The sequence below is a fragment of the Xenopus tropicalis genome, chromosome 8 (assembly GCF_000004195.4).
Source record: "Xenopus tropicalis strain Nigerian chromosome 8, UCB_Xtro_10.0, whole genome shotgun sequence".
Classification (NCBI taxonomy): Eukaryota; Metazoa; Chordata; class Amphibia; order Anura; family Pipidae; genus Xenopus; species Xenopus tropicalis.
This window is the reverse complement of record NC_030684.2, coordinates 87,538,560-87,610,648: the sequence shown is the minus strand read 5'-3', so window position 1 is coordinate 87,610,648 and position 72,089 is coordinate 87,538,560. Positions and strand designations below refer to the sequence as shown.

The 72,089-nt window shown below is 39.1% G+C and overlaps 2 protein-coding genes across 2 annotated transcripts; one reads left to right on the top strand and one right to left on the bottom strand.

Annotated features, from left to right (window-relative positions):
• Positions 1-20,303: 20,303 nt before the first annotated feature.
• golga5 (golgin A5) lies at positions 20,304-37,295 on the bottom strand. The gene is given in 13 exon segments (NM_001016232.2): positions 20,304-21,196; positions 21,852-21,915; positions 23,482-23,587; positions 25,731-25,956; positions 26,297-26,395; positions 27,411-27,539; positions 28,777-28,947; positions 30,060-30,263; positions 31,370-31,493; positions 32,065-32,284; positions 33,014-33,238; positions 35,478-36,047; positions 37,104-37,295. Coding segments are annotated over 12 exon segments (2,169 nt in total). The 5' UTR covers positions 35,998-36,047; positions 37,104-37,295; the 3' UTR covers positions 20,304-21,115.
• Positions 37,296-44,686: 7,391 nt separating this feature from the next.
• Positions 44,687-65,463, top strand: lgmn (legumain). The gene is given in 14 exon segments (NM_001005720.1): positions 44,687-44,742; positions 49,804-49,961; positions 53,278-53,375; positions 53,704-53,785; positions 54,459-54,544; positions 54,747-54,822; positions 56,194-56,256; positions 57,568-57,634; positions 58,844-58,962; positions 59,265-59,354; positions 61,418-61,618; positions 61,719-61,889; positions 63,258-63,325; positions 64,560-65,463. Coding segments are annotated over 13 exon segments (1,302 nt in total). The 5' UTR covers positions 44,687-44,742; positions 49,804-49,823; the 3' UTR covers positions 64,603-65,463.
• The last annotated feature ends 6,626 nt before the right edge of the window (positions 65,464-72,089 follow it).

Genomic DNA, 72,089 nt, shown 5'->3' with positions numbered 1-72,089 from the left:
TAGGTTTTGTGGGTTTTGTTCTCCCCCCACTTAACATACAGCAAAGGCACATAATAGGACACGAGAGATGCAATGCTTGTACAGAATGTACTTGCAAATCGTTTTCTAATGAAATACATTAGAATTTATTTGGATAAATAATGCAGCAGAACCAGCATAAAACATCCTTATTAGTATGGAACATGTCTCATTTCAACATATAGGATTTCATTTTTCCCCCCAAGCTGCATGTTTGTCTGTAGAGCCTTATAAAGCAAGGCACACCGTGTAACTGATCTATATTAACAGTAAAGCATGTAAAGGTGTGGGAAACAACAAGCTGTTATAGAAACTAAATTAATTTCTTCACCGTATTATTAACTTTACCTGGATGTACCATTATGTCTAGCCACCTGCATATGGGACTGTTCACTGTACCTACTTTTCAATGCATTATTATATAACACTTATGGCATACTTGGGGATATCCATAAAATACAAATGTCATTATGTAACCCTATTTAACCAGCCACAATGATACAGTCTTCAAATTCTACAGGTATATTTAATAACTGGAGATAGAGATGGTAATCAGATCTAAGCCTGAACCTTAGCCACACTGTATAATGATAACCAATGATCCTTTACTTGTCTTTCTGAATATAAGAACCAGAGTCTGAGGATTAAGGTTTATTTTAGCACAACCTTAAGTAACTGAGGTAACAGATGGTTCTCTAATTAAAAGAGATCTTTCATTTCTTTAAGTTAGTATTGATTTATCATAACATCCTTTCAGGCCAGTAAGAAATAGGCAGATGTTACAAGAAGGACCAGGCCATACAATTAAGTTATGTAAAATGAAACCTCTCATATAAAGCACAATAAAAATGTGTCCCAATAATGCATAATGAATAACTACAGTTTTGTGCCGTATTCTTCTTTGTTGGAAGTGCAAAACATTAAGGCTTTTATTTGGCTGCCTATACATCCCATCCCGCCACTAAACAGGGGCAAGGCTGGAAACAGTCAGCACTATGTCAGCATGGTGGCAAACATTTTTCTCTAAGCTGCTGGGATTGTCTTATGACTTTAAAGCAGATAGAATAACAAGAAAAGAAGAAATATCACTGCCTAAGGCCAATTTCATTTCCACCAATTCCTCTCACAGAAATGGCTTAGTAAAGTAAATTCTGCATGGTTGTAAAAAATTGTTGTTCACACTACTTTGTAAAGGCATGCCTGGAATATTTTTAAAATTACTTTAAAGTGCTGAAACTGATCATTCGTCTAATTCAATTTCATCTTTTATACTAGACTCGGTGTGGTGGGTCCCAGACACCTGCAAGCCTCCTCTACACTTAGCCCCCTTTATATAATGTGCTTGCTTCTGTTAGGGGTGAATAAATATGAATTATCAATACAATATACAGACACAGGTATGGGACCTGTTAACTAGAATGCTCGGAATCCAGGATTTTTGCAGATACTTTTGTGCCTACTAAAAATCATTAAACCCAATAAGATTGCTTTGCCTTCAGTAAAGAGTAATTATATCTTAGTTAGGATCAAGTACAAGGTACTGTTTTAAAATTAGAATTATTTGATTAAAATTGAGCCTATGGAAGATGGACTTCCTGTAATTCAGAGCTTTCTGGATAACAGCTTTTTTGCATAACAGGCCCCATACCTGTATACAGGGCCGCCATCAGGGGGGCACAGGGGGGACAGTCATCCCGGGCCCGGACGTTTCTAACTTTAAAGGGGGCCCAGCCGTGCTAGAGTTTTCTTAGCTCGGGCCCCCTTTAATCGAGTCCGGGCCCTGTCACTACTGGCGTCCGCTGCTATGTCCCGCTGCTCTCCGCTCCTTCTGCGCTTATATAAGGTTGCGCCCCATGCGTAGTGACGTCACACACACGGGGCGCAACCTTTAGAAAAGCGCAGATGCTGCAGACAGCAGCGGGACATAGCGGTGGACGTCAAGGAAGCCGGAGGAAGTAGCAGGGGAACCAGAGGAAGCAGCAGGGGGACCGGTGAGGAACTGAAGGATCTGATCTTTGGGGGGGGGGGGCCTGGAGGAAGCAGGAGGACACTGGGGGGGGGGGGAACTGGAGGATGATGGGGGAGCTGAAGAATCTTTGGGGGGGCTGGAGGAAGCAGGAGGACACGGGGGAAACTGGAGGATGATGGGGGAGTTGAAGGAAGCAGGAGGACACTGGGGGGGGGACTGAAGGAAGCAGGAGGACACTGGGGGGGGACTGGAGGATGATGGGGGAGCTGAAGGAAGCAGGAGGACACTGGGGGGGGGACTGAAGGAAGCAGGAGGACACTGGGGGGGGACTGGAGGATGATGGGGGAGCTGAAGGATCTTTGGGGGGGCTGGAGGAAGCAGGAGGACACGGGGGGAACTGGAGGATGATGGGGGAGCTGAAGGATCTTTGGGGGGGGCTGGAGGAAGCAGGAGGACACTGGAGGGGGGGAACTGGAGGATGCTTGGGGGGGCCCTGGAGAAAGCAGCAGTATGCTTGGGGGGGGCTGGAGGAAGCAGGAGGACACGGGGGGAAACTGGAGGATGATGGGGGAGCTGAAGGAAGCAGGAGGACACTGGGGGGGGACTGGAGGATGATGGGGGAGCTGAAGGAAGCAGGAGGACACTGGGGGGGGACTGGAGGATGATGGGGGAGCTGAAGGATCTTTGGGGGGGGCTGGAGGAAACAGGAGGACACGGGGGAACTGGAGGATGATGGGGGAGCTGAAGGATCTTTGGGGGGGGGGCTGGAGGAAGCAGGAGGACACTGGAGGGGGGGAACTGGAGGATGCTTGGGGGGGCCCTGGAGAAAGCAGCAGTATGCTTGGGGGGGGCTGGAGGAAGCAGGAGGACACGGGGGGAAACTGGAGGATGATGGGGGAGTTGAAGGAAGCAGGAGGACACTGGGGGGGGACTGGAGGATGATGGGGGAGCTGAAGGAAGCAGGAGGACACTGGGGGGGGACTGGAGGATGATGGGGGAGCTGAAGGATCTTTGGGGGGGGCTGGAGGAAGCAGGAGGACACAGGGGGGGGAACTGGAGGATGATGGGGGAGCTGAAGGATCTTTGGGGGGGCTGGAGGAAGCAGGAGGACACTGGAGGGGGGGAACTGGAGGATGCTTGGGGGGGCCCTGGAGAAAGCAGCAGTATGCTTGGGGGGGCCTGGAGGAAGCAGAAGGACACGGGGGGGGGAACTGGAGGATGCTTGGGGGGCCTGGAGGAAGCAGGAGGACACTGGGGGGGGGACTGGAGGATGCTTGGGGGGCCCTGGAAAAAGCAGCCGTATGCTTGGGGGGCCCTGGAGGATGCTGGGGGGGAGCCGAAGGACACGGGAGGAAGCAGTAAGCAGTGGGGAGCGGGCCATAGTATGAGTAATTTGAGGGAGGACCAACAATGTTTTAGGGGGCCCTGGCTACCAATGTTTTAGGGGGCCCTGGCTACCAATGTCTGTGTGTACTTTGTATTGATGGGAGGGGTCACTGGGGGAGGGGCCATTGGGGGCGTGGGAGGGCCTAGAAAATTTAGTTGTGAGGGGCCCCGTGATTTCTGATGGCGGCCCTGCCTGTATATGAAAACCTATTAAATTGAGTTTAGGCATAATTGTAATTTTATAATATTGCATTCTCTACTGCAAATGCCTGATAGGGAACGTATTACAATATTAAATATTCATTGTTTTTTGTTGTTGTTTTTGGAAAGTTGAATAAATCAAACTGTTCTCTGCCAAACACAAAAAAACAAAGATTCAGTTTTAACAGAGCAGCAAATTTATAACAGTAATACAAAGTGTTGTATTGATCCAACAAATAACACAGGTGGCTGGGGCTCAGTCTGTACATAGTAGTTTTGCCCAGTAACTGCTGACATTCTGACATATATCAAACCATGGCAGTGCACTTTTATTAACCTACAGTAGTAGTCCTGCTTCTATGCATTTCTTTGTGCCTGGCCCATACCTACTCAGGTGCTTGCAGAACTTATTGCACAAGAATCCAGTGACTCCTACCTGGGCAGGCAAGGGAGCCGAACGTATACCACTGGGAAAGGAGCCAGCAAGGGCAGAACTGGATGAAGTCAGACAGGCCAGGTCAGAACCAGATAAGAACTGCAGAAACATAAGACAACTCAAAGTCAGAAAAAATCTGATGTCAGGACCAGGAAGTCAACCTGTGTAACAGGACCAAAAAGGCAGTAGCCAGGGAACAGCAGTAACACAAATTAAAGCACCAAGAACAAGCAAGCTTGACCTATAACAGGCAGTGAGTGAGTGCAGAGCAGGGGATTTTGTAGGCTGACAGATGGCTAAAGGTGGCCATACATGTTACAATAACAATATTTCCTGTGACCACTGGTTGCAGAAAAGATTGTTTGTCCACTCCATAACTTTAGGGAGCTGAATCATGCAGGTAGAAACAATAGAATTCTACCCCTATCTGACGATCCAGCATTAACTTATTGCCGATGTTCCACCCAGGTCGATCGATGAGACGGCCGATATCCAAGGCTTTTGCCAATATCAGCAACCCACCATACACACACTGAATATCATACGAAACCTCGTCTCATACAATAATATTTGTGCATGTATGTGCACCTTAACACTGAGCACCTGAGGCAGTACAGACTGCATTGTAACCTGAAGGTTACTGGTTCAAATCCAGGTAGGATGTTATGTTCTGTCACCAATGTACAGAGCATTAATAACCAGATTATTGCTTGTTTTGCCTGGAGCATTTCAGTAACACCTATTAATGCAACCTATAATAATTTAAACAAACCCAAAAGGCTTGCTTTTCCTCAAATAAGAATTCATTATATCTTAGTTAGGACCAAGTACAAGGTACTGTTATTACAGAAAAGGAAATACTTTTTTAAAATCAGAATTACTTGCTTATAATGGAGTCTATGAGAGATGGCCTCTCCGTAACTTGAAACTTTCTGGATAACGGGTTTCTGGATAACAGGTCCCATACCTGTACCACAAGATAATTTGGACCTTGTAATCGGAGAACCTTTACTGTCAATGTAATCAGGCTTTGTGGCTGGGTTTGGGTACCTCTGCTAAGGTGAAATATCCAGGTGTGCCATGATCCTTAGAGGCTTATTGCACTACACTGTGTCTGAACACCTGTAACTAGGAGCAGAGACTGGACAGGCCATGAACTACATGCTATGTTTGATAAAGGAAGAGACACAATGTAACGCATGGCTGTCAGAACCTGGACATGATTATCACAGAATACATTTTGAGTACGTGTGGAAATAAGCCATCTGTTTCCATAGAACACAAAGAGATGAAAGAAGGACAGAGCACGAAGTATCTAGGCAATCAGTACTGTGATACCCTGCTTAACCCTATGTTACCCAGTGAAGCCATTTACCTATAAATATGCTTGCAATTCACATTAGAAAGTAAAAAATGATGGAAACTCTTTCCTGTGTGCATTATACACTACAAAGAGAGAAATACAGTTAAACTCTGGGCTATTGTATCAGGCATAAATTCATTCTGTACTTTATTTAACAGACCAATTAACAGCTCCATTAAATCTGAAGAGCTTTCCAATGCAAATGAAATAAAGAGGTTTAGTAGTCCAAGGATCCTTTAATCCTGAAAAACATAGATATCCATTATAACTGGCAATGGGATTCATGCAGCTCATTTATGAGTATAATCAGGCACCATTGTTTTATGTATTGCACAGGTCAGTCACTGTTTTGGATAATTGTGAAGTAAAACACACTTAGGGAGATCAAATACAATTTGTCTACTGCAAGAGTTTTCGTATACAGAACAGATGTTGGTTATTGTAAAATATGCATAAATAGAAATGAATGAAAAACCTATATATTCCAATTCAAAATGAAAAGTTACCTCTAGATTAAATCCTCACTTTAATGCAAAATGTTTATGAGAAGCACATAAATACAATTTCAGAGGACCCTCAGTACAGTCAATGGCATGTTTGGCATGCATGGCATAAATGGTGATATATGGATCAATGTTAAATATGCGGGTGCAGATGTATAAACAGAACAGAATGCAAGCAAAGTCAAAAAGAGGTGAATTTTTTTTCCTCAAAAAATTGGACTTAGAAACCCAAGTGGTCATTTACAAATGTAGCCGCAAGTGTGGTCATTCCAAAATGCATGTAAATGTATTAACATCATTTTATCATCATTAAAGAAGCGAGAAGTGCAGTCTGCACATGCGCCAGTCGCAGAAGAGGATGGTAACCCCCCTCAGTTTAGCCAATGGGTTTAGCTGCAAACATTCAGTCCAGTATCCAGCTTTACATGATGGGGAGATAAAAAATACTGTGAATTGTCCTACCATTAACGTAGATTTCAATTAGCTTTGTTAACATCAAGTACAAGGTAACAATTTATAATAACAGGGAAAAGGCATTCAGAAATGAAGAATTGTACATTAAAAAGGTAACTAGCCATATTTTGAAGCTAACATGTTTTGGATAATAAATGCCATACTTATACATGTTTGAGTAGTTACTGCTTTATATATTGGAATATTTAAATACTCTACTTTAAATAAAATATATAAAAATACAGCTATATATATTTTTCCTAAAAAAAAAAAAAAAGATATAAAGCAAAAATAGTATAAAGTTGTCCTTGAAAAGCTTTGTAGCTTAAATGTGATATCAGGATTTCTTAAGCAATAAGATGTGTATCACTATCTGAAATATAACCCAGCATTGGAATTAAGGCATGATTTGTGTGGTGCCCCAGCAGTGATTTCATCTTAAACTGATTACCTTGCACCGCAGGAAGAACAGAGCAGTTCCAGTATTCTTGAATTACCATGCAGCATTGCTATTGCCAATATATCACTAACCAGAGAGTTGGCAGCACTTTTCAGAGCAGCCCAAATGCTGATTAAGGTTCCAGCTAGACTTCTCATCAATTCACAGAACTGGAATACATTACATTTCAGCTGAGATACCATCACTGGAAAAAAATATATTTACACATCAAATGTTTCTTTCTATAGATAAATGCTGAAAATTGTTTTATGATATATTTCCACTTTCTTGTTACATAATATAAAATATTTGGTATCCACTATTATGAAACACCAGGCAAGGCCTGGGGCACAAAAAGAGCTTTGGGTTTCATAGCCACCACCTGGCCCTTAACCACAGTCAAGTGATTCTCTGTTCCATCAGTGGAGTTGGTGTCTTCCCCGATGTTACAAATAGATACTACACTTGATATTACCCAAAAGGCTAAGAAGCGAGAAGTGCAGTCTGCACATGCGCCAGTCACAGAAGAGGATGGTAACCCCCTAAGCATCCAGTCCAGTATCCAGCTTTACATGATGGGGAGATAAAAAATAATGTGAAAACTGTGAAGTTGGGGAATCAGTCATACTGGCTGATACCTTAGGCTTAGAAAGCTTCAAGAAGGGATTTGATGGCCTGATCCAGGGACTGGTCCAATTGCCATCTTGGAGGCAGGAAGGATTTTTTTCCCCTCTGCGGCAAAATTAGGGAGGCTTCAGATGGGGTTTTTTGCCTTCCTCTGGATCAACTAGTAGTTAGGCAGGTTATATATAGGCATCAAGGTTGAACTTGATGTACGTGTGTCTATTTTCAACCTATATACTATGTTAATATGTAAATGGACGAATGGATTTTAGGCCACTTTCATCTGTGAGTGAGACTGAGCTAAAGACTATGAGTATGTCAAATATTCAAGCAGAAAGTGACTATTTTAAATCTATTTCAAAGATTAATAATACATTTCTCATTCACTAACAATATACTGCACATAGAAAAACAGATATAGTATAATTTTGAGGTGACCAATAAACAGTGAAAATACCTTTTGTCAGATAGAAAATAGAATTCTTTAGCATTTCCAGATACCTTCCAATCCCCCTTTCTTGGCCCAATCTGAAAATGTATCACCTGCTTCTTATTATGTTTTTAAAAATGTGGTAATGTGTTAAAATAACTAAACAAAAACTGCCTTGCTATATTTTATATACAGTGCTGGTACAGTACTGTACATGGAAATGCTTACTGTTTACACAGTGCTGATCAGTGATTGAATTGGGGAAAAAGTGGAGAGATGTTATGTCTTATTATAACTGTGAGTATGGCTTGTAATTGTGGGAATTGCATCCCCTCAGAGGGAATTTAAAAATCCTGCAACCCCTCTAGGGAGATGCTATTTCACAAAAAAATGGCCTCCCTCCCCAACTCAAGCACTGCTGCTGACCAAATCCTGCATACCAGATGCTAGGCTGAAGTGTGCAATCCAGAGCTTTAGTTTCAGTGACATGAGATTACCCTTCTAAATAATCTTGGGAAATATAAAAGAGGAACACAACTTTATAGTAGGTGAGATTAATACTGAGGCTTGGTGAGCTTCATCCCTGGGTATCCTCTTGTACAAAGCTAACATTGATTGGAGATGGCAACATATCAGAACAACAGCAAATCTGCCTTCCTGCCAGAATTTTAATGGTATGGAGCTGTGTGACCAGCAAAAAGATTTAACTCGCTTGGTCTCTGGTCTCAAATGCAATGTACAAAATTGTGTTGTTGTTTTTTTGAACTTGAGGAAAAAGGAAAGATACATTTCAGCATTTAGTAAATTTTTCTCCCTAAATGTGCTGCTTCACTCAGGTGTAGAGATGGGCAAAATTATTTAGACAATTCAGATATTTAAACAGTAAATAATAAAATAATTGATGATTCAAATCCCAGGGGCATTGCTGCTCTCTTTCTCTGCTTAGTGCAGTGATACTGGAAGAGGGAGCAAGGCAAGCGTGCCCAAGTACACATGGAACTGATTATTGTGAGCAACGTATGCTATTGTGTTCCACTACTCTCTGGAAACAGTCATGAGAAATTCCAACTAGTAGATTAGTAAACATCTTCCAGGTCTCTATATTAAATTCATTCAAACAAACTTAGAAAATGTAACCTCTGATGCAGTAACCATTGCAAAAGCCATTTTTCTCTTCCAGTTCATCTGCTTATATAACTAAATGTAATGATTGATTAAACATGTTACATTCTTCCTAATAAATCCCCCCCTGCTGCTTCTCTTTATGACAATGGTGAAATTAGTTTACACATGGCTCATTTACAGTGAGTGTTTATAGAAGGCCATATACCTTGTACAGGAGCTGATAAAAGATTGTTTAATTTAATAAAACATTTTCCTGTTCTAGGTTAATTGGGTTCCTGTGAATCACATTTAATTAAAAAACTCAAATGAATCCCTTTGTTATGCAACACACTTTGGCCCAGGTACATGAGAGGGCACCATAGGCAAAAAGAATCACATCTTTCACAATTCACTATGGCTTAGGCTACAAAGGGCGACTAATCTCACCAAAATGCCTTTCCATTGGCAGCAATACAAATCACTGGTAGAAAGTCCTATGTATTGCTTCAGTTTTCTGAAGTCGTGCAAAGTTGCCTGCATTAGGAAACGCTGTGTGACTTTGGAAAAACGAAGCAACGCTTATGCATATGAAGAGCTTGTCTTCATGAACAAATTTTTTTTTTCAACTTGCACTAGAGTAGAAAACAAACACAAAATTGCTAGTTCCATAGGAAGGCTTTTAGAACATCAGGCATGACAAGTAAAAATCCCTGCACTCAGCTTGCAGTTTAAGTTTCCATCTGTGAAGACCAGAAACATTGAATATACTTAGTATTAAAATCAGATTAATCCAGGGCACATTTGCACTCTGCTTTGCTTGATATTCCGTGAGCCCATTAGAAATAAATATCCCTGTTGCTTAGTTACTTGATTAAGATTGTGATGCCAAGACTTGCAAAGCCTTAGAAGGACACATAGCTGCACATAATAATAGTTGTAGATCAGGGGTGGGCAAACTATGGCCCGCGGGCCACATCCGGCCCCTTGGCCTTTTTAATCCGGGCCGCCGCCGCCGCCAAGTCTCATCACGCGAGACTTGGTGTCATTGGCGGGCCGGAATTAAACAGACTAAGGGGGCGTAACGCTGGCCTGGCCCTGCCTGCCCTGGCCCGGGGGTAAGTAAATGTGGCCCGTGAGCCAAAAAGTTTGCCCACCCCTGTTGTAGATGCTAATGTGATTTGATATTGGGTTTTAGTGAGTGTCAGAAATCATAAATTCAGACAGGGCTATGTTTTGTTTCCAACAATCAACCTGGATCAAACGGGAACCTCCCCTACTTTTAATGCCAGACCCATTTTCTACCAATAATGGTGCTGTAGCTTTTTTGGGTATTTCAATATTTATAACAGGGAGCTCTAACTGTCATTCCTTTAGCTACTGCTTTAACAGTTCCAAGTATTCTTTGAAAGGCAATGACCAAGTCCTATAAAATATATACTGTATGTAACAAGTCTTATGCTCCTCTGATGTTTTATTTATGTCTTTATTATTGTCAAGTCCACCATTTACCTAAATTAGAGATATACAGGCAGAACTCCCTGGAACGGTGAACAGATTGCTTCCCTCTGTAGACTGCAGGCATTATATAGGGAGAGCTATTATGCCTAGGAAGGAAGTGCTGTTATTCTATTCCACAGCACACTTGTCAGATCCCATTTGTTGCCTTGTGCTACTTCCCTGAGGCTACATTACTAGCTGGACATAAAAGAGGGATTCATAATACAGTTATATGTCTCCATCCCATCTAGTAACTTTTCGTGCTTTCATCTTACCATACAGGATTGATATAGTGAGGATAATTTGAGAAGCAAATCCTTAACTTATCACATGCTTATTTTGGGCTTGGCTAACTTGGCCAGAGAAAAGATAAAAGAAATACCTAGAAAATTTAGTCTGAGGGGGACAAAATAATCTGCAATGTTCAAACTCTCACCCTTCAGCTACCCCAATAACCCCAGTATCTCCTGGCCCCAAAGGCTAAAAGCTGTAGTACAGCAACAGCAGCTTAAGACCCACAGGCTTGAGGAAGGTTGCAATTGCAATACTATATGTAATATATCTGCCTAAGGGGACCATTTGATATAGGTCTGTTTTTTTTTTATCAAAATAAGGGTATATGCCTATTTTGCCTAAAAAACACACCTATTTTTTGTTCCAACAATTATTCTAAGAATTGAAATGTTTTTGAAGGACATGGCAAGCAAGAATAAGAAAGTATGCTCTCAGATAGATGCATGTATAGTACTGCTTCAAACTAGCAAACAAACAAAAAATATGTAAAATAAATCAGTTTAAAAAGACTGAAAGTTGAGAAATGACTTCCAAGGAGAGCCACAGCAGACATTGCCCCACAGAAGGGCAAAATGGAAATGGATACAAAAAATGCTGACACATGATTTTGCTGTATTTTCATGGTATAAGAAATACTGAAATGTTTGTGTATTTTCAGCCTTAGGAAATTATTAGTCATTGACCCAAAAAAGGATAAGATTTAGATACAAATAACTGCATAAAGTCAGCAGTGTACCAATATATATTATGGTTTGCAGCATGGGCCAGTGTGCTATAACTTGGTTTAATGGAAAATGTTTGAATTCCTAGTAAGAGATGCCATTTCAGAATACATTATAGATTAAAAGGTTTGGTACAGACGACATGCTTTAGTGAAGAATCAATTTGATTGCCTGCTATTAGGAGGTTAGTGACATTCTGTATCAAGGCAAGGCGGCTGATGCAATAGTCTAAGATTTTAAAATCTAAAGGGAAACAGAGCACTAGGATTAGAGGAAAATTGCTTTGGGTGAGGACAAATCTGAGTGACAGAAATCAGAGATTTCTTATAAATGTTCCAGTTGGATAATGTCAGAATCAGCATTTTGATGGTCACTGTTCCTTTCAGCCTGTCACCACTTTGGTTGACCCTGCTCAGAAATGCTCAAGTTGTTTTGATGCTGTCTGTCACTGCTACATGTGCATCAGCCACTGAGAATCCTGTAAGTTATTATGGGAAGCAGTGACAGATGCATTTTGATCACTGCTGCTTTCCATCTACAGACAGTTGCAGAAATGCCCAGTCTGACATTAGCCAAAGACTTAAAGGTATATGGGCTGTAACACAGAGATCAGTACTGGGCCCTGTTGTTTTCAGTCATTCCATTAATTAATGGTATACAATGTCAGACAGAGATGCCAAGTTTGAGTGTTTCTGTATTTTCCTTTGAAAACAAAATTAGCACTTCTGGCACTTAAGTGGATTCCCACAGTATGTATTTAGTTATATTGTGCTGCTTGTATATGCTATGGTGTAAAATAACACATTAACAGAACAGATGGGGAACAATAAAGTCATCTCTAATCTAAATAAATACAATTTAAATATAGTCTCTAAGCATTAATATTTCCAATATATACTCAAATATGTCATGTTTTGGGGTCAAAGATGGGCATTTGCTGACTTCAAAAGACATGGCAGTGTGGGCAGGGAAATGACAAGTAACCAGCTAATTATAGGAGGCTAATAAATAATAATACTATAAGAACAAAAGCTTTTAATGACCATTAGTATTTACTCATTATCTGAAACTGGGCTTTTACTAGAAATTCATCATGTTCTTTGCCATTATAGTATTTAATGATTTTCTAAATACAACAGTCCTCTGGGTAAAAAGGAGCATATTAACACTATATATTAATTCATGGCTTGGTCCTTTTCCTAAAATTTGGAAAATAACAAGGCATTTATTCAGTGAAGGAATAGATTTTGCAATAGCTGCTATTACAGAAAAGAAACTTGCTGGTGAAATCTGATTTTCCCTGTATCGTTAGTAGTCCTTAGGGCCCAATCTGAACACATAAAGCTAAATGGGAAGGCCTTTAATTAAAGCTGACAGCTTAATGGCCATAGCTTTGGGTCTCAGCACAGGCCCATATAACATGATTGTTTAATTCAATGGACCTGCCAGACAGACTGGGGTATTGCCAAACCCTTGATTCAAGGAAATTATTCTTCTGCTTAACATGTTTTGTGGAGTTAACTCCCTCCTGAATACATAAGGTTATATTTTCTACATCCATATTGAGATTGTTGTGATGTGAAAATATGGGGCAGAATGATTAAAATCTGAACTGGGGAATCCATTACCAGCAGTTCCAACATTTTTTCAGTTTCTAAAGCCATTCCTCACTGTTGTGAATATTAACATTCACAAACTGTTTAACAAATTGATACATTTGTCATATATCAAACCCCTGTGTCTTCAGAGAATGGAAATATTGCTCTTGAAGAAGGTCAAAGTTTATGAACATGCTGAAAAATATAAATATGGATATCCTAATGCCTTTTGTGACCTCTCTCAGGGATGCACTAAGGTAAAACTTGAATGTCCGGGTGTATAGTTTGCTTTAGTTACCTCTCAAGCTGGCAAGAGCAGGATCTTCTGATGCTGGAAAATAGCAATCATATTTGCATTAATAACGTGACTTTGTAAAACATGGGATTTAAAACATTCAGTGCCAGTGTTGATGACACAGACAGCGACAGCTGTTAATTTTTGCAGGCAATTTCCTGTATGAATACTGCTTAACGAAGGCAAATAAAGGGCTCTATTTCCTGATTTATTAACAAACAAATGAACACGCCACTTCATAATTGCTTGTGCCGCTTGCTCTTTATAGAATGGATGTAAACTAGAAAAGGGACTTGCAATTTTGAGAAGAAAGAGATTAGACTGAGATAGGTAGCATAGAGAAAGGAGCTACGTCTGCCTATGATTTAGCATGAATAATGTCTGTTTGGGCCTTGAATAGATTTCCTTGTACTCCCTGCTCCAATCACTGACAAACATGCTCTAGTTAATAAAAGACATAAACATTGACCTATTTGAAGAACAGGCACGTGAAAAAGCAGAATGGGAGAATTAGCCTGTTATCTGCAGATAAACATATGATAAATGAGGGCCTCCATTATGCTGTTTCCATAAAAATAACATTTACCTACCTGTAATTGAGTCTCCGTCTTTATTGTAAAATGTACGTACTAGTACTCACACCCAGGAACACCTCAGCTGATTAAGCTGAAAAATAATTGTATTTTTATCTCTCTCTCTCTATCTCTCTCTCTCTCTATATATATATATATATATATTGTCTGAGTACACCCCTCATTCTGCTCTAGCCAAAAACATTGTGGTAATTCACCTTCAAATTCACTTTTTGTATGACAGACAGTAAAATTCTTAGAAATATTTCAGTTGGTCTCAATTTTTTATGTTTTTGAATTATTTAGTTTGCTGTTCGGCAGCTTTCCAGAATTTTTGCAAATATCTGGTTGCTGGGGTACAGTACCCTAGTAACCAGGCAGTGGTTTGAAATAGATACTGGAAGATGAATAGGAGAGGGTAGCATTGTAACATAATAAAAAAATGTAAAGTAAGAATAACAATTCAGGGTCAGTGATCCCCATCTGATATCTGGAAAGAAGGCAAATAATTCAAAAACTATAAAAAATAAAGAACATGAACACCAACAAAAAAAGTAAGAAAAAGGGCATTCTATAAAAGTAACTATCCGTTTAAAAATATACAATATGTTACTGAAGTATAACACTGTATAAATGTGTATTTGTGTAATTTTGTGTGACCAGCTGATGCCACAGCTTCTTGATACAGTAAAAGGAAGTGATAAAGTGCCAAGCCCTCAAAATGTTGCTTGTGTCTCTCACCTCTCATAAACTACTATGCTTTGGAGCAGATTGCTCCATAGACTTCATTGTAACCACTTTGAGGCTGTCAGGTTTATGGAATAATAAAATGTTTCTCAACTGGTATATTTCAATGGAGGGGAGATACCTGAGATATGTTTAGAAACAGTTTTTAGCTTAAAGGTTCCTGTCTTAGGAACACCTCAGGTGAAAACATGTAAAAATAATGTAATGTACGGGGGACTTTAATTATCCGGACATTGACTGGACTAATGGGGTGGCTAAGTCAGAAAAAGCTAGTAGGTTTGTAAATATGCTAAATGACAACTTTTTATTTCAGGTGGTTCAAGAACCTACTAGGAATGACTCTATTATGGATCTGGTAATATCTAATAATACTGAACTCATCTCTAACATTTGTGTGGGTGAGCATTTGGGGAACAGTGATCACAACATGGTCTCCTTTGAGATAATGCTGCAGAGACAGCTCTATAAGGGAGTAACAAAAAACTGGGAAAGGCTTTTCATGGGGTTAGACACAGAAGGAAAATGGAACATCTTTAAAACATTGCTTTGCAGATATACACAACAGTATATTCCCATTGTAAGCAAGGAGAGGCATCGCAAAGCAAAACCTTTATGGCTGAATGAAAGTGTTAGTGTCGAGGTTGGTAATAAAAAACGTGCTTTTAAAGTTTTCAAGTTAGCTGCGACAGCAGAAACTTTCATCAGATACAAGGAAGCAAATAAAGCATGCAAAAAAGCTATCAGGCAAGCTAAAATAGAGATGGAAAGGGATATTGCAGCTAGGAGTAAAAAGAATCTGAAATTATTTTTTAATTATGTGAATAGTAAAAAAATGAAGCAAGCGCCTCTTTTCCAAAGAAAACAACCCCAACCTCGACAGTCTAACCTCATAGCTTAAATCTCCCATCCCCTTTACCAGTTTAGTTGCAGTCTCTGCACTCTCTCCAGCTCACTAATAACCTTCTTAAGGACTGGAGCCAAAACTGCACTGCATACTCAAGGTGAGGCCTTACCAGAAACCAGAAAGAGGCAAAATTATGTTTTCATCCCTTTTCTCTTCAATGCCCTTTTTTATACAAGACAGCACTTTATTTGCTTTAGTAGCCTCAGAACAACATTGCCTGGAATTAAACAACTTGTTTACAAAAATCTACAAAAATGCCCAGATCCTCCTCAATTTTGGATCCCCCCAACACACTATCATTTAGTGTATAACTGGCATTTACATTATTTCTAGGGGGCTGGTACAGTAGGCTGAAATCATAGGAAACAACACCTACATCACAGAGATTCTTAAACCATAGTTAAAAAAGGCATGTGATGACACATTAATGTTTCCTTGCATGTTGGCGTGAGGTGCAGGACTGGAAGAATAAAAGAATAATATAGAGCATAATCTATTATATAGATGATATTTCCAGGTGGATTTTGTGTTGTTAGTAGCAGTGACACAAAACAAACAAAGAAGGTTGCAGTATACAGCAGCACCTGCTATGAATTTCCCTAATACGCAATAGATACCACCAACAATAGCTGTAATTACATTATGCTGCTGGCTGGCTGCAAGTAAGTGATCTCATTGCTGATAGTGAGGTTTCAACCCCCAAGCCTGGGCTCTGTTTACAAAGAATGTATACAACTGCCGTTATAGCATCACAGTATATCTACAGTACTTAGTAAAGGGGCAGAATGGCAGAGGAACTATACAGTAAACAATTCCTGCAACTGCTGGGGGTCCCAGAAGGTATAAAGAGCCAGTTGGGCACTACATGAGAATTTCCATAGGCAAAGGCATTTTAGAGGAAAGGCCTAAACATAAAAACAGGGTCCCTTTTCAAATAATGGCACCACATTAGCAATTCGCCAGTCTGTTGGCACCATACCAGACCTCAATGAACTTAGTACCTGGAGATGAATACCATCCAGTCCTGGGCCTTTGTTTACCTTTACATGTTCAAGTGTCTTCTGAATTTCTTACTGAGTGAAGTAAAAAGGAGCCGTTTCTCCCACTTTGAGGGTCCTTGTTGTCTTGCTCAGTGTCTTGGGAGAGCCCTTGCCCTCAGACACTTGCCAACAGCTTTCTGCCTAGTCACTGAAATATAACTAAAGTATGTCTAGTACATGTTTTGCATTCTAGAAGATTGTAGTGGAAGACGCTAATGAAAACACAATTGACATGAACTGTAATGCAATGAACAGCTGTACTGTATACTAAATTAGCTAAGAATACAGAGACAGAGGGTCAGGATGCAGTGTCTTGTTCTTTGCACCCTACCCCACCAAGACCACGTCATTGCCTTCAGAATGGAGTGCAAGGACCTGGGTTTTCCCTATGACTAGAGCACTACTATTTTTGTGTTTGGCACAATATTTATGACAGGAGGGGGGACATGTAGTTGGTTTAATCTGGCACAAAGAGAAGAGCCCCGCTACAACCAGGATGCAAGTGCTTTTTGAATGAACACTAAAGTCTTGGGATCTTGGTTTTCTTGAATTACCCCTAATTTTTTACCTATAGGCTTGCCAATTAGCTATGCAGGACGCAGATTCAATATGTGGCTGGTGTTAAAGGGGTGAGGTGGCAACCCTACTTATCTACCACTGTGCAAAAATATTTCATCCCCCCACAAAAGCACAGACTGTACTACAGCTAAGTACAGACATTGTAGCAACAAATATATTTTTAGAATAACAGATTTTCTCATAGAAGGTTTTCATGTTCTAACACTGTGGTTGCAGAGAAGGAGGAGCAAAGAACCAATGCAACTTAGTGTTAACTCAATGCTCTTTTGTAAAAGGGATTCTTTATTAATTTATTCATCTATACATACAACATAGGGGAATAGAGGAAAGAAAAGTTATGTTGCTGATCTTGCATTGTACAGAACAAAAAGTTTACAGTAATTAACACATAGTATACAAAGATTTTAGAGCAGTCAGACATCACACTATAGTGCTCTCAAAGGGCATGCTTGCTACAGCATTCATAACCACTCCTCCTCCAGGAAAATGTGCAGGATAACCAAATGATGGTAGTGTTGGCAGAACCAACTATACATGCCGAAATGTTTGTTCCATTGGTGAATCTCTAGAGGCATAGAACAAAAATAACATCCCCTTTGATTATGTGTTCTTGGGTCTGATTGCAACCCTGATCTGCATGGAATTAGTATGTCCTTCAAGTGTGCTCATACAGAACTGAGCCTAAATGTACTGCTCCACCAAGCCAACTGCTCCCATTGCAGGGATTCTAATTTCCAACATGAGTCAGTTTTATCTTACACATCTCCCAAATGTAATTACCCATTTGTACTAAGAGCAGAAACCTCTGATAAAAGCCATCTGCTAGGTGCCTGGGCATCATTTCACCCATAAATAAGCTTAAGATCCTTGAATGGAACTAAATGCATAGTTAAAAAATAATGTAAAGTGTATCTGCTTTTTTTACTTGCGACAGTAATTTTATTAAAACAAAACAAACAAAAAAACTAAGGGATGTTTTGCATGAGTTCCAATCTTAGTGACTACTAGCAGAAAGTACCAGTAAGTTCTTGAAAATTCTCATTAATGAAAGCAAATAACCAAACAAGTGTTTACGGCAGCAGTGTAACTAAAAGACAACGGACCCGACAACAGTCCATTTTAGTGCCCCCCATTGAGAAGAATTAATTTTTTAATACAATTGCTTATTAGTTGGGTGCCCACTCAGACCCATATACCCCATGTGGGCCCTCCTCCTTCTGACCATTTAGCCTGCTTCACGGTCATTCCCTATTTCTGAATGGGAACAAAGTGGAGAAATAGATGGAAGAATAGATACTAGCATGTAAATAAAAGAGTGGGCATATGGTCTAAGGGTTTTCTGGTGGGCCCATGAGGTCCCAGTCCAACACTGACCCCATTGGCCCCCAAGGCTCTGCTCCCTTTATAATTACGCCCCTGGTTTTCACCCAGGTGATGTCAGGAAAAAAAAAAAAAGCAAAAATTATATTAAGAAATCACAACGTATAATAATATGTAAAGTTGATGGGCCTGCCATTGAGATTTACTGGGATAGCTATTTACTGTAGGCACATAGGGACATAGAAGTATAGCAGTTCTTTTATTTAGTCCATGCTTCTGCCTTTAAATTCTATTCCTTCCCTTGGCCTATTTCTGCTCATATCAAGCTGATTAGGTTCACTGCTCATAAAGGATTCTTGTCCCTTATCCCAGAATTTTAATTGTTTAACACATGGGCAAGATTTGTGAGTGTTATGCACTTGTAGATTTTACAGTTATATGTTTGCCCACATTGTGCTGAACTAGACTTCAACTTACATAAGCATCAGCAACATCAGCAAAATGCATAGGTTTGTTTCTACGTGTGCTTTGTGCATATGTGTTTGGGGAAACTAAAAGCACAGAATCAGGCAATGGCGTAACCCCCAGAAGCCTGAAGGCTCTGGATAAAGGGGTTAATTATGTCAGCAAGTGTAGGTGTGGTCCTGCAAACTTCCCCGCTCAGTGCTGCACAGTCCTTCCTACTTCCTGATCCAAACTGTGCACAATTGCATCTATTGACTCAGAGGAATCCTGGAGCTACCACCACCTCCGCACAAGGCAAGGTCTAAAGAATAAGGAGCACGTCACTCACACGCCAAACATGTCAACTGGACTATGGCACAATTGTGTTTGATTTGTGACAAAGTGTAAACGCAATAGTGTTAACTGGCCCCAGTTGCATCAGATACAATGACGCTGGAAGAGACAATGCATTATGAGAAAAAACATAGCAACTGTGCTCAAAATTGCACTTTGTTCACTACACTTGTGGTTGTAAATGACCCCTTAAGGCTTTTAGAAAAAATTATAGTTAGACATTCTGGCTAAATACCATGTATGGCGGCACACTGGCTCTTAAAGGGTAAACTCCTATCAAAGGTTGCTCATCTCAACCACCCCTCTGCGTATCCCACTGGGTCACCCAAAACGTAATAAAGAATTTTAAAACATTTACTGCTTTGATCAGTCTGTTTATAATCATGTGTTTGGCTGCTTTAAGCAGTTGCATTTCTATCTTTGCTATCAGGTGTAGTAAAATCCCCAAATACTGATAAGGGGTGTATTGAAATAAAACCAAAGTAAATTTAGAGCTTTGTATATGTATATGTTTAACCAATCGTGTTGTTAACTCACCATGTAGGGCATATTTATTAACCAGTGACTACATTTAATAGTCACCTACAACTTAGAAAACAAAAGCAAAGATCCGATTGGTTGCTACGGGCTACATCACTAGGAATGTTTGTCTCCAAAAAAAATGCACCCCTAAATGTTTTATAAAGAAGGCCATTGTTTGTCATTCCTTGGAGTTTGGAGATGCCATTAGTTAACATGACTATTACATTGGCTGGTTAGCATCTTATGGGTGCAAGTGCTCCATGGATAGACCATTTTACACTCCTTTGGTCTCCAACACTAACTCCTTTGAGATGAGTTCTAATGTATTTTAGAGCTAAGAAAATAAAAGCCGGAAACAAAAGCCTTCAGTATGATGGCTCTAACAACACTTTAGCGCCCCCTGCTGAATTCAAATAAAAAAAAAAAAAAACAATACACAAACTATACTTAATAAAAAATAGTCTTAAGAAAAAATTCAAAATGTTTATGTTGTGATCATATTTTATATTTATTTACTAAAAGATTGCACAAGTTATTTGACAGTCTTGCCAGTCAGTTAACAGATTAAAGAAACAAAATATCTATTTACATTTAAAATTTTACAAGTGCAAAAGTAGTTTGAGGAAGATGGTGAATAGGAACATTATATTAATGCATTTAAAATAAAGAATTCATTAAATATTAGCATATGTATTGCAGAGTCCAGGCAATCAATTTACTACTGGACAGAATGGGAAAAAGGTAAACGGGGAATAACCCTTGGGCAATAAGTTTCTCAAGACACTAAAAGAGTGCCCTGATAAACCAGTGCTAAATGCCACAGTTAGGGTGCCAGCAGAACATGCCGTCTTGATATTCCAAGGTAACCGTAAAAGCACAAAAATGTTCTGTTTTATTTCCAATGATACTTCCAGTATAAATAAGTTCTGTAATCATGGGTTATTGGTAGAACAATGTAGCTAACCATCAGTTATTTTAGCCTACCACCCTGCCATCTCCGCTACTTAGATGTATATTGACTGTATTGGTTTATGTACAGGCAACATCTGTGCAAATAAATACCAAAAATGCTATTGATGGCATTTACTGTTTCATGTACCAAAGTACACCTATTGGAGCAAAAGGATTAAAATACCCACCACCAGTAAATATCCTATGCATTGACCTTCTGAAGGTTGAAATTTAAGTGCCCAGAAAAATATTCAGAGAACTGAGATGCAATAGTTCATTGCACAGTGGAACAGTGGCTGAATAAGTATGGCACTTCTGCTACTAAGGATGTACATCTTTGGCCTTGCTTGCTATTTCCCGGAAGGGTTGTCGTGGTGCATTTCTGGTGTGTAGGTCAGGAGGACAATCATTACCCAGAGGTGTAACAGGGCCTGTAAAAAACATTATATTTAAATGTTCACATAGCTTTACTATATATTTCTTTGTTCATTTACAGACAGAAAAACCAGGTAACAGAATGGTCATTTAATCAGTAAACAAGCCGATGAGATCAGTCCTTGAATGTATCATTTGTAGCCTAAAAATTTAAACTTTGAAACTACCTTTTAGATTTACTGACAAGTTACCCAACACAGTGCCCCACTACTTATATGTGCTAGAGATACTTTGTACAGGTAACCCTAACCTTCATTATTCCCTGGGCAACCCTGGCTAAAGGTTCCCTTTGCTACTTGCATCCTGTGATCTCTGGCCTGAGGGTTGGCAGGTCCGCCAATAGAATGCCCTCTCATTCTGCAGTCTGTTTAGGAATGACACAGGGCTTTAACACACAACAATGGGCAACAGCAAATGAAACTACTTGGGGGGATGGAGGGGGGGGGGGAAGAAAGATTGAGTATGGATCTGACCCAACTATCTGCAGCCCCTTAGCACATCAAGTATTTACATATATTAAATTATTGTTCAAGGTAGAAATACATTAATTATTGTATAAACTGCATACTTCAGGAAAAAGGAAATAACACTTAATTACTCATGCAGAACAAGTATAATAAAACAAAGGTATATGCCCATCTATCCACTCACCATATAAATGATAATGAACACCCTGGCAATAGGATATCTTCTTAGAAATATTCCTAGGCGTATACTACAAATACAAAATTGACATATTACTGACGCTCCTTGTAACGGTCATCCTCATAATCCAGAAACTCTTATTAATCTCATGTGAAACCACTTAAAAGGAAGTTGTCACTCAAAGTTGCCCGAAGTTTCCTGCAGGAGGAACTAAGCACCACATATGCCTTCTCACAGTTATTCACTTTACTGCCAGTGGGAAGGCATATCAGGGAGATTAGTTGCCCACAGTAGCAGAGATCGAACAGTGGGCGGCTAATCTCCCTGTGAGCCCTAAGGGCAGTGACAGTGTCATAGGTGACCAATCTCCCCGCAATGCCATACCACCGGCTAGAATGTAAATCGCTGGTGGGATTGCATACGCGCTGCTGCAATATCCCGAAGTCACCCGAAGTTGTCTTGAAAGGAAACTTTAAGCTAATGCCCAAATGTCATGCGAAGTTGCCTGCAAGCGTAACTTCAGAAAACCAAAGCAACACATATGCCTTTCCACCACTGATTTACTTTGTTGCTGTTGAAAAGGCATTTTGGAGAGATTAATCGCCTGTGGTAGCAAAGATTTATTTCAGGCAACTAATCTCTCTGTGGGGCATTAGCCTAAAACTGGAGTGTTTGCTTCAGAAACACTAAAGGCCCCCATACACGGGCCGATAGAAGCTGCCGATATCGGTCCCTTGGACCGACTCGGCAGCTTATCTGCCCGTGTAGGGGCAGAAACGAGCGGGCTGGCCGACTGATATCTGGCCTGAAATTGGCCAGATATCGATCGGCCAGGTTAAAAGATTCAGTTGGATCGGGGGCCGCATCGGCTCGTTGATGCGGTCCCCGAACCGACTGCCCCATTGCAGCCTACATAATCCGGTCGTTTGGCCCCAGGGCCAAACGATCGGATTATTTTTTTTTTTTTTTAACTTCAAGCTCCCCGATATCAGCCACCCGTAGGTGGGGATATCGGGGGAAGATCCGCTCGCTTGGCGATCTCGCCAAGCGAGCGGATCTTAACGTGTAGGGGGACCTTAAGATGGTATAGATAAACAAGCTACTGTGTAGCCATTGGGGCAGTTCATATAGGGCTAAATGGCACTGGTTAATTATCAGATAACAGATAAGATCTGTAGAATATAATGGTTGTCTTCTGAGCTTATCTGCTATTTAACCTGTTCCTTATATAGACTGAATGGCTGCCCCCAAGGCTACACAACAGCTTGTTTATATAAACTATAGTAGTGTTTTGAAGCAAACAAACCACTCATACCACTGCAGGGCAACAGTATATTACATTTTAATTACTCTGATTACACTTAAAATTAGTGCATTACCCTAACCGTAATTTTTAGCATATACAATATGTGTTTTAAAACCACGCATGACAAATTGAAACAAACTTTGCTGAAGTCAAACAAGGAGAAAATTCAAACTATGCCCCATAGTCTGGATTATTGGAACACACAACAAAGGCATCTACCATTTTAAGCAAGTGTTAAGTCCTAGTTACAGTAAGTTTTTCAGGCACAGGGGAAGGCAGAAACTGATGAATTAATAGTTATAAAAAAAAAAATAAAAACATTTTTTTTACCTGAACTGGTCTATACTGGTCGCTGCTTTCCGAACTCTACCATACATTCCAGCAACATTAGCGTCTGAATCACTGAAAAGTACTGGAACATTTCTCATTCGGGCACCTACAGTGTGCAAAGAAGGCAGCAGGTTTATTAATATAGAATGCACAGCAGAGCATAAGGCCTGAGGAGTTGTTGTACTCCTTTTCTACATTACCTGGAGGCTAAGGCAAAGCTGAACAGGATAAGTGAGGCTCTCTCTATTGCATTCATCTCCAAGTGAATTGGTGCAAAACAATGATGGAGATCATTCTTGATCTCTAACTTGTAGCTTAAACATTGGCTTCCGAATTATTGAGACTCTTATTTATGTCAAGCTTATCATTATGTAACTCCTGTTTACATCTACAAGTGTTCTTCATATGCCTTAAAGCGGACCTGTCACCTTAAGAAATAATTTCAAATTGTTTTCTATTGTGTTTGGCAAGCAAAATAAACTTTACTTATACTATATAAATTATTTTAATCTTATTTTCTTCAGCCTTGGAATTCACAATTGCAGCAAGCAGGCAGGGGCCATTTTGTGGACACTTATCAAAGCAGGCATTGCATCCTGCCTATATTTTGTTTCTGTGCCAGTGTGGGGGGACCTGATGCCCATATCCATGCACTGGTTACACAATTACATGGTGCGGAGGGAGGGGGAATGTGAGGAGGGCAGCAACATCTAAGAAGTTCTGAATTGAAAGTGAAAGTAACTGTCTGCCCCACCTCTATGCCTAAGGCATAGAGGCGGGGCAGGCGTTATATGATTGACAGCTGGGATTTTAAAATGCTTTTATAATGGGTATGGATGCGGTAATAAAAAAAATTATTTTGGGTTTCATGTTTAATTTGAAAAGGGCTTTTATTATACAGCTTTTTATGTCTGGGTGACAGGTCCACTTTAAAGATTATAGCCATTGTAGATTGTAAATGTGGACTTTATTTCTAAACATGCAATAGCTAATCAATCCCACCAACTACTCCTTGATGCCCGCATTATCGTCAGCTTTTAGACATGGAGTCTAGACTTGATTGTATTTTTTTACTCTTTACAGGATATGGTTCCTGTCTTTGGCCAGTTCAGTCAAAATGCTTTACATTGCTTCTGGTTGATAAAATGTAATGTAGGTAGGGACTTATACTCCCTGAAAAAGGCAGCGTTATTTTGTGTTATGGCAGGGATTTACTCAGTAAGCCTCAGAGTCTGCTAAGTTTGATTGATTACACATAGTAAGCAAGAACTTGCAAAAAAAAGATTAGTGTAACATTTCCACTAATGGCCAGCATACTGAATTAAAATAGCCTTGTCTAATAAGCAAGACTGTCTGAAAAGGGAAGCTTCAAAAAGGCCATGCACGGGCCCCGCTTGTAGCTGCCGATATCGGCGGTCCTTTGGACCGATTCGGCAGCTTATCGGACGTGTAGGGGTAGCAACGACTAGCCTGCCCGACCGATATCTGGCCTGAAATCGGGCAGATATCGATCGGTCAGGTTAAAATGCGACCGCATTGACTTGTTGATGCGGTCCCTGAACCGACTGCACACTTAACAGTCGTTATAATTAGATTGTTTGGCACCAGGACCAAACGACTGAATTAGCCTAAATTCCCCGATATTACCCACCTGTAGGTGGGGATATCGGGAGAAGATCTGCTCACTTGGTGACCTCGCCAGGCAAGCGGATCTTTACGTGTATGGGCCACTTTTAGATAATAGCTCCTGGACAATGGGTTTAGCCTCATAACTGTCGATTCCATATGTGTATTAACCAATCATAAAAATGGTGCATGCATATCTGTTTAGTTAATGTATGTAATAAAAATATGTTGATGTTTGTGTCAGGGTATAAAATCTTAAAATGTAATGTAAGCAGCAGACAATTAGCCCAAAGCTGCTGAATGCTATGTTGGTATTCTGAGCTTGGTGCACCGGATCAATACATTTCCTTCTCTGATTGAGCATTATGAGGGTCTCCAGGTGTGGTGAGTTCCAAGAAATTTAACCAGACTTAACAGTTGGCATAATGTTTAATATAGTTAGCATATGTTAATTTATATCTGGTTCGTCCGGGACCGTGAATTCGGCCAAAACAGAATCCTTCAAAAAAGGCTGGATTCAGCCCGAATCCCAAACCGAATCCAGGATTCAGTGTATCCCTAATTACTATATGAGTTTCTGTAATATCTTATATTCTGTATATTCTTTTTTTGAACTGCTTTACCTTCATTGTTTTCTATTACTGACATGTTGATGGAAGATCCATTTATACTACTTCCTTGTACATTCTTCATCTGATGCTCAAGCCTCTCCAGTTGATACACTAGTGAGTTCTTCTCAGTGCTGAGGTTTTCCAGCATGGTCTGCTTCTGTATCAGAGTCTCAGTCAACTGGTGGAGGCGATTTTCCAGTTCAGTTTGACTGCTACTGCTCAGGGCTTTGTTGGTAAGCTGCACAACAAACAGCCATGGAATAAAGACAGTTAAGCATCAATAAAACATTCCTTATTCCTTCACTTCAAAACACTTGTCTATTATTCCATTTTTGTTTTTAAATTTGAGCATGAACAGAAACCCTTTTATCACTATAGATATTCGGTGGGGGCTGTGAGTTGATACTTTACATAATAAGATTGTGTTGGTGTTATTGGGTAATTATAATATTACAACTGAAAAACCTTTATGCTAAAGATAAGGAAAGAGGCATTCCCACTGCTCTGAGACACTGTTTTGCAGCAATTCCTCACTATCCAGTATACAGTGGAGAATCAAGTTTAGCTTATGTAGATACCTGATTTCGTAGTTTCTGAATCTCATCTTCTCTGTCTCTGATTCTTCCCTGCAGTGTATTCTTGGTCTTGTAAATATCCTCTTGCATGTACTGAAACTCCTTAAAATATATAAAAACAGTGTATTACTAAAGAAAAGCAGCCTACTATTGTAATCATATTGTAGCTACAAAGATTTCAACATATTAGATAATTTATAAAGTAAAGGGCAACTATTCTCCAAAATATTTCAGAAGACGTGTGCTTAATTAGAGGGCAATCCCTTTGCTGACACATAGGTGTGTCTTTCATTACGGCCCTTTTCGCCTGGGCGCAAACAATATAACCTTGTACCACCCTCTGGCTTTCTGTAACAGGATTGAGTATGTGAATGATAATGAGGATCATGTGACCAGATTTCCAGCAAATTAGTGACTGTCTAGGCAAGATTATGGGCAAAGATACACAGGACCATTAGTCACTGCAACTTTTTAAAAAAGTCGCAGCCACTTATTGCCGCGCCGCAAATCGCTCCGTAATCAGTCAGGCAATCGTAGTAGCAGCAAGAAATTGTCCTATGTGTGTTAACCCTAACGTGAAGACACACGGAGCTACTTAGTAGCACCTACTTGTCATGGCTACTGAACACCAGAAAATCCCTGCCATAGACAATACTGAGAATTGCCTCTGCTAAAACACACACGTAGAGACAAATAGTAAATGATAAGCATTATCTATTTTTGTAGCTGCTGCTAATAGCTCCCTGTGTCTTCCTAAGGGCTATGGCACACGGGACAATCATAAGTATCTTGAATCTCCCTTTTTGAAGGACAAAATGGTCAAAATCTTCCTCCATTCAATTGAATTGCAACTAGCTTAAAGTATAATGTATAATTCTTAACAGATGGTTGCCTCATAATTGCTCAGTTTGTTATTTTCCAAAAACTGCAAACTTAGACAGTAATACCTTCATCTCTTAATAGTTCCTTAAGAACACAATCTGGTACTCATGTACATATGTATCTAGCAAAGGGTACAAGTTTATACATTTTGTGTCAGAGAATGATTTGATCCTTGCACAGTTACTACCAATGTATAAGAATAGGCCTCCATTCAGCTTGCTACAGAAATTCTCACCTGCTTCTGACGTTCCAGTTCTGCCTCTAGCTCTTGCTTTGCTCTTCGTTGCGTAGCTAGCTGCTCATGCACATCCTGTAGCTGTTCCCTGGCAGATTCTGCCTCAGTCACCTGCTGGGACTCAACATCCTGAAAGCAGAAAAAAGGGGGGGGGGGGGGGGGTGTTGATAGGGGTCAGCTGAAACATTGCAGAAACTTTAGGACTGAAGACCTAAGTCTCCTTTGCTTAAGTCCTTCCATTTTAATTATTTAAAATATAAAAATATTATACAAAATTATAAATATTTTAAGTAGGGATCCACTGAATCCAGGATTTGGTTTGGGATTCAGCCAGATTCCGCCATTATCATGGCCGAATCCATACCTCTGGCGGAACCAACTTCGAATCATAATCACATGACTTTTTGTCACATAAACACTGACAGTGAACATTTTTCACCAGGCGCTTCATGAGCGTGCATACACAAATTAGTATTCAGATTCAGTTTGGTTTTCAGCTGAATCTTTAACAAAGGATTCAGTTTGGGCCAGATCCTAAAATAGTGGATTCAGTGCATCCCTAATTCTAACAATAATAAAACAGGCTTTATTAATTGTATTGGAAGAAGACCATTAATCTGTGGAAGACATATTCTGGTTATTTATGGGGATTTATATGGTGTTGACCTTGTATACATTAGGGATTCACAGAATCCATCATTTTTTAATTCAAATGAATATTGTTGTTGATATCACACTGAGTCTGAAGTCTGATTAGCATGTTCTAATTTCAGAAAAAAAATCATCATCAGTAAACAAAAAACTGTCACATTCAGTTGCCCAGAGCTGCAGTCATATGACTATACTCTGTAATGCAGTAAACCTGCGGGGGAGATAAACAGGGGAATTACTGCTGGCACTGAGGATTTACAGGGTTTAACTTGATTGCTCTGCTTAAAATAGACTGCTGTCAGTCAGAGCTGACTCCGACGACCTGCCTGCTTTGTAACTGTTTAGGTCCTCCCAGGTGTTACTGCCATATTACTCTAGTGTTAGTGTATTTCTTGTATGCATGCTTATAATATACCATTGCATCAGTGATGCAAGATATTTAAAAAATATTTACAATAAGTGCATGACAAATCAAATTTAGAAAAAGAGAATAATACAGAACAGAACTCATTACCTAGATTTAGTTTGTTAGAAGTGTGTGAGGACTCATCTGAGGATTTTTGTGTATGGAAATATATGCATCAAATTTAACTCTTTGGGGCTAACAAGCCTGCTCGGCTAACTGGAAACCATAACAGTAATATAATCATCTAGAAAGTGTATATAATAAAATGACTGCATTCAATCTATTAAGGAAATAAAGACAAAACAGTACCTGCAGCTCAGCTTTCAGTTGCTGTATCTGCCCCATAAGCTTCTGGATCTCCTCTCTTTGCATGTCTCTCTCATGCCTCATCTCCTCCAGTTCCATGGTGCTTGCGCTGTGACTGTCCAGTCCCTCAATACCAGATCCTTCTTTTAAACTGTTTATCAACTTTTCTTTTGACTGAAAAATGCAGATGAAAATAAAACTGTATTAAGATTAATTTCAAGCAAACTTTGCAGCAATTTCTTGTGTGGCTATGTTGCAACTATAACCAATACGCTAATCTTGTAAGCTCTTTTGGGCAGGGCCCTCTTCACCTCTTGTATCGGTTATTGATTGCTTTATATGTTACTCTGTATGTCCAATGTATGTAACCCACTTATTGTACAGTGCTGCGGAATATGTTGGCTCTTTATAAATAAATGTTAATAATAATAATCTCACATGGAATCTGAAGTCTACTCTGAATTGTAATCCCTCTTTATTTGGACGGTAAATGAACCCTAAATACTATAAAATAATAGTTAAAAAGTTATTGATAAATCCTCCAGCACAAAAACACTCTTTTGGTCTTTGTGGTGTTCTCTACTGCTTCACTTTTCTGTTTAGAAGAAAATATATTATATCTGAGCAGATATAACCCAATGGGTTAGACAAAACTAAATTATAAATCCAGAATAGAACACTCTATTTCCATGCCAAATCATTGTCACTATAAAGCAGAGGTTTTCTTGCTGTCTAGGTTCAAGATATCTTTTGTGCTACTGAATTTGTTTCAGCCTTATTATCGTTAACAAGTTTGTATAAGTATCCAACATTATCTGCAGCCCTGCACAACAGAAGGGTATACACAAACACACACACTGTACAAAGCAGGGCATTGCTCATTAAAGCGAACAATTTTAAAGGTGAGGGTAAGCTTAAACAGAAATATGTTTTTAGCAATTGTTTAAGGCTGAAAAGTCATCAAAGAAGCTTGAAGGATGAGAAAGGAAATACCAGCCAATATCCCCCCTAAACTGTGTGCTTGTGGGCACACACACAAATATTAAGGACAGCACACACACCAAACTTTTCTGCACATAAAGTTTCTTAAAAGTATGGCCAAAGGATTATTTATGTACTTTGCAAAAAAAAAAAAAAAAAAGAATATTATACAGAATAGAATACAGACACTGTTCATAAAAAGTATGCATGTATGTGAGGACTGAATCATAAGACGAGCATAATGAATGAATACTTGAAGGTAGTTAAGAGATGTAAGCTGAAATTTAGGGTCAGACTTTTCCTACCTGAAGTATTCGTGTTGCTTTCTGTTTGTAATCAGCCATTTCCTGTTTCAGGGAATCTAATCCAACTTTGGAGGTTTTTGCCTGCTGCTGTAAATCCTCACTCTTTCTCTTCTCTTCTATGTACTTCTTTTCTGCCAGGACAACAGCTTCAGCCATATTTTGACGCTCTACCTCCAATTTACTTAATCGGGTACCGAACTCATTCTAGAAATCATGTATATTTTAAAGCCAATAATGTATTAATTTACAGAAGGTTTTCCAAATTGTTTTGCAATATTACATAGCATTTAATTTTAATACCAAAAAGCTAAAAAGAAATAAAAAAGAAGGAAGGAAGGAATGTACAGAACCACTAGAATGGAGATGATATTATGGCAATTTAGGGATAGAGAGACGCTCTTATATGGACCCTATGAGCACTAATTCCTAAATCTGTCCTCGGGTCCAACAGTGCATGCTGTTGGACTCCAAAATAATATTTAGAGGCCATCCCTAACCTATCCAGGCATGCTACTTCTGTGCTCATTACCGGGATGATCTTTACTTTCCTCCAAAAGCAAAACTGGCACATTTCTGGGGCTTGGCCCTCCAATACTATATTCTGTAAAATCACAGTTAGCGGACTATAATCAAATTGGCAAAAAGACTGTCCTTTACTGTTTAGTAGACAGGCCTAACTGAATATTCCATAGTTGTTAACTTGAGATGGTTTAGTTGTATCTAAACCTGTGTTTTAGTAGCATATCAGAAATTCATGCAGAACATACAGGTATTTGGATAGAAATACCATATAAGAGCCAAATGATTTTTATAAAATTATTTTTATAAAACGTGCAACAAGCAGAAGATCTGACCTAAGATAGCAAAGTACAGAACACCAACTAGCTGTCCAAGGGGTTGAACAGATGGATACCAAACAAGGGGTCATACATATTGCCACTTTTGTATTGCTGAACAATCAGCAGGAAGTGAAGAAGAGCCCAGAGCGCTACTGCTTCTCCTCACATTATTTTCTATCCAGTTTTTGGTCACCATTAGAATTATAAACTTTGGCTAAAACTCCAGTAGCTATAAATGGTTTATGTTCACTGATCCCCAGCCAGTGGCTTACAAGCAACATGCTACTCACCACCCCCTTCACCACTGCTCTCATTCTTTAAAGTCATGGCTTGGAAGAAAGCATTGTAGACATTAAGACCGAAAATTACTACCAAATAGTCACAGGCTTGTATCTCAAGTGCTGCTACCATATACCTCAGGTGCTTCTACCAAATATCAAATCATAGCTAATCACAGTCATTTGAACTGACCTGCATTTGTTTGTAATTTTCCTGTTCCCTTTTCAGTGTTAACTCAGCTTCTCGAAGCCTCTCTTGCATGGTCTGTAAAGCCTGGCTATGAAGACTGCTCCCTTCACTTTGGTCTTGCAGTATTCTAAACAAACGAGGTATCAGTAAATAAAAAGATATATTATACTTGCCATGAAAAAAATATCTCATGATTAAAAACAAAATTATATATATTTTTATCATGTAAAATTATCCCAAACATGATTTACTTATGAATTACATGAGATTATGTATTTATCATGTTTTTATAGTCTGATCAGTCTGACATGGTTTTGACAGGTACGTACCATGTATGAATGTAATATGTGTATTTACATATTTTAAGGACATTAAAATAACATTAAATATAAAATACCAAAAAAAAAAAAAAAAAAATCTATAAGGATTTTATTATAACTGCAGACATATACATTCTTTCCTTATTGCTGGAATCATATTAGGATGTCAGCATATATACTTTCCCAGAAAGTGTATAGCTAGTTCTAACTTGGATCCACAAGGCAGCTTTACCACAAAAATTTAAAAAGAATATCATAAACAACTTTATGTTGCCATTATAATATACATTACATTAGGCATATTTTAAGTGCATATGTTTTTCTGTTGCGTTTAACAACAATATAAAATGCGTACTTCTGGTGGTAATGATTACACACCTGGATTTCTCACTTTGGAGGGTTTCCAGAGCCTCCGTTCGGCTGTTCAGCAACTGGTCAGCTTCCTGCAGCCTGACCTTCAGGACAGCCAGTTGTGAATCCTTTGCAGCCATGGCCTCACTTAAATCATCTACTTGGGCTTGAAGTTCTCTTAAAGTTCGGTCATTTTTGGAATTATCCCCATTCCACTTCTCCATTCTTGTCCTTGCCTCATTCAGTTCTTCAAAAAAAGAGAATTATTGTATTAAATATAACCATGTAAATGTTACATTTCAGACTTTTTTGCTCTGTCATGTTATAAATAACCCCAGTCAAACCTGCTTTATTTCTAAGGATGCCACATACATGATGAAAAATATTATTAAAATAGCATGCGCTCTTAATTCTGTGCAAACCCTACAATTTTGCATCTGTAAAAATAAAACTACCAATACCAATACCTTGATTGCAAATGCCCTTAAAACAAGTGATACAGAAGCTAAACACTGAGGGCTGTACTTCATGCTAAACCAGGGGAGAAATGGGGATGCTGAGGAAAAGAAACTGACCAAGGAGGAGATAAGTATTGAACTTTTTGCTGAGCAGTGGAAATTAAAGTGGATGCTAAATAACTAAACTGTGTATGAATGCTGTAAAAATCTGGAACTATATTATTAGAACCTAAGGAGCCAGGGACGTACAGAGAAAAGCATCTAAGTTTTAACAGTCCCCCTACACATGCTGCAAGGATTGCTTGCTGTTTAAATGTCTGCATAGCATCGTCTATACCTCCCCCCCCCTCCCCCTCAAATAAAATGCTTTTATAGTACGTAACTGTTTGAAGCACATAGCAAAGTTGGTGAATAATAACATAATAAAAAGCAAACAGTGAAAATAAAAATGTAGTCGGGCAGAAAATATCTGTAATACAGACTCACAATAAACTGATGTTATGCTAAAGATGTCCTACCTTTCTGTGTTTCCTTGGATCTCTGAATTAGAGATGCCATTTCTTGGTTGAGAGACTGCACCTCATTTCTTAATAGCTGATTCTCCAAGCGTAGATTAGATAGTTCATGGGATTTTGTGTCCGCAGTAGTTGAAAGGTTTGTACTAGAACCAGAGTCTGGCAATGTTTCTGCTTTCACCACAGGTTCAGTTGTTCCAAGTTCAGGGTGTAATGGATCCCCAATATCTAAACAAACCAAAAGGGACAATGAAAAAGGAAACTGTGATCAGCAAGCTCTAAAGATGTAGAACAGAGTTTGCTACAGGAAGCATAAATAACATAAATGGTACAGTTCTTCTACCAAATAACATGTTTAACTTTTAACTTGCTTCTCCCCCTGTCTTTTTTTTGTATGCATAATCCATTGATGAATTTCTTTTTTTTGGGGGGGGGGGGGGGGGTTAGATTCCTGTAATGAAGCGGCTGAGTTAGTTGTAGAGATCTATCGTGGGCGACTAACCACTCAAAAATACCTTTTCACTGGCAAAAGGAGTCGCTAGTGGAACGGCCTACAAATTGCTTTGGCTTTCCAGAGCCTTTAAGAAAGCACCTTCTGTGATTGCTTTGTTTACCCTAAAAAACTGTGGAAAATGGCCCTAGGACACTGACCCAGACACCCCTATAGGCCCAGGTGTCACAATCCCCTTTAAAGGAGAAGGAAGGGTTTAATCACTGGTGGCTGCCAAATGTTAAGCATACACGTTAAGATTTTTCTCTCCCAAACTCTCCCCCAAATTAAGTGTGATCTGCCAAATCCATCAAATTATCAAAGGCACCAAACAATCGTACACCTGGTGATTTTTCTGATGTCACTCAGAAAATTGATTGGGCAGCTTTGAAAAATGTTGTCGTTAATAATGAAATTTGCCCATTGTCCAACTGTTTGCAAGACCAATCAGGTAGTTTTCTTTTTCACTCTACTGCTCATGCATCTGCTTCGGGTTTTTGAAGAAAAAGCAGAAGAGTAAGAAGCAGCAGCAGGAAGAAGATTGCATACACAGAAGTACCCCTGGCCGATGCAGTTTTCTGCTAACAGGAGCACTGGTCCGGGTATCAGGTAAGTGATTACTATCACTGGGGATACCTAATATTTGTTCTAAGAGATAAGGAAACATCAATTTGAATTGTTTCAAATCATAATGTAATACTTCCAGGTGCACATGCACCCAAAATAGAATCCTGTTATTATGAATTTACACAAAGCTAAGTACTATTTCTTTAAAGGAGAAGGAAAGGTAATAAATAAGTAAGCTTTATCAGCAAGGTCTATGTAAATCCAGTCATAAGAACTCACAGAAAAGAGTCCTCTATCAAAAGAAACACAGGATTTATTTTCTTCTTTTCTGTAAACATATTCTTAGGTATGTGACTTCCTCTCAGAAAAATCCTTCGTTCCGGGGGCCGGAGACTGGGCAGTTCTCTTCTTTCTCCCCTCTCCTGCCCCCCCCCCCCCCCCCATAAGAATTCAGAAGAATTCACTCCCCCTCCCATCAGAATGTGTGATCAATGCTACCAATCAGTTGCTATCGTAAACAAACAGTGGGGGTTTCTATGGCTCTTTCCTCAGGTAGGCTAAAGCTTTCTGCAGAATAAATATAGCATTCTAGCTTGCACTAATGTGGCAAATCTATTGGCAGTAAAATGCCAAAATGACTTTCCTTCTCCTTTAAGCCTTCTTTTCCAGACTCTCAGTGTTCTGCTACTTCTGGAGATATCAAGGATCTGTGATATATACACATCAAGGTGCCAAGAAAAACCAAGGAGGGTTACAAAGGTGCCAATTGAAAGCATTAAAAGATAGGAGAATCTAAAGCTGGCCATACACGCAAGGATAATATTGTACGAAACCTCGTTTCGTACGATATTTGGTGCGTGTATGGCAAGTCGGTGAGTCGACCGATATCACAGGAAGCTGCCGATATCGGTCGACTCACCGTTCGGGCCAGTTAAAAGATTTTGATCGGGCGCCATAGAAGGCGCCTGACCAAAATCTGCCTTCAGCGTTGAATCGGCAGAAGGAGGTAGAAATCCTATTGTTTCAACCTCCTTATCTGCCGTTTCAGCCCTGAATGGTTTGTGGCCGATTGTACGATCTTTCGTGCGACGATCGCAAATCACCACGTGTGTGGCCACCTTTAGAGAAACCCTAACACAGGAGGCTGATGCTAGAATATGACAGAAAAATAAGTAGAAGCTTTTTGGGCAATAGTAATAAAAATAAATGGAAAAGCAGACAATCAAATATCTACTATGTACTGTGGCATTTGTAAGGTTTAGTTATTCTTATAAATTACATGAGAGATTGAAGAAAACCCAGGCATTTTATTGCAGCGGAGTTTCTGTTTCTGTTTCCTTTTCACTGTCCTTTGGTACACAGATCTCACACATTTAAAATTCAAAGAAAAGTGTACCCAATGTTCTTTACCTTCATTTTTATTGTGGGAGTCCTCAGTCATCGTGACACTCTGAGAGACTGGTTTTGCAGACTGACTGAGAGAAACAGATTCTTTCCTTGTTTCTTTTTGACTTCCACTGTGTACTTTATCTGAGCTATTAAGAAAGTCAAAGAGCTGCTCATCATCAGGCTCAGACTTCTTTCGTCTCACAAACTGAGTGGTAGACCTATGTGATGAGACATTTACTGAGGAGTTATGGGAACTCTCTATAGATGACTTGGTCCCAGTTTTAATATTAGCTGTGCCAGCTAACATAGTTGCTTTTTGGTGTTTTATATTTTCAGCTGCAGATGAAATAAAGCTAGATTTTGCCTGGGATTGATATTTCTCATTGGATTTTTGTTCCTCTTCAAAATGGCCTGAATAGTCAGTAGTGCTATCAATGATGAGGCTGCTTCCATCCTTGTTCTTCAGAGCTGTTGCAGCTCCTTGATCAACTAAATTCAGAAAATCTTCAGCTCTTCCAGCCAGACCAGTAAACCAAGACATGTTTGAACTTCTTTCTCTACTACTTCATTTCACAAATGCAATACCATGACCTGCAAAAAAAAAAAAAAAAAAAAAAAAAAAAAAAGAATCAAAATAAAGCTTATTAAATGTTTTATACAAACCAGCAGGAATACTGTCACATAAATATGATTAACGTAGACTATTATATTATAGTGATTTGTGTGCTTAGAAAGCACAGCATTTCCTTGTCATAATACAGCACATACATTATGCTTTATTTCTGAGATTCTAGTTATTTATAATAGAACATTCTTCATCTCTTGAAAAACAGAATTCAAATTAATCCTAATGCTTGTTTTTTTTCCTTTATTGTAATTACAGGTATTGTACCCGTTATCCAGAATGCTCGGGACGTGGGGTTTTCTGGAAGGGGGTCTTTCTGTAATTCGGATTTCCTACCTTAAGTCTGCTAATAAAATTATTTAAACAGTAATTAAACCCAATAGGATTTTTTTGGCTCCAATAAGGATTAAATATATCTTAGTTGGGGATGAAGTCCAAGACACTGTTTTATTATTACAGAGAAAAAGGAAGCCATTTTTAAAAATGTAAATTATTTGAATAAATTGGAGTCTATGGGAGTCAGCCTTTCCATAATTCAGAACTTTCTGGATAATGGGTTTCCGGATAAGGGGTCCGATACCACAATCATTTCATGGTAAACCTTGCTTTTAGGTACATTGGCACAGGGGGATTTTGGACATTCTAACATTCCCCTATGAGACAAAAAAATTTAGAAAGTAAGAAATGCATATAAATCCATGTTATCTATAATAGCAACAGAGCTGATAAACAGGGCATACAGATAAGGCACATAATGTTGATCAGAGCGTTGTTAATGGAAAAAAAAAATAAGTATGTTCTATGATGCATGAGTGAAAGCTTTTAGTGGATACTGGTTAGTATACGTCTGATGTGTAGTTCAGTGTTCAGTGATGGAGTGAGGTAAAGCGCAGGGACACACGCAAATACCAGCGAATGCAGAAAGTGGTTGTCAGAGCTTCTGTAAATATGATAACATCAAGGCCCAACAAGGACATAGAGTTTTCTTGAACCCTAAAAAATCTTTTTTCCTGGGTTACTACCTTAGAGACCGGAGATGCAGGAAGAGTAGAGCTATCGTATCCCTCTGAATATCTCCACCGTTCCTAGGTCCATCCCCCACCGGAGACGTGGACACGGAACTGCTGGCACAAGCCAGGTCCCCAAACAAGGTGCCTAGCGCACTGCCTGACAGAACCGCAGGACCACGGCAACCATGGAGATGACGTGCAGAAGGGAAAGCGGAAGTGTCTAACTCTTTCAGTCCGCCAACCATGCTACTTATTGAATACGTTGTTAAATTGTGGGGCAGAGCTCTGGTGATGGTGTAACAATAGATTAAGCCAGACCCAAGCAGGTTTAGGAAACCCTATGGGACGCTGACTAATAAGTAGGTTAAGTTTTTGTTACTGCACTTGTCTTTTGCTTTGGTTCAGTTGATATAAATCCCTTGGAAATGTGATACTGAGTAGTGATTGGCAGGTTTTTTCCTTAGGTCAGGTGGGTTCAGTTTGGGTCACACTGGGGGAGTACACTCTTCCTCTGCTCCCAAAGTTTCCCTGTCTTGGAACTTTAGGTGTGGCCAGTAATGAAGTACAAACAGACAAACTTGGGTCCTACAGTGGCAACATTTACAAGTTAGGTTCTGGCGCAGATGAAGCTTTTGCAGGTTAGGGTCAGGTGTGGTGGAGTTTTCTCTGACCCCCACATCACTAATAGTGAGCATTTGTAAAGAGATGGCACAATTGCACTGGTAGGGTTAGTGGATTTCTGTAATAGGCTAATGAAGGGTTGTTTCCAGTGCTTTGTTACCCAACCACAACTGAGAAATGACACAGGCAAGAAAATGTGCTGTGCTATTGTCCTTATGGGGATTTTAAGCTTATATATGAATAGAATGCTATTATGAAGGGGATTTGCCTGCAGTTAGAAACGAAAAAAAAAGATTTTTACTACTTTTTGCCTATTTTATTTATGTTCAGCACAAGCCCTATTGCTTAAACATGGTTAACCAGGGAGTATTCAAGGTGAAACCTTCTTTCTTCAGAGCTCAAGGAATGCTTTGATCTCTTGAAATATGTAATGTTTAATAAAGCATCATAAATTGCTTATAATGTTTTGCTCCACAATATAATATTGAATGTGATCTCTGAACTAACCTTTTTGTAATGTAACCACTACTGGTGCCAAACATAAAGGCTTGACTGCCAGGTTGAGAAAGGAATCTAACTTTAAACCACTGTACCACATAACCACAAATGCCTGAAAAATAAAAAGTATTAGGGGAAAAAACATTTTTTATCTTGCCCACTTTGTGGCCATGCCCCTAAATACCACACCCATTTTACCAAAACGCACCCAGACATTCCAGTATAATTGCTACAGAAATGGATAATGAGCATATTAACCTGAGTTGTGTCAGTATAATGGCAAAATAAAACAAATAATGGGCGTATTAAACCCTACATTTTTTTACCATGTATTTAAGTTGGGCACATCTCCCCCACCCAAACCACACCATTTGTATTGCATATATCCCATTTATTCGCCAGCACCATTACATTTTGTAAGTTTATAGATTTCCACTCCCCTTGCTGAGGGCCTGGACAGGTACACCTGGACCGTACTTTACTTTTGGTGAGTTATTACTTTCAGTTTTGGGGTTGCGCCAGCCACCAACAGTTTGTTTGAGCTGATCCATCTATTCTACTACAGAGTGGTTCCTGTGACTATGGCTATTCTGTTCTATCTCTGTTGTTATCTTATTGCTGTGATATATTTCGCATTTTCAGGGGCTTTTTGTGCAGCCAGTTCCTCATTTTCTATATTGCCTTCTTGATTGCCATTTTACAAAACTAGTGATATTTATAGGTCCTAAAGGAAGTTATGTGCCCCTGATTTGTAGCTTTTATAACATTCTTCACATCCTATTAACTTTTTTTTTTAAATACATGTCCAAGTTGTGTAAAATATGTTTACATTTGTTCTAACGGAATGTACTGTGTTTTTTATTCTGCATTATCTAGAAAGAAATCACAATCCAGAGAGCGTGGGTAATGTTTCACTATACCAAGTGCCTGTAGCGTAGGGTGCAAGCTGCTGATCCCTCTGCCAAGGGTCAAATATAATGCACAGATAAACACGCTGCAGCAATCCGATTGTTGTGAAAAGTGTTTATTGGCACAATAGAGTCGGAGTGCAGCATGTTCATCTGTGACTAACATCACAATCCATGCACTGAAAATTTTACTTGAAGGTGCTATAGTTCCCTTTCCTGAATTGTAGTATCTTTGTTGACCTTAGATATGCTTGAGATAATGTTAATACACTTAATAATAATTTTATGGTCACTATTGTCCAAGTGTTCTATTACTTGCAAATTTGTAATTTGTTCTGAATTGTTAGACATCACTAGATTCAAATACAGCTTGGTCACCCAATTATCTGTTATCAGAAATTCACACGCAGCAAATGCTTAATCTTGCTTTAGTTAATATAATGTCAGTATTGTTGCTCCAGTCAGGATCAGGACAGAGTTTATTTAAAAAAAGGTCTTTGAAATATTTATTGGAAATTTGACTTGGAAAATTATGCAATTCACATATAATAACCAACTCATTTAAGAAACATACAGTAGAAACAACTATTATTTAGTTTGAATTAAGTGAAGACATGGGAAATTATTGGCTGGTAAGCATACATGCTTTTTCAGTCTATCTTTGACCACTAGAGTGCAGTTGTATTGCATTCTGTGAAGACTTCAAAACACAACTCCAAAGAAAATAATTTTCTGCATTGGTATATTGATGTAAATTGTAAATCAATAATTTAAAACGTTGCAAAATTTTGAGACATCACAGAATGTAGTATAGATGAAAGTGTAACTGTATATTCTATAGAACATAATCTCACAACTAGTGCTGTAGCATCAATGATCTATGGCATGCAAGCAGTTAAATGGAAAATGTACCCTTCTTATTATTTATATGTCAAGCAGCTGCACTCAAATCCAGACTGGTTGACCAGCTGTGGGTGCAGGGTCAAAATGACATACAGAAATCTTCAAAAGGACCCACACACAAAGTAGAATAAAGTAGTTTTTATTTTGTGCATCCATTGTAGATCCAATGTTGCAGCCCTCTTTAGGGATCAAGGATAAACAACAGAGGTAACTCAGTGTATTTATACTCGATGTTTTCCTATTTCAAAAATTGTCACCAAATGTGACGTCACTCATGCCAAAGTTTAACATCACAAACCTTCACTAATAAAAACATAATACATGTAATATACTTTCTCACATGGTGGTGAGAGTGATAATAGTCCATTCAAACACTTTTCATCCATGGGAACTTTGAAGTTTATACAAATTGTATACTCTGTATCAGAAATGACAGATATACAATGTAACATATTGTTATTCTGTTAAGACTGTTAAAATGTTGATTTTAACCATTTTAACCATTTTAACCATTTTGTATCCTTATTGTGTGATTTTCATTATGTACATGGTGTAACCTACTTTGTTCTGTCTCATCTGAATATTACAACATGAAAATCATTTAATGTAAAAAAACAACTTAGTACCAATTGACCATTTAATCCCTTGGGTGTAATGCAGTCCAGTTCATGTATCCAATAGGTTTCTCTTCTAAGTAAGGGTTTATCATAGTGTCCCCACTGGGGTCTGATCGGGACATGGTGAATGGGCATGCATCTAAGCGGTTTAAAAAATGTTTAAGTTCATTGGCTGAGCCCAGCCAAATAAAAAAGACGTCATCGATGAAACACCTATAAAAGGCCACATGATATTTGAACAGTGGCTGACTAAAGATGTTATCACTTTCATACTTGTGCATATATGCATTAGCATAAGTGGGACCCACCTTAGATCCCATTATTGTCCCTGTACATTGTATGTAAAATTGGTTTTAAAATTAAAAGTAGTTTTGTATAATTCTAAAATTTTAGAGGGACAATGTGATCAGCGACCCCCTATATAAGGCATTTCCTGTGATTAATTTTCATACCGCCTCTATGCTTGCTTCTTGTGGGATGCAGGTGTAGAGGCTTTGTACATCCATTGTGACAAGAATCATTTCTGTTACCGGAAGGTCAATACTCACGCTTAATTTCAGGAACTCATTTGTGTCTTTAAGGTAACTTGCCAATGTGTTGCATGCATGGTTAAAGCAAGTGATCAATATATTCAGCTATACTTTCATTTATTGACTTATTAAAATAAAAAATTGGACGCACCAGTGGAGCTGGATGATGCTAGGGGGAGGCTGGAGGATGCTGCAGTGGGGAGCGGGCCATACTATGAGGACACTGGAGGAGGACCAGCCCTCGCACTAATGCTAAACGTAACCCCTGGCTACCAATGTTTTAGGGGGCCCTGGCTACCAATATCTGTGTGTCCTTTGTACTGATGGGAGGGGTCACTGGGGTAGGGGCCATTAGGGGGCGGGGCGTGAGAGGAGGGGGGGCCCAAAAAATGTTGTTGTGAGGGGCCCCGTGATTTCTGATGGCGGCCCTGATGGGCAGATAAGCTGACGATTTGGTCTAAAGGACCAATATCGGCATCTGCAATTGGCCCCCTGTATGGCCACCTTAAGGCACAGGCATTCAGGGAAGAGGGCTGCCACAGAAAGCGTGTTACTTTTTCTGCTTCACAATAAATGCAGTCTGCAAACTATAATGCTACAGTGTACAATAATATTCTTAGCAAAGGAGGATCAGGATTAATACCCTTATGAGTATGCATTTACTCATGATAGAAGGGGCTCCCAGAATGTCATGAAATATGAAAGAACCATTGCTTTACTATACCATATGAACTGTTTAAATTAACACTTTTTTTTATTTTTTAACATGTTTCATATGTTTTTTCTCTGAAACAATAAACAGCATCTAGTACTAGATATTAAGTAAGCTATCATAAATCTGTGTTGATGATAAAATTATACTGTGTTTTTTTGTTTAAAGATTTTTGAGAACATATATGGCTGACATGTACAAAACTTACCCTGTTCTGGAACCAAGTGGAGGAGATCTGCGAGGAAGTCACAGGAAGCCGGATAAATACAAATCCCTCAGCAATACTCCTTTTTCACCGATATGAACCTGCAGATTGGACTAAAAAAGATCTCACACTAAAACTACTCATGACAGCCAAGTCCACAATACCAGTACACTGGCGGTCAGACAAAACTCCTACAAAAGATCAATGGTTTAAGGTAATCAATGAGTTGTGCCTAATGGAGGAGATAACAGCATCAATTAGAGATAATTACCAGGACTACCTAGCAGTCTGGCTACCCTGGAAAGAATATATTAACAAAAAAGACACAAGTAGAGAATAGGTAATATAAACAGGGCAAATAGAACCATAAATAAAATAAATACCAGGACACAACCGAAATAGCACAAAAAGAGTAAAAGCTGAAAAAGACTAGTACACAACTGCCGAATGTATAAGTTCCTTTTTTATTGTTGATATGTATAAAAATATGATGTTTAACTAAAATAATACAAGCAACAAATGTGCAGATATAAATAGAAAGTACATGGAAATGAGAAGAAAACCAATGTACAAAATGTACCTTTCTATGATGTTTTTGTTTTTGTCTAAATAAAGCTTGAATAGAAAAAAAAAAAAAGATTTTTGTAGCAATATAGCATGGTGCTTGAAGTTAGAGAATTACCACTAATGCAAAACTGCCGGTCACAAGCATTTCAGATAATAGCTTCTCATACTTGTGCAGCAGCATAAAGTCACTTTTCATTTGGTATCTCTACATTTCATTTGGTATTACCCGTAAAAAAATATATATAACCAATTATTCATAATTATTTTCCACTTAAGGCCAGTGTTTGTTCATACAGGATTGTGGTTTATTTAATATGTTTAATGATGTCTACAATTATTTTGTCCAAAATATACAGATCTATAAAAAAAGGTGGCATCCCTATAAACATGATATAATTACATTTGTATGAAAAGGTAATTAGTATAGTGTAAATTGTACTGAAAACAGCACAGTCAAAAATTCCATTACTAAGAACTTCATTATTTGTGCAAAGTTATACAAGCTTTTACTCAAATAATACCATATAAAAATTACATTTTTCCATCTAAGATTACAAATGGTGTTCAGTTGTTGGGGGTCACTGACCCTCACATGCAAAAATCATACTGACTATTAGTATATTTATTGTAAATCATGATAATTTTTGTTTTGTTTCTTTTTCTTTCTTTTTAGCCCCTCTACGATCCATCTTCGGTTTTCATTCCCTGATTGCCAAGGCAATCGACTCCTAGCAACCCCTAGCAACCAATTTAAACTGATGCTGAATTGTCAGATATGGAGGTTGAAACAATAGGTATTGTACCTCCACCTGATTCAGCCCTAAACACAGATTTTGCTCAGGCGCCTTCAGTGGTGCCCAATCAAAATCTTGTGCCCCCCCCCCCAATTGATGAGATGATGATATCCAAGGCTTTTGCAATATTGGTCACCTTGTCAATTCCCCATACAATGAGGTTTTGTACAATAATATCGGTGTGTATGGCCACCTTAAGTGCTGCAGAACAAAAGTGAAAATATTTTTAAAAAATCAAACAAAAAAAATACCAGTTGAAATTTGCCTTAAAAATCCGCTGCCTACATACAGTAATAGTAAAAGTTTATTTTAAGGCGCACATTCCATTTAAAAAAAGCAATAAACCAAAAAGAAAACTCTATATAACAGTATAGTATATTATTTAGGATCAACCCCGGCTGGCTACAGCAGCTATGAGTGGTAAAGTTTTTTGCATAGGGAATAACAGAACCCAAAAATGTGTTCCATGGGGTTGAAGCATTGGACCCACAACACATAAAATTGCTGGTAACCTGCAACTTGTGTGAAACTGTTGGTCTTCCATGATTTTGTGCAGGGGAAAGCCTTGGTTTAAAGTTATGCCTCTTCCAATATGATCTTAAAGGTGGGTTGTACAGGAAAATATTCTATTCTCTGTATATTTCCCTTATCGCTGCAATGATACATACTGGCAAATGTCAGAGGGGCTGCTTATACGTGACCGCAAATCTTAAAAAATGACTGTTGTTTAGCGAAATAATGATTTATTTCAGTTTATTACAATCTATTTTATGTGCTGAGTTATTTAAAAGTTTTTTAAAAGTTTATCACCGCCACTGAAGCTCGAACACTTCTCATTGCATTGAAACATATAAAGTAGAAAACCCTTCTGCCCACACTCCATACAACCCGATCATACAGGGATCATACAAGTCACGCCCCTAACACTGTGCCAGCCCAAGTCATGCTACACACAAATAATGTTACAGCACCGTATGTTTTTAGATATCTGCTGACAACACAGCATTATTATGTGACAAAACCAACAATCAACCTGTTCAGTAAAGTTTCCTTAAAAAAATTCCATCATGTGATGAGTCAGGATCACGAGTTTGACGCTGTGCTATCATTTCGTGCAAATGATTGGTGGGCTGAGCTGTCAGTCATTTCCGATCACGCCCCGTGCTATACAATGCCAATAGCTGGGTAAAAGGGTTCAGTGACTTGCTGCCAGTTCGCCTCTGGTCTGTGGTCGGATATCCTTTTGTTATCAAGGCTGAGGGATCTTGGTGATACAAAGCCCCAGATTGCTATCAGGTAATATGTCTGGGACTCCCGATTGATATGCCAATAGCTTTGAACGTGACTTCTCTTCGGGTCTTGTTTATTTATAACGTACAGTAGTGTAATTATAGGGAGATCTCTATACATACACATATGACTGTCATGGTATCTGTTGGATCGGACACAGGCGGTTTATGTGAAGAATTACGATGTTGTTGACAGACATTGTTACTGCGGCTGATGGTAATGTTTCTATTACTGATGTACCAGAGCTGTCCTTCCAGTCACACCCGTGTCTCTAGCTCTGCTCCATTAGATATATAATGCCTGCAGTATCTCGCTGAGCATGATGGGCTTTGTAGTTATGAAGCATGACCGTGTCTCTCTGCCTCCGGTGTTTTTGTGAGATAGTTCTTTGCCAGTTGGTATCTGTGAGGTATGTTTACAAACCAGGGAATAGCTACTCTCATTCCTATACCTATTACACCATTTCTGCTTATTTCTGAACATTCCATGGCTGCAGCAATGAGCTTTACTCTGCACATCATGATTATATTGCAGATTCTTGTTAGGGCTGGTCACTCATCCGCATGCTTCCCTAGAGCAGCTCATGCGCAGGAAACATTGCAGCTACTAGCCATTGTATTACTAGCCATTGTATTACTAGCCATTCTGTTACTAGCCATTCTGTTACTAGCCATTGTATTACTAGTCATTCTGTTACTAGCCATTCTGTTACTAGCCATTCTGTTACTAGCCATTGTATTACTAGCCATTCTGTTACTAGCCATTCTGTTACTAGCCATTCTGTTACTAGCCATTCTGTTACTAGCCATTGCATTACTTGCCTAGGTGACTGGCAAATGTACGGCTGCTTGCACTCAATCCCAGCTTAGTAAATTGTAAACACTCCCTGGAATTTCAAGAGTTTTTTTCTAAACGATTTCCCGGAAAATTATCAGAAAGCTGGGAAATTGCCTCTTGTGGTACAATAATAGTGTTAAGGAGGACTGCGCCAATATAGTTTTTATATATACAGTTTTTTGCTTAATTAAAGAAACCTAACTATTAACAAATATCTGAAATACTAAACAGTCTTTGGGGAGATGATCTTTTTAACAGATCTAAACAAGGTTTAGCTTGTTTATATTTATTATAAAAAATAAATCACAGCCAGCACCAAGGGTCTTTGGTGTTTATCAAATTTGTATGTATGTTAGTTGTACATACAAATGTGATAATACTCAGAATCTCTGAAACACAAGACCCTTGGTGCTGGCTGTGATTTATATATATATATATGTTGAGAAGGTGGGGTGCAAGTTAATCTGCAAATATTTCACCCAGTTCTGTCATTTGAAACCAAACTGAATGATCATGGGTTTGTGCCTCCAAAAATCATGTTGCAACCAAACCACAGTTAATTGCCTAAAACCTATAACCAGGCATTCTGACATACTGGTGGTATGTATATTCAGTGGTTGCTTTGGAACAGTATGGGGCAGTGCTTACATTTGGCTATCTGACTAGATTTTCTGTAGGTTCATCAGCACTGTAGTTTGCACATCCATGTGTATGGCCAAATAACCATTGTTGCTTGTCAGATATTCCAAAACTCTGCCCATGTGGGTCCTGGTTCACATGAAGCCTGAATCATATTCATTGCATATAATTTGTGGCTGTGTCTCAGTACAAAGTTGGATGTAAGCAGTCAAGTTCTACATGCTGGCATCTTTTCCCTAAAGCAAGGCCCAAACATTAGTATTTTCATGCATTCTATTTGGGGAAACCTGTATTTTTGCTGATGCTGCTGAATGCTGTCACACCTCAGTTAACTGGGCTTAACAGATAACTTGATTTTGTTAAAGATTCACATCGTGATGCCAGTATTGGGTCAGTGCAACAAAGCCATCAATGTTTATTGCCTGATAAGATCCAGAAAACTGGTTACATAGATTGTACATAGTTGGATATTGGATATTATTGTAATTGCCTAACTCTGTGGTTCTCCAATCATATCTTAGTACATTGTGCTCTCTACTGGGGTGAGTTTCTCTTGCAACAGACAGAGAGTCTCTATTCAGCTCTGCCGGAATATGACTATTAGGCTTCCTTACTGCACAGCCCTTGCCATCTCCAGTAACTGTGTTGCAACATATTTTTCCTTTTTCCTTTGAGCACACCTATCCAGTTTTATTTATAAAGCACTGCTACTATAGTTACAGTACATATCCCTGTGTTGCTGGTTCACGTTCAAGGTGTGGATGCTACTCTGCAATTGGAGCTATGTTTTGGTAGTTTTTTTTCTTCAAAATCATTTTGGAACCATTACAAATTACTAAATATCTTCTGCCAGATTCATGTTACTATTTTATAATATTCTTATAAATATATATATATATTATATATGCAGCACTATTTAAAGTGTATCCAAGCATAGCACCTGACCAGCCTAGCACCCTCTATGGCTGCTGGGGGTTGTAGTACAGCATGAGATTGTGTTTGGTGCATATAGTAGTGCATAGACATGCCGGTGCTAAGGAATGAGGAAAAACCAACTGCTATCTAATCTGTAGTTTCCCTTGTCATGTGCTACAGAGAATTAAGGACATTTCTTCCTGCTGTGTCATCTGTTTACAAGAACAAGCGTTCCAGCTCTAAGGGAGGGAGAAGGCTAAAATGTGTTTATGGAACTTTCACATTAAGCGAATGTAAGCATTAGGGCAAAGACAAACAGGCTAATTAGTCACCAGGATTTTTAAAAACTTAGTTGTGGCGACTAACTGTTATCACCAGGATTTTTAAAAACTTAGTTGTGGCGACTAACTGTTATGGGCATAACAATGGCACCTTGTCCTGCATGGCATATTTCACTCGTGGCAACTTGTACAATTGCATATAGAGTTAGCTGTCACTGCGATTAGTAGCTGTGACTGGGTTTTTAAAAGTCACGGCTACTAATTGCCTCTTTTGTCGTTGCCATACGTGGGCCGATAGAAGCTGCTGACAGAGCGTGTTGGTAGCTTATTGGCCTATGAATGGGGCTTTCCCAGGGGCTTCCTGGACTGATACCTGGCTTGCTTGTACTGTATTGTGATTGAATCGTTTGGCCAAATGATTGGATCAGTCCAATATTGCCTGCCTCAAGGTGATCATATCTGTGAAAGGTCTTATCTTTTGGCGACCTCGCCAAACAAGCTGATCTTTACATGTATTGCCATCTTTAAAACTGGAGACTCTGTCTTGGCCCCTGCCAGTTAGCTTGGTACTAAGGTCTAAACTGAAAAAAGTAAAGGTTTTGTAAGACCTGGCTCTGGCCTGTCACAGTCACAACATGGGAGTAGCTCTTTGCTCTATGTTGCATCTGCTAGAACTGATGGTGGGTCCCAGCTATACTGGAGTTAAGGGTAATCTCTAAATTATATGACTTTAATGGTGGGGTCATGTGCAAAATGTATTTACAGAGGCATTATTATATTTTTGAAGTGGAACTATATAATTATATAATTGTTATTAAACTACAGCAAGGCTTGTGTTAAATGGGTCATTTTATATATTCATTTAAACTAAAGGGCTGCAACAGTTATATAAAGTGTTGTTTCCAATCTCCTGCTGTACTGTCACCATCTTGCTCTATATACGTACTAGCCCGTACTCTTCCCACCTTAAACTACTTCTCTGCACGTAGTGCCATGGGCAGTTGCCTCTTAACAACAAATCTGGTTTCCATTCTAGTAGAAACCACAACAATTGATTTTACATTTTAAAAAATGAACATATTCTTATCTTTGGTTTTATAATAATGTTAATGTTGCAAATATTGATATGTTGAAGTAAAGAGATTGGTGATCTATTTGAAAGCATTGTCTAGGGCTCAGGATGTGCTGTTATAAGTAATAATGTACCTACCTCACTTGGTAAAGCAGTAATTCAAAATATAATATACCTCCAACTTGAGTTTAGAAGAGATGAAAAAGACAGTGTTACATCAAAGCTGCAGGACAGTCTCTGTGTGCAAAAGAAATTTACCAAGACAAAGTTGTGCCATAAGCTGTAAATACACAGCCATATAGCCCATTATATAATCATAAAGAGGCGTTCACATGGCATGGGGGGAATTCACAAAAGTGGCAATATTGAGACAAAATTGTGGAGATAGATTTGTCAGATTTCCCACCTTATTCACAAATCTCCACTGTTGTGAATTCCCCCCATAGTCTCTCACTATTAGTCAAAAATAAGAGAGCTTATTGAGCAGTAAGTTGAGGGTGAGACCGCTTTGTATCTTACTGAATAGAGGTAATAATGATAGTATAGCATTGTATATTATATTTCTTTGTATATTATATATCTGGAGTGAACTTTGCTAGAGACCTTAGATAGTAAACTCCACTGGGGCAGAACTGATGTGAATGATATATAATCCCTGTAATGCTCTATGGCATTTTTTTGTCACCATATGAATACCGGGAATTGAAATTAGACAAATAATTGTGTTTGTTTCATATCACCTGTATTCAGAACTGCAACCATAAGTGTGAGAGTATTGTGACTTCTTTTTGTCAGAAAGGAACATGGAGCACTGCACTTCATATTTAAAAAAATAGTACAAATATTCAAATTTTAAGAAGAAAAGTAAATGTTCCTATTTACATTCTAGTACGTTACTATAGCATTGCACAACACTCTGATGTTTTTATTTTCACAGTAGCATCACTATAAATCACTATAAATGCTAAGTAGCAATTTCTCATGTATGGCATTATTTACATAATGGATTTGAAAAAGTGGCACAGAGAATTCTGCAAGAAATTTGGTGGTAAAAGCCTTTAAATATATGGCCTAAAACTGAGAAAGATACAAAGATTACACAAAGGTTCCTAAATTCACTATATTATTTATATAGTGCCAGCAAGTTTCATGTATGGTTTTGGAGTATATGGGATGACACTATTATACCCAGTTTAAATCCACTAAAAAACATACAAACATACAACTCCTTGCCTTATTATTAAACTCAGGATCCTAGTGCTGCAAAGTAGCAGTAATGACTACTGGGTCAAATTCTGCTTCTAACTGTCTTCCCTTTTACAGGTTGCTGTTATAGATATAAAATGCTTCTTCATCTGGCAGCACTGGTAAGCTTTGTTCTAGGAGCCACATCTCTGCCATTCAGCAACTCAGAGGATACAGGAAAGCACTGGGTGGTCCTTGTTGCAGGTTCCAATGGCTGGTACAACTACCGACACCAGGTAATAATAGAGCCATTATTTGTTGAGTTGTGGATTTATAGGGCTACCAGTTGCAGAAAAAACATAACCCTTATAAGAAAGATTATGAGTACTGAGTAGGGATGCAACAGATTTTTTTAGGATTTGGACAAATTCTGAATCCAAACCCTAGTTGCCTTTGTACACATTGTCATTCTGTGTCCTTTTATTATCCTTACCTATGGAAATACAGCATTACTGTTACCATCTACTTTAGACTACATAAATTATTTTGTGGAAGCTTTTAGACTCTTACAGTTACGTTTGGTAAGGTTCTCTCTCTGGGCCCCCAAGATAAAAGCTGTGTTTGCTTATCAGAAAATACACTTTTAGGCAAACTGTGGAAGAAGGAGTATTTATAAAAGTTTATGTTTCTTTATCACCCAAGATGAAGTAAATTCAGAGTTAAAAATTAGCCTGCCCAGATATTTTTTATTTTAAAGGGAATCTGTAGCTATGGACATTTTTAGGCCAGATGCTGATCTGTCTGACTACTTTGAGAAAAAGTAACAGTAGTCCTCAGCCTGCCTCAAGCCTGCATCCTCCAAATCCCACAATTCCCTGCATACATGATTTCAATAAGTAAAGGAACAGTGCAGTGCATTAAGGGTTATGTAGTTCCTGAATGCTGTCTGTGGAGAAGTTACAATTTGTAAGATCAATGTCTTAGTCCCTCCTCCCCTGCCAGGATTTCAAATGATGCAGAAAGAGAAGAAAGGTTTTGTTTTGCTGGATTTCAGCATACAAATATGGTATTTATTCATACTTTTTGAAGAAACAGATCATAGTGATAGGAATATTAGGGCTTTCTGTGTTGCGTGGGGCTCTTTAACAAATTTTGTTTTGGAATCTGGAGTTCCCCTTTAAGTGCTATACTCCTGTACTCATGCACAGACCAGAGCCTAAAAGGGCAGTATTTACTGATATGTATTTGAATTTCGTAAGATTCTTTAGTAGGCTGCTTATTATGATAGCAGCTATCTTCAAAATACATACACTGATTTGACTGGGTATGTTTAGTGAGCAGGACTCTTGTGTATCACTGCTGTCCTGTGTAAGAACAGAATTTAAAATGGTGGAACCAATTTTGTATCATAGGAGCTAAATTCCCCCAGTCCAGTAGTAGTCAGTAGTTGGTTTAGACCAGTCTGCTGCATGGTAGGCAAAGAATGGTGGCGTTGCTACAACATTTTCAAATAGAAAATCAAATAGAATCAATTAGAAAGTTCCAGTATTTAATGACTTCTTTAAGAGAAAAAGTATGTAAGCAGCAGGTTCTGAGTATATGCTCAGTGATGTTCCACATACATTAGGATGTGACATATAGAAGAAACTTCAGTGGGAAAGATATGATAACATTTTGGACATATATTCCATGTAGTGGATGGGTGTACAGAAGCCAGCAAACTTTCTCTGATACAAAGGTAAAAAAAGATTTGCACATACAATGACATATGCTTTTAAATCTACTCAAATGTTATGTCTTAAATGAAAGTAGTCATAGTTATGTTGGCATTTTGTGCCCATGCTCCCTGCTAAGTTTAGTGCTGACGTGGCGCTGACTGTGGCCTGTGTGTTTGCAGTTGCATAGTGTGGTATATTAGAGCTCAAACAGTGATTTATATAGCTGAGCCATAAGTGGCCTTTCAGGCCAAAGTGAAGTGCTTTTACTGACCTATTGCCTATAGTCATTTAAATATCGCAATGTGTTTGATCAGCCAAAAAGATTTTGTAATTCCGGTCCTGAAGAGAGACTCTCAGAAGTGTCACTTAGTAAATGAGGAATTCGTCTGCCAATTGGTACCAACATGACTTCTCTGCATGAAGAAATTGCACTCATTTAGTTAAGGATAGAATTATACACAATCTCTTGAATTTTGTGCATTCATTAGTATTGGAAACTTGTGATAGCTTGCAGTATGGATGGGTCGGGGGAAAAGATGAAATATAAATAAGCAGGATGAGTGCATTGTTTAAGAGAAGGAAAGGCTAATAAAAAGTTAATCTCAAGATGCAGGCATACCTTCAGTTCTCTCAATAGTGCCCTTAAGTCTCCCCATATTTCTCCTGTTCAGATTATCAGAAGCCTCATAGGAAAGAAAAACTCTGAGCTCTGTAAAGAAGGTTCCCATAATGCCTCGCTCCTGGACCAAGACCAGTGTACATGCTCAGTGTGTAAGACTATGAGGAAGCTTTCTGTTGATTGGCTCAGATCACACATTCCTAAGGGGTTGGGGAGTGAGTTCTTAAAATTCTTGAAAGAGGGGGGAGCAGGAGAGCAGAGAGCTGCATGTCTCTGGCACAGGAAAACAAAGAGACAACAAATCCTGTTTCTTTTTACAGAGAAGTCAGTGCAGCGTTTCTGTGGGTGCTTATGGCTGTATTTACATAGACCTTTCTGATAAAGCTTACTTAGTATTTACCTTTCCTTCTCCTTTAAGGAGTAACAGGATTTTTAGAAAGGTGAATGAATGTGTGGGGACTGAGACATGCACTGTCCTGTGGTATTTTTTAGGTAGGAAAGGACATGTTGCTCAGAAACAGAAAATAGGGGAATGAAAAGTATATTTGTTGTTTAAAATATACCCTGGCATTTCAGGTACACATAGGCCCAAACAGCCCCCACAGGCCCATTAAATAATGACTTTCAATGGCACCTTACAGCATCTTTTGCGGCATTTGCCAGAACCCACAGATTGCTAGCCCGGGCCTGACTGTATGTCAAAGCAGCACGTAACACTGATTGGAATGAAAAATGGGCATTAATTTAGTAAACAGTCAAGATATTATAATTGTTCTTGACTCGACTACGCCTACGACAAGCTGTAGAAGAACTGAAGACATTAAGCTGTGTTTGTTGCACAATGTCACAGTGACATTCCAGCCATGAAGGTTAAGAAAATAGTGACTTGCAGTCTGACCAGTTGATAAACCTCTTTCAAGTGTCTCTTCCTCTAATTTATGGGCTTGTCCCAGAAACTCAAGATCAGCTGCTTGTGCTTCAGTAGGATGTGGTCATATTCATGGCATTTCTTGAGTAATTTCTAGTCTTATGGTCTAATGGTAAGTGCTTACACCATCATAAATAACTCAAATGACTGATTTTGGATGATGTGTGTCGCATGGGAGATATCTTGTGATTCTTATAGACACGCTAAGATGGTCTGTGTACTAGAGAAATACCAGTGTTTCTGCTGCATCCAATACAAACCAACACTCACATAGATCTTGTAGTAAATATGTCAGATAATATATCTACTGGAAATGCCTGCAAATTAATAGTATGTTTCATTCCCAGGCAGATGTGTGCCATGCCTATCAAATAGTGAAGAGGAATGGTATCCCTGATGAGCAGATTGTTGTCATGATGTATGATGACATTGCCAATAACGAAGAGTAAGTATCACTATGTTTCAGAGGACCATGCTTCTCCAGGGCTGAAAAATAATATACAGCGTTTACTGGAATTATAAGGCAGTGACCAGCATTGTGTGCTTTATATGAATGCTGTGTAGGGCAAATTCATTTGCAGCCATTCCTGTAATGTACTTTCTGGCCTTAGGCACTGTATTTACAACTTATTGATGTGTTAAATGCTGAGATATGACTGCCTTGGGGTGAAAATAAAAGCTTTCACTTGAAAGAATTATCCTTGTATAGAATTGCCGATAAAACAAAGGTGTCTGTAAATTCCCTCTATAACACCTATTCTTCTCACCTTCAGAAATCCTACCAAAGGAATCATTATCAACAGGCCCAATGGAACTGATGTGTATGCTGGAGTTCTGAAGGACTATACTGGAGATGTAAGTGGTGCAAGCAAGCCCACATTTATTATGCCTTGAATCAGAACTTACTAGGAAAGGTTTTAATTTTAAACTGTATTCCGCTGAAAAACAGGGAAGAACAGTATCTTCTAATCCATCTATCCATCTCACTTGACATACAGTAGTGGGGATAAATGCTTGTTGCTTTTCTGCATCTGTCCTTATGTACATCGAAAAATGTTCAGTAACAGGAAGTAGATTTTGGGACACTATAAAAATGGGTTTTTATAAAAAGAGCTGATCATGTGATGTGTAGGGCAGTGTAAGATTAGAACAGATTTTAAGTGCCATTCTGGAGTATTTATATTCTGTAATGAAGTCTTATTTGCATGTATATTTGTATACATTATGGCTATGCCATGGTCACCACTTAACGCACCAGTAATGTTAAAAAGTCAAATATATATTGTAAATATATTTTCTACATTTAAAAATTGTATCTGTTGATCTAACATCTATAATGGCTTCCACTATGCCTATGCAAGACCTTATGTATATTAACTGTAGTAGTGTTTCTGAAGCAAGCATGCTGTTTTTCCCAGTGTAGAGTAACAGTACGTTATATTTAATGCATATAAAACACTTTCATTAGTGTTACTGTTTCATTAAACAAATGAACTATTATTTATTTTCTTACTGTCTTGTGCTTTAGGATGTCACCCCTAAAAATTTTCTGGCTGTCCTGAGTGGTGATGCTGAAGCTGTCAAAGGGAAAGGATCAGGAAAAGTCATCCACAGGTTAGCTCCTATGGTTATTCATATGGAAACGCAAATAGGGCTTTGTGGCTTTTTAATTTTCCTACAGTGCGTGGGTTTTAATTTATCACTTTATGTGTGTGTGCGTGTCTCTGATGATAACATGATTTGTGGCATACAAACCACCTACATTGTAATAGAAGTGTATTTTTGTTGATGGATATTCCCCTTTGTCTTCTTTCAGTGGCCCCAATGATCACGTGTTTGTATACTTTACAGACCACGGAGCACCAGGCCTGTTGGCCTTTCCCAATGATGATGTAAGTGTAAACCCCCTGAGGTTATTGTGGCTAAGCTATTTTACTTTTGATTTGTATTATATTTTTACAGAATTGACTAAATCAGGCATGCATAAAAATGGCATTGACATATACAGGGTATAAGGGGGAGAGTAATAAAAGTGTCTAAAACAGATCTATCATAGACACTAACATTACAATCCAAGTTACTTTTTCATGGACCAGAGAAACATTCTGTAGGCAGGTTTTTATTAGGAAGGGAGTGGTTTTGTAGGAAAATAAGTAATTACACATATCTTAGGTTTTCCTGGGGCCTGAAAAACAGTGCAAATGTAAAAGTTTAACATGGTATGGCTATATATGCGTGTATTTGGAGAAGAAGATTTTAACTATAGATTTTAGAGTTTTAAGAACAAAAAGTAACAGCATCTCTGTGTAGAAAATATTTAAATTACAATTTAGCAAAAAGTTCCATACTTGGGAAAGGGGGTAGGAAGTAAAGGAAATGTTCGTATGGGAAAGGACAAGATATTGAGGGAACTGGCACTTTGGCAAGGCTAAAAAGTTTTATCTGTACCAATAACTCATGTTACACTGTATGTTGGGTAACCAGCAGTTGTGCCTGTCTACGTGCTACCCAAATAGCAGTTTTTTGCATTTTAAATTAGAATCTAGTTGTTTTTCTGATAACATATTATATTATGCTTTTTAAGTACTTGCATTAGGCTTCTGCTATTTCCAAGTCAGGTGAGAGTATGTGTAAAAGCGCTATAAGTTTAGCAGTGCTTTCCAGGGAGTCTGTATTTTTGGACAGTCCCAGAAGATATGAATCAGTGTGTCCATAGCTCCACATTGCCTCTAACATAGGGAGGAATCTCTGGGTTAATATAGGATGTGGCATGAGATACCACTCAAGGAAAAGCTTTAAAGATGGTACCACATGATTACAGCATCTGGTGCTCCTGACACTGAGAAATACTGTCTCCCAATCAGAGAGATCTAGCTGTAGTTGCACACTTCATTCCCAAATGGTCATGTATTTACATTTCTGTTGGGGGAGTATCCACCAATAAGCAATCTGTGCAATGCCAATACCATACTCACTAAATGTGAATCCCTCACACTTTATTTCTAGTCATGTTGTCTTGCAGCAACACACTGATCCAATTTCAGGACAGAAAGGACATATGAGTGTATTTGTAAATACAAAATGTGCTGTACCCTCAGATCTTTTTAAAACTCTAAAAAAATTTATATTTATCAAGATCTCATAAAAGACTGAAATGTTCAAAAAAGATACCAGAGTCCACTAAATATGCAGCACACAGGCACAGATGTTATTATCAAAGTGCAGTTTCTGCATCTCTAATAGATTTCTGTATTTACTTTCAGCTGCATGTCATGGAACTGAACAAGACCATTCAGCTTATGTATGAGAAAAAGACGTACAAAAAGGTAACTAACTGCATCATTCACCTGGACAATGGAAACAAAAGAGGGCTGATCTTTGCGTTAAAATTGACGTGAAAAAAATGCGCGATTCGCTAAAGTATTACCGCATGTGTTAAATCGCATGCGTTAATTTGCGCACAGAAATAATACTAGCGCATGATTCACAAACACTTAGACGCGCTTAATATTGCATTTGTCTGTGCGAAAAATAACACCTACTTGAGGCAGGCGGTACTTATAGAAAAGTACAGTTAATGAGTTTTGGCAACACAATATGGACTTTGCAGTGGGATTTATTCAAGTCTGTGTTGGCCCTAGAGTGATGCAGCCTCCAGTTTGCAGGGAAATGGTCATTTTCATAAAAGTAGTTTTACGAAAGTAATGGCGTGTATGGCTAATATGGCGTGCGTTATTTCGCACGCGGCGACTATTTGTGCGCAATGCGCTCATTAGCACGCGTCCTGTCAAATACCGCACGAAAATAGTCTTCGCGACTTAAATAACGCAAACAGCATTGCGTCTAAATCAACGCAAGTATGCTTTTAGTGAATCACGTGTTAAGACGCGAAAAATTAGACGCAATAAAATTTTTAATGCATGCTATAAATAGCCCTTGAAATATCGACCTTTAGTGAATCAACCCTAAGAAGTCTTAAAAAACTGAATTTGAACCAGCAATAATGCATGTATAAGACACTTTTTATGAACTACAGTTTGATAAATCAATCAATTTGCTATAAAGTTACAGCGATTGACTTTGCACACACTTATTTAACCTATTATTACACATTTATTAAAATGGAGGAAGAAATATTTTTGTTCAGGACAAAGTCATACAGATATTGTACCATTTGGTTGCTTCTAATGTAAGTGAGCATCATTTCACTTGGCCCCCACCCATCCATGACTGATTTGTGGCAGATAGTCCCTGCTGGCATAGCACTGCCTGCTCAGTGAGTACGTTGTCCCATTGGCTATCTTGTAGGTTTTTGGAAAACACTTCTGCTGAGCTTGGCCATCTGCACAGAGGCCAGTCAGATAGAGACAATGCACAAAACTGACACAACAGGGCAAATCTATGCTTTTTGTGTCATCACACATATGCATACAAAGTAAATGGAGCAGAAGCTGGTAGCTTTTGGTAAAAGGGTGCTGATCTTTCCCAGACTGAGAATCAGACAGTACTTGTAAGAGAACTAAAAATATCTTAGAGCAGTCTGATATTGGGACAAGCACTATAGGGCTGTGGTAATGAGGCACAAAATTAATATAACAAATCACTTTATTAATCATTCTGTTTGCTTCTTGCTTTAGTTGGTGTTTTACATTGAGGCCTGTGAATCTGGCTCCATGATGAACCACCTGCCCAATAATATTAATGGTAAGTGAGGAACTGATATCACATCTTGCATCTGCAGCCCCTTTAGATCATATTAGACTTTGTGTTTAACTAGTTTCATATGAAAGCAGTTATGACTTTAGTCCAGGAACTTTATAATATAATAGACCTCTGGAAAGTACACAGAGAGGAAAAGACATACATGAAATATGTTATCTCCAGCTGCAGAACTAAGAGAAAATACAGAAATGAAACAGTTTAAGCTTGTGACAGTGGTTAAGCGATTTGTTTATACGTCAGGAACCAATCTGTTTCTGTACCACCCATGTGGTGAGAGTTCTGCTTTATGGACACTGAGTTTCATATCTCATGAGTTTTTGGAACAAATAGTGATACCCCTTTGCTGATAAAGCATTTCTAGTTACACAATTCTACACTATGAAGATTCTCCTTGCAGCATCTCCCCTCACACATCGCTGTGAGCAGAATAGTTATTTCTGTCAGGGCTAAGTTGAATATAATAAGCCTTGTCCCTGACACTCTGGAGAGTATGTACGTCAGTTATTACGGGCAAAAAAACCTAAAACCTTGAATGTAAAACTTTGCCATTCAAAAGCTTTATATAGTCAATGGGAGTTTTATTTGAGTTCAAGTTTTATAACTTGAAAATTCAAGGTATTTAAGTTTTTTTAATTGCATGAGTTTACCATATTAATAAACAAGTGAGCATTCAATATAAGAGTTTATTCCATTTAAAAAAAAACAAACTGGAATTCACAAACTTGAAAACTGATAAATAAGGGCATTAGTGTAAGTTACACATGTTAAAGGAGACATATACCTTCTTCTGAAAACTTTTGCAACTGACATTTGTTTCAATTTCATGATTTTTTCACTGCTAACATAATGGATGTGTAACCTGACCCACTGCTGTTCAGCCAAGGCAAGAGCTGGCTAAAGCTTATTTTACTAAAGCAGACGATCCTTTGCTTTGATCTCTCGCTCCTCTCATATCAGTCAATAGAACTGATTGGGAAAGCATCAGGAGAAGTTTACTGCTTCGTTAAACAGGTTTTTGCCAGAATAGCAGGGGGGGTCAGGTTATATCCTTATGATAGCACGAGGAGCACTCTAAGCATTTTACATTAAGTTACATGGAAATGAACATGTCCCCAGTAAGTACCTAAGCCTATACCTGGTGTGATTTCTGTGAACTGAAGAAGATTTTGACCTTTGGTTCTGTTCATACAGTATATGCAACCACAGCTGCCAACTCCCACGAATCATCATACGCCTGTTACTATGATGAGAAACGTGACACTTACCTGGGAGATCTATACAGTGTCAGCTGGATGGAAGATTCTGATTTGGTGAGTATAGCTAGAAACTCTAGTATTTTCAGCCTGTGACACTGGGCTGCTGCATATGACCAGTTTACAGTGCTGGGAGTTTCTTGGACTTTGTTGAAATTAATAGCTAGCAGTTGCCAGGTTGTGTTAGTGAACCACAACTATAGAGCTGGCTATCTCTGGACATTAGATTTTTATTGTATGATGGCTATATTCTGATAAGCAGCATGTTTTATACATGTACAACTCAACAATTTTGCAGCTAAAATATTGCATTTAGGTTATTTTGCATTATTTATCTATCTCATCTGCTTTATTTGCAGGAGGACTTGACCAAAGAAACACTACACAAACAGTTTGTTCTGGTGAAGCAGCACACGAACACTAGCCATGTCATGCAGTATGGGAACAGGGTGAGCTCTCTTCTCCACATTCTCGTTTGTCTGTCCTCAGAAATATTCTATTCAGTACTTACAATAACATCCATTACATGAAATTGCCATATTTGCAGTTATAACATAAATATATTGTTATATTGGTATTGTGTATTCATAAACACAGCATTTTGCATTTGGAAGTATATTTAAAACAATGGTATATAGCTTGGTTTTGCCATGGTTGGGTTTAAATCCTTTAAAGCCCTTGATAACTGACATAATTTTTTTGATCACAGTTTTGTTTTTGGCTTCAAAATTTTAATGCAAATTTAAGTTTGGGATCCTACCAAATTACTTTTTATGTCCTTAGGTTAATGCCACACGGGCGTATTCTCGGCAAGCTGAAAAACGTTCGGCGAGAATACGCCCCGCTACTGTCCATTCAGCCTACCTTGTGCCTGCACACAAATGAATGGAATACGGCTGCGTGCCTGCACCTGAGCGTATTCCATTCATTCAGGTGCAGGCACAAGGTAGGCCGAATTGACAGTAGCGGGGCGTATTCTCGGCAAGTTTTTCAGCTTGCCAAGAATACGATCGTACAGCATTAGCCTTAGGAGACAGCTATTCTCAGGGAAGTAAATATCCATTTGGGTTGGTTTCCAACTTTTTCTATAGAATATAAAAGTCACCCTGGAGTTCTGTTGTAAAGGTATTATGAGAAATCATTCATTTACTTAAAGTAGGACCGATTTATTTACAAATACACACTGTGATTGATGTTTAAGAGGGAAGGAACTAAATGAAGCCAAATATAAGCCTTGGCTTATGTCACTGCTTCCCCTCCCATCCAGTGCCCTAGCCAGCTATTGGAACATGCACATTGGCCAAGCAGCTTTTGCTGCACATGCTTTAGTTTCTACTTTTTTTGGATGCAGCATTCTCACCAATGTACAGGTATTTTATTTTGAAAACATAGCTGAAAACATAGCATTTCTATTTATTTAATCATAGTGGCCATATGAGCAAATCAGATTTTTTTAGAAGGACTGGATTAAAATCGCAGGCATCGTATGGCACTATGTTCAGTCTGTGACTGCAGTTACATTGTCTTATCAACTTGAGTAAAATCTGTTCCTCCCATAGCTGATTTGGATTTAGCAAGATGGGATTTCCAATCATTAAAAAACAGGGAACCGGCCAGTTTATAGCTGTGTTTCTAAATGATCTACATTTTCAATTTAGAAGTTGAGCTGCTAGCTGCTGCATAATACTGGGGGAGGCACAGGGGTAAGCTGAAACATGTTTTGGGCTAGTGTTTGCTGCTTCAATTTTTAAAAGTGAAATCATGGAAAAGGAAAGAGTGTTATAGCAGGCAAAATCTAATTAATTTAATTACAGTTTATAGTTACAAATATAAGTTGCATATGTATATAGACTAAATTTCTTTAGAGATACATTGCTGCCATCTTTCATCATCATGTCCAGAACTCACTATCTGCTGTACACAAGAGCAGTAATGGGCATACTGTTGCACACCATACGCTACAGCCACACAAGACTGGTTCTCGTCATCAACCCCTACGCTCTGATCAGTCTACCCTTGTGTCTGCAACCCCAGCCACTGCATTGGCCCAGGTGCAGGCATACAGAGCAAATTTTGTCAATGAGGCACCCAAACCCCTCCATGTACTTGCACCTGGGCCAACACAGTGGCTCCAGGTGCGGTCACAGGGGTAGGCTGATCAGAGCATAGGGGCTGATATACACAGGCCAAGAATGAGCCTGGTGTGGCATTAGCCTTTGTGCTCATAAAATAGCACTTCTGCACAGGAACTGGCTGTGCTCTATGCCTTATAGTAGCCAAATAGCCTTTGTCACTCACCACCCCTCGTGAATACGGCACTGCCAAATACAGATGGCACTGTTTTTATAGAGAAACATAACAAAGAGACTTGCAGCAATTCATTTAAGGAAGGCAGTGTGCAAAGTGCGAACCAATGACCGTTTGTGTCTGTTTTTTTAACTTTGCACACTGCCTTCCCAGACATAAATAACCCCTAAGATGTTTTTTATGTTTGTCCTGTTCTCTTCCCCAGACAATATCACAGATGAAAGTGAACCAGTTTCAGGGCAATGGAAAGATCACTTCCCCACCACTGAATCTAGAGCCTGTGAAACACATGGACCTGACTCCCAGTCCTGATGTACCTCTAGCAATCCTAAAAAGAAAACTGATGGCCACAAATGACATTCTGCAGGCCAGAGATATTGTAAGAGAAATAAAGACACACCAAGAGGTAAGAACAGTCTTAAAACATAAGCCTTTAGAAATGGCACCATGTGACTATGTGCCTGTAGGGCCATATTCAGCTACTTCATATATTCTTTGCATTTCAGGCAAAACTACTGATAAAAGAGTCTATGAGGAAAATTGTAAACATGGTGACTGAATCAGATGAGCTCACAGAAGAGATTCTGACTGACCAGGTTATCATCAACGACATGCATTGTTATAGGGATGCAGCTGAACACTTCAAAAGACAGTGCTTTAACTGGCACAATCCTCTGGTAAGGAACTGTTTTAGAACTAGAACAAACCCTTTGTGATGAATGAAGAGATGCACCTACTAAAGCAATTATGAAAATCATAAATTATTACTACTAGTACATTACATGAAGAGAGTTTTTTTTTACAGTGAGGGCTGTGAGGTTGTTTAATCTCTTGCTAAATCAGTTGCAGTGGACAATAAATTAGCTTTGACAAAGGGGTTGGATGCCTGTTTTGCAAGTTAAAAAGTACAAGGTTATTATAAATAACTTAATACAAGTTAATCTGGGGTCTGATCCCGTCCCTTCAAATCTAGAACCATAAAAATTGGGTTGAGAGTGTACATTCTCCTTGAGGGCCAGTGAGGCTCTTTTATGAACACCGGGCAGATTTGCAGCTCTACAGTTTCCCATAGCAACTAGTCAGATGTTTGCTTAATTGTTCTACCTGCAGCTGGGTAAAGAAGAGCATTAGCTGATTGGCTGGTATGGGTTACTGCCCAGGTACACACTTACCTGGTGTTGACAAATGAGTTCCACTTTTGTATGTGCTTCTATAAGGTCTTCCCCAGTGTAAGTTATATTTCAAGACTCTTAAGGTGGCCATACACATGGCGATCTGACGATCTTTCGTGCAACCATCGGTCGCATGAAACATCGTCAGATCCGCCACACACCGTTCAGGGCTGAAACAGCAGATAAGGAGGTAGAAACAATAGGATTTCTACCTCCTTCTGCCGATTCAGCCTTGACGGCAGATTTTGGTCAGGCGCCTTCTATGGCGCCCAATCAAAATCTTTTAACCGGTCCGATCGGTGAGTCGACTGATATCAGCAGCTTCCTGCGATATCGGTCGACTCGCCGACATGCCATACACGCACCGAATATCGTACGAAACGAGGTTTTGTACGATATTATCGGTGCGTGTATGGCCAGCTTAAGGGGCAGATTTATTTGAGATTAGAGCTCACCACAGAAAAATTCACCCACTTTCTATGGGATTTTTTGAAGTATATTTATTTTTCACTCATTGATAATTTTTTAAAAATCCCATAGAAATGAATAGAAAGTGGGTGATTTTTTCTGTTTGATAAATCTGCTCCTAAAGCAATAATGAGTGCACCCCCCAGGGTATTGGCAAGAGACTGTTTTTGGGTCCATTGTAGGAATATAATGTAACAAATTGGCCAAAAACACAGTGACTGAAACTGCCCCATTTGTAGGTTTTCCAGTCAACTCTTTCCCAATAATACTATATTTCTTGTTGCTAACAGTGTATGACCCAGAGGTGCTTGCAATGTTTTTACTCTCAGTATTAAAGTGAGCATCATTACACATGTACATCAGCAGCTTGTGCTCTCATGTAACACCATTTGTTTTGTATTGCAGTATGAATATGCTCTGAGACACCTCTATGCTCTAGTCAATCTGTGTGAGTCTGGATATCCCATAGAAAGGTAATAGTCTGTGATATGATATTATTGGATGCATATACAAGACTTGGAAGAACTAGGATTTCTCTGCCATTTATGTAAATACATGATATATGGGGCATAGTTTGCCATGTATAGAGACCATTGCTTTTCTTTATAGATGTACTTGCCTTAGTGATTGGCCACATACAGGCAGCTTATGATCCCACATTGACAAAACATAGAATCTACAGGAGTGGCACTCTGTATCCTGAATGCTGGCTTCATGTCCATGCAGTTTATCTATTTTAAATTGTTTTGTACAGTCCCTATAATAAATACTAATTTTATTTTACAAAATATCACCTTTTTAGGCCCCATTTTTAAAAATATTTCATATGGCATAGAGCTACCAGCCAACACCCCTCTGCCATAGTATCACAAACTTTTTAATATGTTACTTTTCTGGTGTATCCCTTCTCTTGTTTATGGGCCAGAACCTACTACAAGCTCGGTGTGCTGCCTCAATATACAGGTTCATTGTTGCACATCCGCACCTTCACCCCAGAGTGGTGAACTGTGACTGCACTTTGTCCTAAAAGAGCAGATGACTAGGGCCATTTTAATAAATTGGCAAAAGAGGCATTTGCGCGGGCCGACTAGGACAGAGGGACACATAATCAGTAGTTTGAAGCACCGTAAATAAGTATCTCCCAGATATAGACAACCCCTTATTATTATTATTAACATTTATTTATAAAGCGCCAACATATTCCGCAGCACTGTACAATAAGTGGGTTTCATACATTGGACATACAGAGTAACATATAAAGCAATCAATAACCGATACAAGAGGTGAAGAGAGCCCTACCCAAAAGAGCTTACAATCTCATTTTAATTACCTGAAAGAGCTCCAATACATATGCTATCCCATAAAGAGCATTTCAGTTTAGTCCATTCCTTAAGGAGCACAGGCACCACACAGAACCCACTGTGAATCAGACCTTACCACCGCCCTACACCTCCTACATGTGCCTGAACCCGAATGAATGGAATACGCTCGGGTGCAGGCAAACGTAGCCGAAATACGCATAAAAATGCAAGACTTTCAAACTCGTGTTTTTATGCGTATTTTCGCTACATGTGCCTGCACCTAAGCGTATTCTATTCATTCGGGTGGAGGCACAAGTAGGAGGCATAGGGCGGAATCTTCGGCATTAGTCTTATTCAATATGCTCTTGGTCACTTATCTTTAACCATATTTCTTATATTTCTGTAGAATCCACAAGGCAATGGATAAAGTTTGTAACAGCTGGAACTGAATAAACATACCTGCAAAAACTAACTTATAAAGGAAGGAAAGAGTGGGTCAGAGGATGACCTAACCACTAAACTTCATCTGCTGCCACCAATCCACTCTATGCAACCCGATAAATCTGCCTTAGCCCTACCTTTATAGGGTCAAATCAGACTCGAAGATTGAGCAATTAAAGCATCAATCAAAACTGTAAATTACACTACCACTAATTCTACTATCCTAGGACTGAGATGAATATACCAGAAGGAATAATATATAGAGGAGAAGGAAGAATGTTAGAGAGCAAAGAACAAAAACACAATCCAAAGATCAAAACCTAAATGTTTCAAATAGTTCTTTATCATAGGGAAGTCTGGGAAAAAGCCATTCTCCTGTGTCACTGGTAAAACATATATACTGATTTTCATAACTCCACATACTTCCCTAATCATGAAGCGACCGTTTCATTTACAGGATCTTACAGTAGTGATCACTGTTCTTAGGTGATGGGCATCAAGTCTTAGTTTGTAACATGATTTTAGCTTTATTCTTTTATTTTACATTTTAGTATGTTTTAATCATTTTTGTTTATAGCTGCTTTCCGACTGTCTGTTCAGTAAGAAACTAGAATGTGAAATAACTCCTCCTAGTCTCTGCTACAGCAGGCAACTGAGACAGATTCCCTTCTGCAGGAAACTGTGGCCCTGGGTCAAACGTACTTCATTCAGATAAATGTCATGGGGTTTGGGATGAGCTGGTGGAATGGGATATTATGACCAAATGCTGAACAAACAATTGATTTATTTTATTACTTTGCAAAGAATGCCTGGTGTGAACACATTTTAAATTAAAACGCAGGAAGGAATTAAATATTTTATGATGACCAGAAGCTTATTGTCTCTGTATATTCATTTTCTCTAAGATGCCTCCTAGGACTAAATATGTCCTGTTGGCTCAAACATAAGGGACACATTAATAAAGGCATGTAAAATGCTACACAAGTATATTAAGTGGTGGAAAAGAAATATCATAGTTATAAAGCTTTGTAGTCATATTACTTCTTCCATGTGCCACAATCATGGACATAATTTAAAAAGAATACATTTTTACACAGCTAATTTCAAGCCAATGCCTCTCATTACACCAGAAATTGTACTTATATACATGCAGTTACATAGCTTTATAAACATATCTCAATGTTCACATGGCTTGCAGTTCTGAAAATGCAAAATATATACTATTTCTTGTATTGTGCTGCACAATATTGGATTCTATATTCAATAAAGCTAGCATCTAAGTAACCAATAGCATATTAAACCTAGTTCAGCATCCCATAGAAAGCAACTAGGAGTTTTCTTTTTCTTGGACTAGTAAAGTAAACACACACACACACACACACACACACACACACACTACTAGTCTAATGTTTGGTTAAGAGATCAGGTGGGAAATTATTGGCAAATGTGGCTACACAGTAGTTGGACAGTATACATCCTTATCTAGTCATTTGTCAGTCACACAAATGGGTTTGCAGGATTGTGAGAAGTCTCCAATGAAAAATCTTTTCATTTGGGCTGAAAACATGGTCACATCATACCAGTTAGTCACACCAGTTTGCTGAAACTGTCAGCTTTGTTTGTCCTTTTGCACTCAGATTAAGAAAAATGAAAGCAAACATCTTATTCCTTATTCTGCATTACATTTCTCACCATATAATAAATAAATCTCACACATTCCTTGTGTGTACAGACTTTGGTTACAGAAAAGTGTCAGTACAGGTATGGGATCCCTTATCCGGAACCCATTATCCAGAAAGTTCCAAATTACAGAAAGGCCATCTCCCATAGACTCCATTATAAGCAAATAATTCTAATTTTTAAAAATGATTTTTTTTCTCTGTAATTATAAAACAGTACAGGTATGGGGCCTGGGGTTTTCCAGATAAGGGGTCTTTCCATAATTTGGAACTTTATATTTTAAGTCTAGTAAAAAATAACATTAAATAAATCCAATAGGATTCTTTTGCTTCCGTTGGGATCAAGTACAAGGTACTGTTTTATTATTACAGAGAAAAAGGAAATCATTTTTAAAAATGTGAATTATTTGCTTATAATGGAGCCTTCCCGTAATTCAGAACTTTCTGGATAATGGGTCCCATACCTGTATCTTGTACTTGATCCCAATTAAGATATAATTACTCATTAATGTAGGCAAAAGAAGGCAATTGGGTTTATTCAGTATTTGAATGATTTTTTGCAAGTATGGAGACCGAAATTATGGAAAGATCCCTTATCTGGAAAACCCCAAGCATTCTAGATAACAGGTCCCATACCTGTACAACTTTGAAAACAGATCTGTAAAAAAATCCTTACCAGCCTCTCAGCCCTGCGCTATAATAGCTGTGCCAGACTGGCACCTTTTCTCTTCCAGCTGTAGCACTGGGCATGCACCCATTCTGTCTGGTTGGGCATGACATAAGCACTATCTCCAGCTAAATACCTGCACGTGCCTCAAGCCTACTAGATCTCCGCACTACTTCCACCCCCACCCCCAAGCCTGACATGATGGCTACATACATGTTCAATATTCCCTCATCTACACGCCACATAATCTAGTACTTAGGGTTGAACTGGGGGGTGCAGCCATGTCCCCTAACCCCCCCCCCCACTGGGGCCCCCTAACCCCCAGCAGGGTCCCCCCACCCAATGTCCTCCCCTGAGCGCACATAAGTTTAACGTGGCAAGGGTGGAAAGCCGGGCAGGGGGAGCGTTGGCATGGGTCAGGTCGGTTCTGCACACAAAGAATAATTATTTTTGCACCTTGGTTTTAACCCTTTCACTGCCAGCCATTTTGGACAAAGCGGAACTTCTAAAGTCAGACAGTTTTTGAACATCTTGCACTGTTTCACTTTAGGGGCCTTTCCTTGGGGGGACTTTTAGTTTACCCAAGAAAACAATGTATTGTTTTTTTATGACAACCTAAAGCTTTTAAAATATGGTAGAATTTTGGTGTAATTCCAATTCTGTAACAAGATATAGGCTTCTAAAGGTCTAAAAAATGAAAAAAAAAATATTTTCCATAATATAAACACATACACCAGAAACCAAAATTTAGAAGGTTTATCCCAGAAAATTATACATTTTTAGAAAGAACAGGTTCTGGGGAATACAGAGTAGGCACAATTGTCTGTCTACTCCAAATTACCAAGTTACAGTGCTTTCCTAAAGTTATTGGATTTTCTCAAAATTTGTGAAATTTTTTAAAAATCGCTTCAAAGCTTCCAGTCTATAGTATCTTGTCTCCTAAAGGTCATAAAGTAACCAGATAATATCTGATCCAATTGTCACGCTGTCAAAATAAACAGTTTTTAGGGGGAAAAAACAGAAGTAAAATGAAAAAAAAAAAATTTGTAACTTTTGTAAAAGTTGTGTGACAGTGTGTATATGAGTGTATATAAGAAAACCTGTGCTAAATTGTGTGTTGTATGTGTGTATAAATGTATGTAAGTGTGTGTAAAAGTGTGTGTAAAAGTGTGTATAAATAAAAATAAAATCTCACTTACCTGTCCTGAAGATCAGATCGGTTGCCTGCTCCTCCATGTTGCAGTCCTCGGGAGGAAGTAGGTGGGAGGCGGCGCTGGGGGGAAGGAGGAAGCAGTACAAACAGCAGACGCGATCAATCGCATCGCAGGACCGACCCCCCCCAACCCCCTAGGCTCATTGCTCGTTGTTGTTGGCACTTAACTGCTTTTTTTAAAACAACGTAGAACCTACGTTGTTAGCAGGGAAAGGGATAAAGGACAAGGAAAGGTACAATCACAAAGGGTTTCCAAGTTGTTAGCACCTTCAAGTGGTTTTAGTCACTAACTTCTGACTCCAGACTGGCCGGGGGTACTTTATTCTGTACATGGCCAAATTGTTTCTGTATTCTAGTATCCAGGACTCCTCACTTTATGGTACCTCCGACTACGACTCCTGTCTTAAAGGAACAGTAATACCAAAAAATGAGTATAACAATAATATATTATGTTCTGTTGCCCTGCACTGGTAAAAGTTGCGTGTTTGCTTCAATTCCCTACTATAATTTATAAAAACAAAGGCGCTGTGTAGCTATGAGTGTGGCTTTTAAAATTGAAGAAAGCGAAAAAAGCACAGGTTACATAGCAGAAAACAGATAAGCTGTGTAGATTCCCATTTTCCTGATCCTTCCACATGGCAGTGGGCAACTATGGGGTTAATCCCTCCTGCAATGTGGACGGACAGGAAATACCAAATAAAAGAGTTACTTCCGCCCCGGCCGCCATCTTTTTTCTCCTGTCGCTCCCCCCCCCCGTGTCCAGTAGATTGCCTCTCCTCTGCTGAAGCTCCTTGTCCGAGGTCTTGTCCTTGTGTGGGTCCCTGGAGAAGCCGTTCGGCTATGGCCAAAGTGTGCCATCGGTGCTGTCAGAAAATAAAACGTCTGCAAGGAGAGAATGCATTTCATGCTCTGATTTTGCTGTACCGGATAAGAGGCTCTGTGCTAAATGTTTACAGGAGGCTGCAGGCTCTTCTTCAGATCATCTCTCAGAGCTCATATCCTGGATGAAAGATTCCTTTAACCAGTCTATGTCTTCTATGGTCGCACAAGTTACTGATAATGTTCTTAAATCCATTAAACCCCATATGACATCTCTACCACATGTTCAAGGGGAGACTGGTGAGGCAGTTAATCAGCCTGTTTCAGACCTTCATGGTTCTTCGATTTCTGAGGGAGAATTGTCATCAGATGATTCCGATGATGACAATGGTTCTTTTGATGTTGAGATGGTTGAACCTCTAATTAAAGCTTTAGGAAAACTTAGAATTTGGAAGAGAAAAGTCTCTCCCCAGTTAAACAAGATAGAATGTTTAAATCATCCTCCAAAAAGAGGATTTTGTTTCCAGTACACGATGTTATTAAAAATATTATTGATTCTGAATGGGATCATCCAGATAGGAGGCCTATTCTTTCCAGAAGATTCAAGAAGATGTTTCCCTTTCTATCTGATCTAAGATCTGGGATTCTACTCCTAAAGTTGATGCTGCTATAACTAGAGTGGCCAGAAGAACCACTTTACCTGTGGATGAAGGAGTGTCACTTAAGGACACTATGGAAAGAAGACAAGATGCTTCATTGAAAAGAGCTTATACAGCTGGAGGTGCGGCTTGTAAAGCAGCTTTTGCGGTCACGTCCGTGGCCAGGGCTAATAAAATCTGGCTTCAGGACTTAGAAGATGCTCTTAAAAAGGGAGAAGACAAAGACAAGCTCTCCTATATGCTCCAAGACATCTTATTGGCTAATGACTTTATGTCAGAAGCTTCTATGGATTCAATCAAGTTAGCTGGAAGATTTATGAGTTCTTCAGTGGTTGCGACATTGGAACGCTGATCCACAATCTAAACATAATTTGTGTTCTCTGCCTTTTAAAGGGAATCTCCTCTTTGGAGCCGAATTGGACCAAATTTTCTCCAAAGCTTCGGCAGGCAGATCTTCCTTTTTACCCCAAGATCGAAGGGATAGGAAGTTGGGGTTCAGAGGCTCTAGAGGTTCCTATAAAGATGCTAAGCAGTACAAACCTGGTAGATCATTCTCCAGACAATGGAAAACAAAAGATCAGTCCTTTCATATTAAAAGACCGGATCAAAAAACGATGAAAAGAGCATGAAGGTTTACGAGCCCCATCGCCTCCAGTGGGAGGAAAGATTTCCTCTTTCAAAGTGATGTGGGCTCAAGAAATTCAAGACACTTGGATTCTGGATATCATATCAGAAGGATATCAGCTAGATCTCATAGACACTCCAATGTTTTCTTTCACAACTTCAAACATGCCAAGGTTAGCAGAGGGGAGACTTGCTTTAACAAAGATCATTCAGAATTTTTTAGCGAAAACAATTATTGCAAAAGTTCCATCAGGTCAAGAATTCCAAGGAATCTATTCTCATCTTTTCCTCAGGAAAAACCGAACGGAGAATTCAGAGTGATCTTAGACCTCAAGGAACTCAACCAACATTTGAGGGTCCCCACTTTCAGGATGGAGACTTTGAAATCTATTGTTCAGTTCCTAGATCAAGGAGACTGGCTAGCAAAACTAGATTTGAGGGACGCTTATCTCCACATTCCAATATGGAGGGGTCACAGGAAGTTTCTAAGATTCAAAGTCCTGAATCAACATTTCCAGTTCAGAGCCCTTCCTTTCAGACTATCCACAGCACCCAGGATCTTCACAAAGGTTCTGGCTCCTATTATTGCCCATCTAAGATTAGAAAATATTCAGATTTTTTCATAGCTGGACGATATACTGGTGAAAGCAAATTCCAGGGAAACACTAATACAACACGTTCAGCAAGTATCTTCAAAGCTTAGGATGATTAATCAATTGGGAAAAGAGTTCCCCTATTCCAACCCAATCCCTGGAGTTTGTGGGAGTTCTTGTGAACACAGTTTCATTCGATCTAAGTCTTCCTCCCAGGAAAATTCAGATGATCCAGAATTGTGTGAACACTCATCAATTTTCCGATAACAACAGCGAGAATCTGTCAACAGGTCTTGGGCATATTAGGATCCACAATGGATTGTGTGAAATCGGCCCGCATTCATTCCAGAACCCTTCAAGGCGATTTTCTTCGGAAATGGAACCGCGATTTTCAGCATCCAAATCAGATCATACAACTTTCTCAGGAGACATTGCTTTCCCTGAATTGGTGGCTCCTGGAAAGCAACCTGAGTGTACCGATCAGCCTTCTCTCCCCAACTTGGATAACTATCACCACAGGTGCCAGCAAATGGGGTTGGGGAGCTCACCTAGGGAATCTGAAAACGACTGCAAATGGCCTCCATCGGAAATTCGCAGATCATCCAATTGGAAAGAATTGAAAGCCATTCAAACGAGTTTGTTGACTTTTCTGCATCAGATTTACAAAAAAGCAGTCAAAGTCAAGTCAGACAAGGCTAAGTCGGTTGATGCCTATAGCAGGAGAATGGGAACTGTACCAACTGGCTTTCAAGATGGTTCAGACAAAGTGGGGGCCCTTTTCCCTCGATCTGATGGCTTCAAACAAAAATGCAAAACTAATGCGTTATGCTTCATGGAAACCAGATCAGAAAGCAGTAATAATAGATGCTTTCTCCATAAATTGGAACTTGGCAAGAGCATATGCCTTTCCCCCCATTCCGTTGATTCCTCGAGTTTTAAGGAAAATAAAGGAGGACAAAGCGGAAGTGGTGTTGGTAGGGCCTTGGTGGCCACGAAGGTCCTGGTTTCCCCAAATATTACTTCTGACAATAGACCAGCCACTCAGACTCCCGAATTGGCCCGACCTTCTCAGCCAAGAAGGGGTTTTGCACCCTTGCCCAAAGAGACTGGCATTAACAGCATGGTTGTTGAAAGGCTGAACCTGGAATCGGCAGGGCTTTCGGACAGATCTGTATCCACGCTTTTAGCAGCCAGAAAGCCTTCTACTATTCTTAAATATTATATCTGGGAAAAATTTGAGT